Source organism: Pelophylax lessonae (assembly GCF_965119305.1).
Source record: "Pelophylax lessonae genome assembly, chromosome: 6".
NCBI lineage: Eukaryota > Metazoa > Chordata > Amphibia > Anura > Ranidae > Pelophylax > Pelophylax lessonae.
The window spans coordinates 11,507,980-11,580,068 of NC_138773.1; the positions used below are offsets into that span (position 1 = coordinate 11,507,980).

Here is a 72,089-nt window from a genome sequence, read left to right on the forward strand (position 1 = left end):
TTACCAAACATAGGTAGCATAAAACAAATTGGCCGAAAAATGTTAAAAAATTTTGATTTTTACTTTTTTTTTTGGGGAATTTCATATAAAAAAATGTGAAAAATATTGTTATTTTTGCAAAATTTACGCTCTTTTTTTGTTTATAGCGCGTGATCAAAAAATCGCACAGGTGATCAAATACCACCAAAAGAAAGCTCTGTTTGTGGGAAAAAAAGGACGTCAAATTCGTTTAGGTACAGCGTCGCACGACCGCGCAATTGTCCGTTAAAGTCACGCAGTAAAAAATCGCAAAAAAACCCCTGGTCCTTTAGCAGCCAAATCCTCCGGGGCTTAAGTGGTTAATAACCAGGCCATTGGTTGCGATTCGGCACTGCATTATTTTAACTAGCAATTGCGCGGTCGTGCGAAGCTGTACTTAAATAAAATTGATGTCATTTTTTTTCCCACAAACAGAGCTTTCTTTTGGTGGTATTTGATCACCTGTTTGGTTTTTATTTTTTGCGCTATAAACAAAAAAAAGAGCGACAATTCTGAAAAAAAAAAAAAACAATATTTTTCACTTTCTGCTACATAACATTCCAAAATTTTTTAACATTTTAGGCCAATTTGTTTTCTGCTACATATTTTTGGTAAAAAAAAAAAAAAAATTGCAATAAGCGTATTTTTGATTGGTTTGCGCAAAAGTTATTGCGTCTACTAACTACGGGAAAGATTTATATAATTTTTATTGTTTTTTATTTACTAGTAATGGCGGTGATCTGCGATTTTTTTGCGGGACTGTGACATTTCGGCAGACAGATCGGACCCTTGACTGACATTTTTAACTCTTTTGGGGGGGGGGGGGGGGTACCAGTGACATTACTACAGTAATCAGTGCTAAAAATATGCACTGTTACTGTAATAATGACACTGGCAGGGAAGGGGTTAACACAGTAAGTGATCAAGGGGTTAAATGTGAACCTAGGGGCGTGTTTCTAACTGTGGGGGGAGGGGCTTGTGAAATTATCAGAGACCTGTGTTCCTATATAGGAGGAGGAGCTCTGTGACCATTCCAGGGAGAACGGTCAGCTGTGTTTACAACATCCGACCGTCCTTCTCTCTCAGCGGGAAGCGATCGCAGGTGTCAGGCGGCAATCGGAGCCACCTGCCCGCTGCACTGGAGTCCCCACTGACGAGTGGGGGCGGGAGCGCGCCGCCGGCGGCGTGCGCTCGCCCCTAGCTGCAGGCACGCGACCGACGTATATACCTACGACGGTTCGTGCAGGGGGGCCGCCTTGCCACAGTATAACTGTAGCGGGCGATCGGGAGGCCCGCCTAATTAAGGGTGGGGGGGCATCCCATTTGCTTTGTTTACATTATCCCCGCCGTGTGTTTATAACAGAAAATATAGGAACTCAATAGGTTCTAAACATGCGCAAAGCCTCAGTTTCCTGTTCTTAGCAGACAAGAGTGGCACCCGGTGTGGTCTTCTGCTGCTGTAGCCCATCTGCTTCAAGTTTCAATGTGTTCTGCATTCAGAGATGGTATTCTGCATACCTTGGCTGTAACGAGTGGTTATTTGAGTCAATGTTGCCTTTTTATCATCTGGAACCAGTCTGCCCATTCTCCTCTGACATCAACAAGGCATTTTTTGTCTCCACAACTGCCTCTCACTGGATATTTTCTCTTTTTTTAACCATTCTCTGTAAACCTGGGAGATGGTTGTGTGTTAAAATCCTAGAAATACTCAGACCAGCCCGTCTGCCACCAACAACCATGCCACGTTCAAAGTCACTTAAATCCCCTTTCTTCCCCATTGTGATGCTCTGTTTGAACTTCAGCAAGTCGTCTTCACCACATCTAGGTGCCTAAATGCATTGAGTTGCTGCCATGTGATCTGCTGATAAGCAATTTGTGTTACCAAGCAATTGAACAGGCGTACCTAATAAAGTGGTGAGTGAGTGTAGATATAAGATATAATGATTCCGAGACATTCTAAAATAAATCATCCGCATGAAATGAATTATTCCCTAAATTAGTTCTTACCAGTATACCAGAATATTGTTTTCTAAGCCGGTGTTTCTCAAACTTTTTTCAATCAAGGCACCCTTTAACCAATTAAGCCCCGGAAGATTTTACCCCCTTCCTGACCAGAGCCTATTTTACGATTTGGCACTGCGTGACTTTAACGGACAATTGCGTGGTCGTGCGACGCTGTACCCAAATGAATTTGACGTTCTTTTTTCCCCCACAAACAGAGCTTTCTTTTGGTGGTATTTGATCACCTGTGCGATTTTTTGATCATGCGCTATAAACAAAAAAAGAGCGACAATTTTGCAAAAATAACAATATTTTTCACATTTTTTTATATGAAATTCCCCCCCAAAAAAATGTAAAAATCAAAATTTTTTAACATTTTCGGCCAATTTGTTTTATGCTACCTATGTTTGGTAAAAAAAAAAATCACAAAAAGCGTATTTTGATTGGTTTGCGCAAAAGTTATCGCGTTTACTAACAAAGGGAAAGATTTTTGTCATTTTTGTTGTTTTTTTTTTTTTAACGCGTAATGGCGGCGATCTGCGATTTTTTTTGCGGTACTGCAACATTGTGGCGGACAGATCGGACCCTTGACTGACATTTTTGACACTTTTGGGGTTACCAGTGACATTTCTACAGTAATCAGTGCTATATATATGCACTGTTACTGTAAAAATACACTGGCAGTGAAGGGGTTAACTTTTTTTGAAAGGGCGGGGCTATGTGTGTCCCTAGGGGCGTGCTTTCTACTGTGATTGGCTGTGGCTACTAGTGTATGAACAGTGATCAACGGTTCTACATAGTAGAACCGTATGATCATCTTTCATACACAGGGGAGAATGACAGGCAGCTTGTTTACACAAGCCGCCTGCCTTTCTCCCTCTCCCCCGACAATCGTGAGTGACCGGCAGACGATCGGGTCCGCCGGTCACACGCGCGGGGGGTGCGTGACCGCGTGGGAGCGCGCCGCCGGCGGCGTGCGCTCGCTCCCTAAACCCTCACAGGCTAGCGACGTAGACCTACATCACTTTGCCTGTGAGGGGCTGACTGCCGACGTAGATCGGCGTTAGGCAGTCGGCAAGTGGTTAACTGATGACGCCATTGGTTGTTAGGATGCTGGTGTCCAGAAATTCGTAATGGTGCATAATGAAAACCCGAGGCTTTGTGTAACTAAAAGGCAGGCTTGATCCACCTGATGGCCTGTATACAATTTTTGATCAATCTTTAGGCATTTTGTCAAGGCACCCCTGAAGAAACCTCAAGGCACCCCAGGCTGGTTGAAAAAGGCTGTTCTAAGCACACATGCAAGAGGTTCCACTGCAAGATTAAACATCAAAGGTGAAAGTGGACAACCCTGTCTTACCCCCTGCAGAATCTCCACCATTTGGAAAGTTGACCATTGATTATAAACCTTGAGTTAGAGTAGATCTAATGCAGGTTCCTCAAACTTTCCAAGTAGTTACCCTTAAAATAAAATCTTGTCAAGGTTTTTATAATTTGATCCCATTGAACACTGCCAAAGACCTTCTTGGCATCTGCTTTGAAGACCAGCTTTTCCCTTTCTAGGCTTACTATAGTCATTTACCACCAGGAGTTGTCAAATTTCCAAGAGGAGCACCGTGGCATGAATCTTGTTTGGTTTTCTTTCATTGGGTCTCCAATTTCTTTCCCTAGACACTTTGTCATGGCAAGCATCAAAAATGTTCAATTCTCCTATTAGAAGAGAATCGTACAATTTTGGAATCAGGGAGCTGTTGTTGGATGCATATTTTTTACACATACAGTATGTAATAAATAGAAATCTATGCACTAACTTTAATCTGATCCCGCATCACTAACCATGGACAGGAGGAAATTAAGGTACGAGTTAGAGAGGTTCTGCAGAAATCAGACTGATATATGGCAGACATGGATTGTTATGAAGATAAATGTATTTATTGCATATATAAGTTAAGGATGCTCTGTGATATCGTCATGTTCTCTGTTATCTGTGGATTCATCATGGACTCATGACACGTTCACCACCATCCACGAGAAATGTCTCTCCAGTGACAAAAGACGCTGCATCCGATGCCAAGAAAGCGATTGTCCGGGCAACTTCCTCCACTCTGCCAGGCCGCCCCAGGGCATGCGTTTCCTGTGTGCACTTCAGAAGCTGAAAGAAAAGAGAAGAAGCTGAAAGGACAATGTCAAGACATGGAGAGAGAAGAAGCTGAGAGATCAGTGCCAAGACATGGAGAGGGATGGAGCTGAGAGATCAATGCCAAGGTACGAGGAGAGGAGGAGGTGAGAGATCAATGCTAAGACATGAAGAGAGAAGAAGCTGAGAGATCAGTGCCAAGACCAGGAGAGGAGGAGGTGAGAGATCAATGATAAGACATGAAGAGAGAAGGAGCTGAGAGATAAATTCCAATAAACAAAGAAAGAAGGAGCCAAGAGATCAATGCCAAGATATGAGAAGAGGAGGAGGTGAGAGATCAGTGCCAAGACAAGCGGAGAGGAGGTGAGAGATCAATGCCAAGACAAGCGGAGAGGAGGTGAGAGATCAATGCCAAGACAAGCGGAGAGGAGGTGAGAGATCAATGCCAAGACATGAAGAGAGAAGAAGCTGAGAGATCAATGCCAATAAACAAGGAAAGAAGGAGGTGAGAGATCAATGATAAGACATGAAGAGAGAAGAAGCTGACAGATCAATGCCAAGACAAGCGGAGAGGAGGTGAGAGATCAATGCCAAGACAAGCGGAGAGGAGGTGAGAGATCAATGCCAAGACATGAGGAGAGGAGGAGGTGAGAGATCAATGCCAATAAACAAGGAAAGAAGGAGGTGAGAGATCAATGATAAGACATGAAGAGAGAAGAAGCTGACAGATCAATGCCAAGACAAGCGGAGAGGAGGTGAGAGATCAATGCCAAGACAAGCGGAGAGGAGGTGAGAGATCAATGCCAAGACAAGCGGAGAGGAGGTGAGAGATCAATGCCAAGACATGAGGAGAGGAGGAGGTGAGAGATCAATGCCAATAAACAAGGAAAGAAGGAGGTGAGAGATCAATGCCAAGACATGAAGAGAGAAGAAACTGAGAGGTCAAGAAATGAGGAGAGGAGGAGGTAGCAGATCATTGTCAAGACTTTAGGAGAGGGAATATGGAGCAGAAAAACACTTTTTAGGGACCAAAACAGATGAAATCAAAAATTAACATTAATAAAACACATGAAATTGTATATATATATATATATATATATAATGTTATTGGAACCCTATACCCTATTTATGCACCTACAGAACCACTGTGTGATGTTGTAACTTCCATGTATTATTAGGAGAGGTGGCTGAGAGGTGGTCAATGCCAAGACTTGAAGAGAGAAGGAGCTGAGAGATCAATGCCAAGACATGAAGAGAGTGTCAGCTATGGGATTAGTACCAAGACACAAGGTGAGAAATAGATGAGAGATAAAGGTAAAGACATGAGGGGAGAAAGAGGGGAGAGATCATTACCAAGAAATGAAGAGCGAAGGAGCCGATAGATGAAGGCATAGACAGGAGGAGGGAAGGAGCTGGGATACATCAATACCAATAATTACAATGTATCCAAAGACAATGTTGTTAACAGTGAGTAATTGCCAGAAATATTGGCAAGGGCAGAAAGACTGGAAGTAAAATATAATTTTTTGGGCAAATCTTTTGGGTTCAAAAATCTTCAAGTGGTTAAAACTTAACTCCAGAGACACAGCTAAATACTCAGATTAAATACTATATCCACGGAAAGTGATTTTTCCTGCCCTGCAGCTCTATACTCATTAATACATAATTAAATGTATTTTTTATAAATACAAGCAGTGTAAAGCCTCGTACACACGTACCGATTTTCGGCCGTAAATGTTCGGCCAACGTCTGATCGGCCGATTGTCAGCTTGTTAGTATGATGCTTCCGACAACCGACTGCGACTTTTTGGCCAAACAAAATCTGGTCTGCATGCTATAAAAATTTTTTTTGGCCAACACCAGAACGGCCGATTGTTTGTCAGTCAGTACAGATTTTGGCCAACAAAAGCCAGATGAGCAAGACTGGGCATGCTCAGAGAAGAAAAAACACAGGGAAAGTTAACCATCACATGACATCACTTCTGAAGTTGGTTGTTGTTGGCCGACAAAATTTGTGTGCAGTCTAGAGCACTTTTCAACCAACACAACAACACTGGACAAAAGTCGGCCGATCGTTCGGCCGACAATCGGTGCGTGTGTACGGGGCTTTACTCCCTATAATTGATCTGGTATCGGCCTCTTGCAGGTCCTATATAGCAGAGCTCAGACTGGGGAAGGAGCCAATCCGGTGTGCTAAAGTGCTCATGAAGGTCATGCTGAGAGATGAGTTCATCAGTCTCCCTTCACTTTCCAATCTTAAGCTGGGGGAAGCCAAAGACCTGTAAATGTTACTGAACTGTAGAAGAGAAAACTGCTGACTCCACCTCTGCCAAACAGGCTGTGCTATGTGACAAAACTGTGTAAAGCTCAGGACTTGATGGACAAAAAACATATCCCTTATCAGGTATAACTGGTCCCATTATGTATTTCATCTGTGTATTTAGCAATTTGCCTGTAGTTCCGGATTAAAATGGTTCTAAAGGTTCAAGGTTTTTTACCTTCATGCATTCTATGCATGAAGGTAAAAAACCTTCTGTGTGCAGCAGCCCCCTTAATACTTACCTGAGCCCCCTCTTATTTCAGCAATGTCCATGAGAGCCTTGGCTCTCCAGGGACTCTCACTCCTGATTGGCTGAGAAAGCAGCAGGAGACAGGAGAGGGAGGTGGTGTGTGAATTGACACGCAGAGCCGTAGTTCGGGAGCGCACCTGCTAGGGTCAGGGCCATCTTTAGTATTGATTGGACCCTGGGCAAATATTTTCTTGGGCCCTACCAAATGCACTTATCAACTATTTGTGGGCAGTGCGGGCTCAAAGGGCTGCTGCTTTGGGCCCCACAACAATGGCTTGGCCCGGGGGCCGCTGCCCCTTTTGCCCTGTGTTAAAGACGGCCCTGGTCAGGGCCATCTTTAGTATTGATTAGACCCTGGGCAAATATTTTCTTGGGCCCTACCAAATGCACTTATCAACTATTTGTGGGCAGTGCGGGCTCAAAGGGCTGCTGCTTTGGGCCCCACAACAATGGCTTGGCCCGGGGCAGCTGCCCCTTTTGCCCTGTGTTAAAGACGGCCCTGGCTAGGGTGCCCACATAGCAAGCTGCTTGCTCTGGGGCCACTCAGTAGGAGAGGAGGGCCAGGAGTGTCGGTGGGATCCTGAGAAGGGGAGGATCCGGGTTGCTCTGTACAAAACCACTGCACTGAGCAGGTAAGTATAACATGTTTGTTATTTAAAAAGATATAATATTACTATTATAATATTTCTTTATGATGATGATTATATTACTTTAATGATGAAGGCTCCAGGGTATGATTTGGCCTCAGATGAGACCTTTACATCTAGAATCATGTCCCAGTTCAATTTTGCTGAGCCAGTTGTTGAGGCATATGGGGGGGGGGGGGGGGTACTCTAGAAATGTAAATGGGCTTTGTGACCAGAGCTCCAAAACCCTGTATAAAATCATAAGGAACCCTGGACCTTGTCTGTATCTGAATCCAAACAAATCCGCTCATGGAGGTAGGGTACAAGCTGTGATAGTATGCACCCCAATAATCCAGATAGAAAAATGGAATGTTGGCGTCTCGACCATACATAGGGAAAGCTCCTCCATCAACGTACCTCCTGGTACTGCTCTTCACTCATTCCGGCCCGCTTGTGAACTTCGGTTACAATCACCCCCGGACTGGAAGAGAAGCAGAGACAATGTCAGCTGGAGCATGCTAGTTTTATCGATTTTATCATAACAGTGTGCATATAATAAAAAAGAAAAAGTGATCTGCAGTGGATCACTTTCTGAGGGCAGTTGACTGATGGCTGGGAGGCATTTTTTTGCCTTTTCACTACGTGTTCTAACCCTGAAAATTCGGAATAACCACAATCCAAAGCAGGGAAGACATCTGGGGGGGGGGGGGGGGGGACAGCCCATACACATGTAGGGGACTTGTGAATTTCAAGGGGCCCGGCCGCCCAGGCCCCAACCATCGAGACCGAGTTGTTGCTGCTGTAGTAACTAGCAATTGCTAAAGCAGGGTGGCTGCAGAGTAAGCCGATGCAGCTGAAGGGATGTCTCTTTGCTGGATTGCACTGTCTCTTTGCTCAATATATGAGGCTGTCTCTTTACTGGATTTGGATGTGTCTTTGCTGAATATATGAGGCTGTCTCTTTGCTGGATTTGGATGTGTCTTTGCTGAATATATGAGGCTGTCTCTTTACTGGATTTGGATGTGTCTTTGCTGAATATATGAGGCTGTCTCTTTACTGGATTGGGATGTGTCTTTGCTGAATATATGAGGACATCTCTTTACTGGATTGGGATGTGTCTTTGCTGAATATATGAGGACATCTCTTTACTGGATTGGGATGTGTCTTTGCTGAATATATGAGACTGTCTCTTTACTGGATTGGGATGTGTCTTTGCTGAATATATATATGAGGACTTCTCTTTGTTGGGTTAGGATGTCCCTCTTTGTTGAATATATGAGGCGGTCTCTTTACTGGATTGGGATGTGTCTTTGATGAATATATGAGGCTGTTTCTTTACTGGATTGGCATGTGTCTTTGCTGAATATATGAGACTGTCTCTTTACTGGATTGGGATGTGTCTTTGCTGAATATATATATGAGGACGTCTCTTTGTTGGGTTAGGATGTCCCTCTTTGTTGAATATATGAGGCCATCTCTTTACTGGATTGGGATGTCACGTTGTAAACAACACAGCGCTCTGTACACTGACAGATGAACTTGGTGCAGAGCAGGAATAAAAAAACAACAAGATCCTTGGTAAAAAAAGTAGCACATAACACACATTACATATGTAAAAAACGGGGGTGACCAGCGCTATGGAGTTATAGGAAAGAAATCCGAAATTATTAAAAAGGTGTAAGCTGCCAACAACCGAACCCACAGGGGTTAGAAAATGAAATAGGTACAAAGAGGTTGCAACGGCGCTATCTTTAAAGTGATTAAGTGCTGTGTGGGTGCCAACTTAAATAAAGGTGCTAGTACACTATTAAGAGAATAAAATAAAGTTTGGGTCCAAAGTAAGGTGCACTAGTGACTTGTGATGTGACAAGAATAACCAATTATTTATCCTGGACCCAAAAAAGTGCAAGTAAAAAAAGTGCTAATTGCTGTGCCATATATATACTGAAATAATGGAGAATCAGTGAATTTCAGAAAATCCTAACACATTACCCAGTCCATACCAGTATAGATCCTAAAACATTACCCAGTCTATACCAGTATAGATCCAAACACATTACCCAGTCCATACCAGTATAGATCCTAACACATTACCCATTCCATATCAGTATAGATCCTAACACATTACCCAGTCCATACCAGTATAGATCCTAACACATTACCCAGTCCATACCAGTATAGATCCTAACACATTACCCAGTCCATACCAGTATAGATCCTAACACATTACCCAGTCCATACCAGTATAGATCCTAATACATTACCCAGTCCATACCAGTATAGATCCTAACACATTACCCAGTCCATGTCAGTATAGATTCTAACACATTACCCAGTCCATACCAGTATAGATCCTAACACATTACCCAGTCCATACCAGTATAGATCCTAACACATTACCCAGTCCATACCAGTATAGATCCTAACACATTACCCAGTCCATGTCAGTATAGATCCTAACACATTACCCAGTCCATACCAGTATAGATCCTAACACATTACCCAGTCCATACCAGTATAGATCCTAACACATTACCCAGTCCATACCAGTATAGATCCTAACACATTACCCAGTCCATATCAGTATAGATCCTAGCACATTCCCCAGTCCATACCAGTATAGATCATAACACATTACCCAGTCCATACCAGTATAGATCCTAACACATAACCCAGTCCATACCAGTATAGATCCTAACACATTACCCAGTCCATACCAGTATAGATCCTAACACATTCCCCAGTCCATACCAGTATAGATCCTAACACATTACCCAGTCCATACCAGTATAGATCCTAACACATTACCCAGTCCATATCAGTATAGATCCTAGCACATTCCCCAGTCCATACCAGTATAGATCCTAACACATTACCCAGTCCATACCAGTATAGATCCTAACACATTACCCAGTCCATACCAGTATAGATCCTAACACATTACCCAGTCCATATCAGTATAGATCCTAACACATTACCCAGTCCATACCAGTATAGATCCTAGCACATTCCCCAGTCCATATCAGTATAGATCCTAGCACATTCCCCAGTCCATATCAGTATAGATCCTAACACATTACCCAGTCCATACCAGTATAGATCCTAGCACATTCCCCAGTCCATACCAGTATAGATCCTAACACATTACCCAGTCCATATCAGTATAGATCCTAACACATTACCCAGTCCATATCAGTATAGATCCTAACACATTACCCAGTCCATACCAGTATAGATCCTATCACATTACCCAGTCCATACCAGTATAGATCCTAACACATTACCCAGTCCATACCAGTATAGATATCCAGCATGAGATTTTTCTGCATTAAGATCTGTTCCTTTCATTTTTTCCAGCTTTATATTCAGTATGTGTCAGGCTTTGGTAATTATACTCACCAAACGGCATTGACTCGGACCTGCTTACTGCCCAATTCTGGGAAAAAATAAATAAATGATGTGAATGCGATTTGAAAGGAAGACTTCTATTAAATACTCACACATCCAAAATCTATATTACGATATGTTTGGCATGAGAGGCCTCTCTGTATACAATTTTTTTAATATATAATGGTCTCTTCTCAGACATATGAACTGGGCTCAGGTGGCAGTTTACAGATTGGTACACAGAATGGATTATGTAAAGATTTTCAATGCCCTTATAATACGCTGCCCGGCCAAACAAAAAAAGTCACCACTTGGAATTAACTAAGTAACAAACTAAACTAAGCATGCAGTGACTCTCCTATTGGATATTACTGGATGTACCCAAAGAATGAGGTCAGCTGACTCCCTGAATATACGGAATGATCAGGTTATTCCATCAATGGATTTTTTCTTCCCTGATGCCACGGGAATATTCCAAGATGACAATGATAGGTTTCATCGGGACCAAATTGTGTGTGAGTGGTTCAGGGAGGATGAGACATCATTGTCACACATGGATTGGCCACCACAGAGTCCAGATCTTACCCCCATTGAGAATCTTTGGGGTGTGCTGGAGAAGGCTTTGCGCAGTGCTCCGACTCTCCCACCATCAATACAAGATGTTGGTGAAAAATGAATGCAACACTGGATGGAAATAAATCTGACATTGCAGAAGCTTATCCAAACAATGCCACAGCGAATGTGTGCCGTAATCAAAGTCAACAAAATATTAGAGTGTGACCTTTTTTTTTTTGCTGGCAACTTTTTATTTTGGCCAGGCACATGATACAACCTCCCTCCGACACCTCAATTAATAAACACAATTCTCCTGTATTGTGAATGCACCCTGGCTATGATTGTATGTGAGGACTCCAGCTGGGATATGTCTGCATCTAGGGCCAATCACTGGCATGTAATTGCAGCATGAGCGAATACATGAGAGTGGGTGCAATTACCTGTGAGAGCCTCCCATTGCTTTCAATGGGACTGCCACTCACAACTACTCATGGGAACCGCCACTGGGTTTTATCGCATATAATTGCAGCCAGGGTGCATTCACACCTGAGCAGAGCGACTTTCAGGCTTTTTTATTTGAGAGTTTTTGAGCGATATTAGAAGTGTTTTACAAGCCTTTTTGAAGCGTATTACAAGGGTTTTACAGCTTCAGTCATTTTGGTTTAGCCAACTGAAAGTACTAGGAGGAGAAGAGGTGGAGAGCTGCTTTTTGAGCAGAAAACGTGCGGCAAAGCGCTCGTAAAACTCTCATGACGCACATTTTCAGGCATTGAAGTCTATGGGGCCCAATCTGCCTCCAATCTACCATATAGAAGCTCATGCACTTTTTTTTGAGCGACAGGTGTTTTGCTTCAGGTGAAAGAACGCTCAGATGTGAACAGGGGACATTGAAATCAGTGGTGGGATTCAGCCAGTTCGCACCGGTTCCATAGAACTGGTTACTAAATTTCTGCAAGTTCGCAGAACCGGCTGTTCCCTCTAAGCTGCGCGCCTCTAAGCGTATACATATTCGGACCGCGCAGTCGCAGACGTGGCGGCCGGGGAGCAGAGCAGTGCGCCCCGACCCCGCCCATTCTGTGACAATAGCGAATGAAAATTTGCTATTGTCACACGGATCCTCCCCCTGGCCAATCAGGGAGTGGGTCCTCCCGTTTCCTGATTGGCCGAAAGGCAAACCCCGTGCCATTGGCCGAGGAGGCGGGAGGACTGAGGAGACGCAGGGAGCCGGGGACTGAAGAGAAGCTGCCGTGACTGTCCGTGAGGTAAGTGCACGGGTCTCGTGGGGGGAACGCTGGCACTCTGCTATGATTGGGGGCAATGCTGTGGCACTCTGCAATGATCGGGGGCAATGCTGTGGCACTCTGCAATGATTGGGGGCAATGCTGTGGGCACTCTGCAATGATTGGGGGCAATGCTGTGGTCACTGTGCATTGAAAGGGGGGCACGCAGCACTGGTCACTGTGCATTGAAAGGGGCATGCTGGTCACTGTGCATTGAAAGGGGGCATGCTGGTCTCTCTGCATTGAAAGCGGGGCACGCTGGTCACTGTGCATTGAAAGGGGTGCATGCTGGTCACTCTGCATTAAAAGGGGGGCATGCTGGTCACTGTGCATTGAAAGGGGGGCACGCAGCGCTGGTCTCTCTGCATTGAAAGGGGGCACACTGGTCACTGTGCATTGAAAGGGGGCACGCTGGTCACTGTGCATTGAAAGGGGGCACGCTGGTCTCTCTGCATTGAAAGGGGGCACGCTGGTCATTCTGCATTAAAAGGGGGCACACTGGTCACTGTGCATTGAAAGGGGGCACGCTGGTCACTGTGCATTGAAAGGGGGCACGCTGGTCTCTCTGCATTGAAAGGGGGCACGCTGGTCACTGTGCATTGAATGGGGGGCACACTGGTCTCTCTGCATTGAAAGGGGACACGCTGGTCACTGTGCATTGAATGGGGGGCACGCTGGTCACTGTGCATTGAAAGGGGGCATGCTGGTCATTCTGCATTAAAAGGGGGCACGCTGGTCACTGTGCCTTGAAAGGGGGCACGCTAGTTACTGTGCTTTGAAGAGGGGCACGCTGGTCTCTCTGCATTGACAGGGGGCACGCTGGTCACTGTGCATTGAAAGGGGGGCACGCTGGTCACTGTGCATTGAAAGGGGGCACGCTGGTCACTGTGCATTGAAAGGGGGCACGCTGGTCACTGTGCATTGAAATGGGGCACGCTGGTCACTGTGCATTGAAAGGGGGCACGCTGGTCATTCTGCTGGGAAAGTCGGAACTGGTTACTAAAATTTTTGAATCCCACCACTGATTGAAATGAATGGGATTTGGCTTGTCGAGCATTAGAGGACTACAAGCTTCAAGCAGAAAAATTGCTCAGGTGTGAACGGGGGCCCTAAACCTGCTGTAAAGTCACTAATCACAAATGCTGGAATCCCCTCTGTTACAGCAAGATATTGTGTGCAGTGTATCTGTTTTTTAAAATGTATGCAGCAAAATACCTTAATTTACCCCCCCTTCCGCCGCCTCCTGTCTGTTTTCCCCGCTTACCACATCCGCCGACAGCGGGGAAAATGATCCGGTCCCAGCTCCTCACAGACAGGAAATCGAGTGAGGGCAAGATGGCCCACACTCGACTCTATTGTCTTTGAGGACCGGAGCAACGTCAAACGTTGTCGCCTAGCAACGGGTTTAAAGGGCCGATTTTTTTTTCAGCAATTTTTTTTTTCTTTTTTAGAGTAGTTGTGAGGTGTGAGGTCTTTTTGACCTCAGATCTCACAATAAAGAGGACCTGTCATGCCTATTTCTATTACAAGGGATGTTTACATTTCTTGTAATATGAATAAAAATGATCAAAAATGTATTTATTTTAAACTGTAAAAAAAAAAAAAGTAGGAGAAAAAAAATAAATAAATAAAGCGCCCTGTCCCCGTTAGCTCACGTGCAGAAGCGGACGCATACGCAAGTCCCGCCCACATATGTAAACGGTGTTCAAACCACACATGTGAGATATATAATTTGAGCCCTAGACCTCCTCTGTAACTCTAAGATGATAACCTGTAGAAATTATTAAAGTGTCGACTATGAAGATTTTTAAGTACCAATGTTTGTCGCCATTCCGCAATCGTGCGCAATTTTGAAGCATGACATGTTGGGTATCTATTTACTCAGCGTAATATTATCTTTCACATTATGGAAAAAAAATGGGCTAACTTTACTGTTTTTTTATTTTTTTTATTTTTTCCAAATGTTTGGAAGACCGTTGCGCAAATACGGTGTGATAAAAAATATTGCAATGATCTCCATTTTATTCTCTAGAGTCTCTGCTAAAAATATATATATATATAATGTTTGGGGGTTCTAAGTAGTTTTCTAGCAAAAAAAAAATGATTTCCACTTGTAAACACCAAGTGTCAAAAATAGGCCCGGTCTTAAAATGGTTAAGGACTACAGTGGGAGGGGCTGAGATTCCCCTTGGACGTCAGCTGGGAGGAGAGGAGGAAAGTGCAGGGAGGTCACGTGAGCGCACAGCGGCACTCTGAAATAAGATATCTCTGCAAAAATCTTTAAAAAACAGACACTGTACTGTATATCTGTACAGGATTTTGTGATCAGTGACTTTACAGATGGTGTCAAGCGTGTGTGGCGGCAACCAGGTGAGGAGTACAAAGACAAGTGTGTCTTCCTACAGTCAAGCATGGTGGTGGGAGTGTCATGGTCTGGGGCTGCATGAGTGCTGCCGGCACTGGGGAGCTACAGTTCATTGAGGGAACCATGAATGCCAACATGTACTGTGACATACTGAAGCAGAGCATGATCCCCTCCCTTCAGAGACTGGGCCACAGGGAAGTATTCCAACATAATGACCCCAAACACCTCCAAGACAACCACTGCCTTGCTAAAGAAGCTGAGGGTAAAGGTGATGGACTGGCCAAGCATCTCTCCAGACCTAAACCCTATTGAGCATCTGTGGGACATCCTCAAACGGAAGATGGAGGAGCGCGAGGTCTCTAACATCCACCAGCTCTGTGATGTCATCATGGAGGAGGGGAAGAGGACTCCAGTGACAACCTGTGAAGCTCTGGTGAACTCCATGCCCAAGAGGGTTAAGACAGTGCTGGAAAATAATGGTGGCCACACAAAATATTGACACATTGGGCCCAATTTGGACATTGTGACTTAGGGGGTGTACTCACTTTTGTTGCCAGCGGTTTAGACATTAATGGTTGTGTGTTGAGTTACTTTGAGGGGACAGCAAATTTACACTGTTATACAAGCTGTACACTCACTACTTTACATTGTAGCAAAGTGTCATTTCTTCAGTGTTGTCACATGAAAAGATAGAATAAAATATTTACAAAAATGGGAGGGGTGTACTTACTTTTGTGAGATACTATGTGTGTGAACCGGCACAGACAGTCTTATTTTAGGCACCAAAGAAAAGGCAAATAATTGCTGAATGTCCACAATTTATATCTTTAGGGAAATTTCACGCACTACGAGCCACAAATACAGTTAGGATTATTATTCCTTGATTGGGAAGGTATCGGAGATTGTCTCCTACTCACCGAGAGCGGCACACCTGGTCATGTGATCCACCGCCGACTTGGACATGCAGTACACTATGATGTTTGGGATCTAGAAAACAAATGGGGAAAAAATGTATAGACACGGGCCTTTCCTTAGCATTTGGGCAAAGATGCCAAACTGCCCCCCCCCCTTTCCTTTAGAGCTAGGGTCAGGGCCCCCATCCTTGCAATAAACCATTGAGCCCAGGGCAGCTGTCCCTCCTGCCCAACCCTTTTGCCGGCCCCGGTAATAGCAATCATTTTTTGGTGAAATCTGCATGTTAATCACTTGCTGACCACCCGCCACAGATATACTGAGCCGAGCGATCTTGGGGGGCGCGGGCCCCCATTAGCCAGCAGAGAAGCTGATTTACGGGGCTAGTGGCCTAGATTGCTGTTGGGCACCTGCGATCGCTCCCCGTGAAGAGAGAACGACGGTCTGCTGTTGTAAACACAGCAGACCGTTGTTCTCTCAGGAATCAGCACAGAGCGCCTGTGATCCTCCTATTTAGGAACACAGGTCTCTGTGTTGATATTACAAGCCCACCCCCCTCACAGTTAGAAAACACCCCCTAGGCCAGTGATGGCGAACCTTGGCTCCCCAGATGTTTTGGAACTACATTTCCCATAATGCTCTTGCACTCTGCAGTGTAGCTGAACATCATGGGAAATGTAGTTCCAAAACATCTGGGGAGCCAAGGTTCGCCATCACTGCCCTAGGCATATATGATTTGATAAAGCATGATTGGTCGCATGAAATGCGTCATCCTTTTGTCCCCTGCATCATGCCTGTTACATCCTGCGCTTCTATAATACATCAATAGACTACAATTGCATCTGATGGGTTGTGCTACCATTCCTCGACTTTTCTCAATACTGCCCTAGGCATACACTTAACCCTTTGATTGCCCCATTGGGTTAACCCCTTCCCTGCCAGTGTCATTAGTACAGTAACTCTTTTTGTATGTATTCACATTTATTTTTTCCGATATTTTCATTGGTGCTTTTATACAATTTTCTATGTGATTGTTGGTCCATGTCTTTGTGTGTTTGGGAGAATTCACGATATGCAGGAGAACATGGACCTTCAGTTTGATTTTATATTTGAATGACTATTCAGATGCTTCTTGGGGCTGAAGTTAGGTGATTAATTGGGCTGTGCACAACAGTGGCTGATTATCACCGCCCCCCGGAACACCTGAAATTATTGTGGCGGCCTATTTAAGATCTATAGGCTGCTGTGGTCATTGCAATGATTAAGCACAAGATGTATGTGTGAAACGCGTCTACGTGACCCTATGTTGGGGTCTTTGGTGTCATCACTTTGGAAATTAAAGGCAATTGGAATTCCTGGATGTGCGGCCGTTTCTTTTCTTACTGTCATGGACATGCAATAGTGTCTGGCACCTTACCTCCTCCTCATGTCTGCATTGGAGGCAAGACTCTTCCTTCTGGCTGCTTTTATCGTCTCTCCTCCCTGTTCGGCTCCACCCCAGGCCATTCCAGGAAGTCTATATTAACCAGCGCACTGCAGGTCTGCTTTGCTGTTCAACAGTGTTTGTTAGTTGCATTCCTGTCTGCCGTGTGCTTGATCTACCTTTCTGTGTACCGACTTTGGTTTGTCTCTGACTACTCCTGTTTGCCTGTGACCCTGACCTTTGGTTACTGATGGACTTGAGTATCAGGTGATCAAATACCAAAAGAAAGCTCTATTTGTGGAAAAAAAAGGACATCAATTTTATATGGGTACAGCGTCGCACGACTGTGATATTGTCCGTTAAAATAACACAGTGCCGAATCGCAAAAAATGGCCTCGTCATTAAGGGGGCAAATCCTTCCGGTCCAGAAGTGGTTAATAAGCTGACACCGGTTAGGGTAATAAAATGGTTTTGTCATATCTATATCTGTTTGCTTGTCTTCTTTATTTCCTGTATGCCGAACCGGGTAAGGAGGTTCCGTTGTGTTCCTCCACATCATGGTGATCGGTAATGAATGACTTACAAAATTAGAACTTTCTGAATTTCAGATATTTCCATCCTGCAGATTTATCCAATCAGCATCGGCATATGAATCATAAATGCCCGGGTGGCTAAAAGATGTCATTCTCCGCAGATCAGACAGCTAGGCTGAGTTGGGATAATTACAAGAGTGAAAAAAAAACACCACTGGTAAGGATTACAGATTGTTCTGAGTAGAAGATTTGTCACCTCTGAGGGATGAGAAGATTACCTGAGGCCATCCCAAGTTCCAAAACCTGTTCTTCACCTTTGTGTGGTCACAGAGCCAGAACAACCGGCAGGTAAACCCTTCCAAAAATACTTCCATCCAATTATGTACATTCTCCCTGAGGGGGTAACTATTTTCTTTAACCACTTCAATACCGGGCACTCCCCCCCCCGCCCCCCCTTTCCTGCCCAGGCCGAATTTCAGCTTTCAGAGCTGTCGCACTTTGAAGGATAAATGCGCGGTCATACTACACTGTACCCAAACTAAACTAAATTTGTATCATTTTTTTGGGGACAGATAGAGCTTTCTTTTGGTGGTATTTAATCATTTATGTTTTGCTAAAAATAAATAAATAAATAAAAATAAATTAATAAAAAAAATAAATAAATAAAAAAGTTTTCTTTGTTTCTGTTATGAAATGTTGTAAATAAGTAAGTTTTCTCCTTCACTGATGTGCACTGATGAGGCTACACTGATGGGCACTAATGAGCACTTATGAGGTGGCACTGATGGGCAACGGTGTGGAGGCTTAAATATGCAGCACTGATGGGCACTGACAGGTGGCACTAATATGCAGCACTGATGGGCACGGCACTGACAGGTGGCACTGATATGCAGCACTGATGGGCACTGACAGGTGGCACTAATATGCAGCACTGATGGGCACTGACAGGTGGCACTGATATGCAGCACTGATGGCCAGGGATATATACAGAAAGTGTTGCATATATCCCTTTGGTAGTAGGTTATGGTACTAGTAAGAACTATACAGCTAAATATTAATAAAAAAATAGATTTTTTTTAAACTATTTTGGTCCAATTTACTTTGATAATAATAATAATAATAATAATAATAATAATAAGAAGAAGAAGAAGAAGAAGAAGAAGAAGAGGAAGAAGAAAAATCAGGAGATACCTATCTCCATTTATCACCAAAAGAAAGCCCAATTTGTCCTACAAAAACAAGTATATCCACCTGGATGCCCAAGGTATACTGAATAAAATTTGTAAACACTTTTGTTTTTGCCCCCATTTTTCATGATCTGAACTCAAAGATCTAGGACTTTTAGCAGCGTGTTCCAGGTCCTGCCAATATCCAGCACCTTTGCACAGCCATTGAAGAGGAGTGGACCAACATTCCACAGACCACAATCACCAACCTGATCAACTCTATGCCAAGGAGATGTATAAATGGTGGTCATACCAGATACTGACTGGTTTTCGGACCCCTGGACCCAGGGGAGAACTGGGAAGGAGGGTAAGGGTGGCAATTGCCCCCCGGGCTGCTCTGATGCTGGGTAAAAAGGCCGCACTCATGGCTGGATTAATGTAGGGGTCAGACACTGTATACAGCTGCTGGTCGCCGCTATACAATTTTATATTTGCAGAGCTGCAGCGGAGCGGTATGAGTGTGCAGAGTACGCTCCTGCACCCGGCCGGCACAATAATAAAACACAGTCACTTCCCTGTCAGGCAGAGTCATCTCCACCCGACAGGAGCTTCCTAGGCCCCGCCTGGAGTAATGTCATGTATTTTTGGTAAACCTCCTTTGTTGCTATTAACATTCAATTATGTTACCATATTGCATCATGTTTGTCTTGCTTCATAACATCAATATCCATTATAAAACCAGGTGGGACTGGATGGTGAGCTGATTCGATGGTTTAATGGGCCACTTGACTGGACTTGCCCGGTAGGCCTAAGGCTGCCAGTCCTCCCCTGCCTGGACCCCCCCCCCCCCCCAATACAGTAAAACTGCACATTTTAGAGTGGCCTTTTATTGTGGCCGGCCTAAGGCACACCTGTGCAATAATCTTGCTGTCCAATCAGCATCTTGATATGCCACACCTGTGAGGTGGATGGATTATCTCAGGAAAGGAGAAGTGATCACTAACACAGATTTACACAGATTTGTGAACAATATTGGAGAGAAATCGGCCTTTTGTGTACATAGAAAAAGCCTGAGATCTTTGAGTTCAGCTCATGAAAAATGGGGGCAAAAACCAAAAGTGTTGCATTTATAATTTTGTTCAGTGTAGTTGCAATGATATGTACGGTTTTACTAACACATGTGAAAGTTGCAAAATTGTGTCACTAAGGGGTCACGTAAGAAGAGGCCGGGACATCTTTTAGTCTTCAGCTGAAGCTATACATCCAGCTAGTTTAGTGGGCTGATAGACTAAAGGAAACCTGGAAAGGAGCACTGCCGGGTAGGACACAGGAAGGGGGTACTGCCTCGGAGGACACAGGGAAAGAAGTACTGCCGATGAGGACACAGGGAAAGGTGTATGCCTAGGGAGAACACAGGGAAAGAAGTACTGCTGAGGTAGGACACCGGTAAAGAAGTACTGCTGAGGTAGGACACCGGGAAAGAAGTACTCCCTGGGAGGACACAGGAAGGGGGGGTACTGCCAGGGAGGATACAGGAAAAGGAGTACTTCCGGGTAGGCCACAGGTAAAGGAGTACTGCTGGGGAGGACACATGGGAAAAAAGTACTGCCTGGGAGGACACAGGAAGGGGGGTACTGCCAGGTAGGATACAGGGAAAGGAGTACTACTGATGAGGACACAGGAAAAAGAGTACTGCTGGTGAAGACATAGGTAAAGTAGCACTTCCAGGGATGGCAAAGGGAAAGGAGTCCTGCTGGGGAGGACATAGGGAAAGGAGTACTGCCAGAGAGGACATAGGGAAAGAAGGAGTACTTCCGGGGGGGACTTAGGGAAATGCTGTTAAAAGGACACATGTTATCAAAAACCCAATGTGCAAGAGGCTATTTGCTTAATTCCCAGGCACAGCACCACCACCACCACCCCCCCCCCATGTCACATCCCCAGGACTGTCGATAAGTCACCTAATACTTAAGAATGGGGACATGAGTTTGTGTCACATCTCTACTACAAGAGGGTGGACCCCATCTGCATAGAAGGTAAGTGATCACAGGTAGCAGGTTTTTTAACCATAACAGAGCAAGAGTTATCACCCATAACATTTTGCGGTGAAGCTGGGGTGTGTGAATCATGAATGGACACTGTTCTTTAGTGCATTGTATCCCCCCTAGAAGACAAAATAATATTCTGCAGCCCTTATCTATTTCTTATAGAGGAGCAAGAAAACACTCACTGATCCCCGACCTAAGAAGCTGGATACATTGACGATGTTTCCTTTGGTCTTGATGAGATGAGGCACCGCCAGTTGAGACAGATAGAAATAAGACCTAAAATATTCCAAAGAGGAGGGGATTATTTTACAATTACACTCACTTCCTGTTCTGTAAAATCTAGAAATCTTACAAAAAAAAATGAGCAAATCAAAAAAAAAAAAAAAAATAAGAAAATAATAAACCCTCAGAGATTAAAACATTTTACACACTTAAAAATCATAAAACTGAAAGTGTAAATTAAATAGAAATAACCACAATATTCTGGATCAGAAAGGGTTAAATAAAGGACATGGCTGTGTATGTTCCCATCTAGTGGTGATATGAGGTATTGGCAGACAATGGTGACAGGGCTTGTTTGGGTACGTTGACCATAAATTGCTTTTCATAAATAATTCTGAAACAGTGTGATTTTGGTGCAAGCCATGTGCAGTACACAAATAGGCAACCTCTTGGTGCTCCAACAACCCAATACACTACAATAGAAAGTCCCTTTCTGTGTCTGATTGTTTATTAAAATGGCTAGTCCTCCCAAGCATGATGTTTTATTTATAAAGGGAGACTATGGTGAGCTGAGTCATCTACAGCATTCCAACATTTCCAGTAAGTCCAGTGCTAAGCTCTTCCTGCCAAAGTTCCTGGATCCTTACCTGTCCACCTAAGCCATACTTGCCAACTGTCCCGTTTTTGCAGGGACAGTCCCGGCAAATAGGAGCCTGTCCCGGGTAATTTACATTGTCCCTGGAAGTGCCTGTTAATCGGGCTGCCCATAAATGTTAGACAGAAGTAGTGCAGCTGAATGGGAGAATTATTCCAACTCTGCTACTTTGGCCTTAAATTTGAAATCCCCTTTTCAATTTCCTGTAATTCCCTCTTTATTGAGTAGACCCTATAATCTGATGATAAGTAGGCGGAGATTAATTATGTGGAGTGGGCGGAGCTTCAGGGAAGTGGGTGTGGTAAGTAATTGATAGCTGTGCTGCAAAGTGTCCCTGGAAATTTTTTTCAAATGTTGGCAACTATGCTAAGCGTGTTCTCATCCCTACTGCATTATGTAAAACATTAACTAAAAATTGAACAGGGACAGTGGGAACTCCTCATAATGGGCACAACAGGTGTAAAGACTTGATAACTCAGTACAGGGATGGTGTGAACCCCTCATAATAACCCTCTAGGTTTACTGGACCTCTGTGGGGTCCTTTTCAGCACTCTTGTTTCCAGGTAAGGGTAGCACTCAGAGAGGTTTATCTCCACTCTGAGGCTCCCTGTAGGGTCCCTCTCAGTTTTTAGATGTTTTTAAGGGCCCCTCTCAGCTGTTTGACCATTCTTGGGGCACTTCTTGGTTCTATGAAGCTCAGTAGGCCTGTCTTGGTCTACTGTGCTCGTTCTCATTTTGGTTCTATGGTCCTTGTTTGGGCCCTTTTGACTATGTTTGGGGTTCTGGGAAATTAGTAAAATATTTTGAAGCCACATATATATATATTTACACATATATATATATATATACATATACACATATATATATATATATATATATATATATATACACACATATATATATATTTACATATACATATATATATACATATATATATATATATATATATATATATATATATATATATACATATATATATATACATATATATATACATATATATAGTGTTAAACCATCCCTACCACATACCACCCTTTTCCTATACTAGATAAGTTCTTTATCTCACCGCACATTGGTATTCATCACACGATCATAATTCTCCATTGTGGTGTTTTCCATTGACCCAAATACTGTGATCCCCCCACAGTTCACCAGCACATCCAGCTGTCCGAAGTGACTGATTGTCTCCTCTACAATTCTCTGGAGGACTTTCTCATCTGTCAGATCTCCAGGGACCAGGAGGGGCTGCAAAAAAAAAAAGACATTGCCTGGTAACCAGATAACCGAGGTGACACGGTACATTGGGGGGAGCGGAAGATGAGGGACACTTATGAAAGTGACACACAGAGGGAATAGATGAGGGGACAGTAATGAATGACTCACACACTGTTAACACGCACAGTACATATGACATGTTACACTACCTTCATGCCGGAGATCTCTTCACAGCACTGGGCCGTCTCCTGCAGCTTCTCCTGGTTTCTTCCATTTAGGGCCAGTCGGGCCCCCAAACCAGCGAAGAGGATGGCAGTTCCAGCCCCAATCCCAGAGCTGGCTCCAGTTACCAGACATACCTTCCCCTGCAGAGATACCACCTGGAAATGACATAGAATTGAAGATTAGCTGAAAGATTAGCTTGACCCGCCTGATCTAAACTCCATAGAGCAGGGATTCCCAATCTACGGCCCTCCAGTTGTTCAGGAACTACAATTCCCATCATGCCTGGTCATGTATGTGAATGTCCGAGTTTTACAATGCCTCATGGGAGGGACGTGTAGTTCTGCAGCAGCTGCAGGGCCATAGTTTGGGAATCCCTGCCATAGAGAATCTGTGGGGTATCGTAAGAGGTAGATGAAAGCCTAACAATACAGATTAGCTAAAAGGTGCTATCAAAGCAACCTGGGCTTCCATAACACCTCAGCAGTGCCACAGGCTGATCGCCTCCATGCCACGCCGCATTGATGCAGTAATTCATGCAAAAGGAGCCCCGACCAAGTATTGAGTGCATACTATACTGTACATGGACAGACTTTTCACTATAGCCCCGTACACACGTACCGAATGTCGGCCGAATGATTGGCCGTCTTTTGTCCGGTGCTGTCCTGTCGGCTGAAAACTGCAAAAGACTGCACATGAATTTTGTCGGCCAACAACAGCCGACTGCAGAAGTGATGTCATGTGATGGTTAACTTTCCGTGTGTTTTTTCTTTTCTGAGCATGCCCAGTCTTGCTAATCGGCTGTTTGTCGGCCGAATTCTGTACTGACTGGCGAACAATCGGCCGTTCTGGTGTTGGCCAACAAAAATTTTAATGCCTGCACGACAGATTCTGTCCGGCCGAAAAGTCGCTGTCGGTTGTCGGAAGCATCATACTAACAAGGCGACAATCGGCCGATCGTTCGGCGGCCGAATATTTACGGCCGACAATCGCTACGTGTGTACGGGGCTTTAGACAACATTTCTGTATTAAAATTATTTTTTTTATTGGCAATATTCTTATGTAATATTGTAATTTTCTGAGATACAGAATTTCGGGGTGTCACTGGCTGTAAGCCATAATCATCAAACTTAAAAGAAAGAAATGCTTGAAATCTATTACTCTGTGTGTAACACATCTATATAAAATACATGAGATTCACTTTTTGAATTGCATTACTGAAAAAAATTAACTTTTTTGATAATATTCTAATTTTGAGATGTAGCACCCTCCTTGATAGGGGCTAGTTTAGGAAGGTTAAGTTTGCTCTGCCTGCTTATCAGGGGAGCAGCAGGTAAACCATAGTCTGCTCCATCTGCTTATCAGGGGAGCGCCTGATCAGTAGTTAGGTCTGTTGCATGTGTCCATGTGTGATTCATCTGGTCTGAGGGAATGTCCTCACTGTATCCAATAGGGGAGCCTGTTGGACAGTGGAGGAAACCCAGCCACTGACACACAGGCTTTTATGACTATCCCAGTGGGTTGATACAACAGTGGTGCATCCTGGGATATGTTATAAAAGCCAAGGGCACATGTGACAGGGTGTCTTTGAGTGGGAAGCCAGGTCCCAGGAGAAGGGTGATGGCTGTCTCTCCTCCTGTCTGTATGGAAGGTGGTCACAGGCGGTCGGCCTAGTGAGCCAGAAGTGTGGTGCTGAGCCCGGAGGTCCAGTGGATACTGACAAATGGAGCTGAAGGCAGAGCAATCTTGGGAAAACCAGTGTCCGTGAGTCCCGGGAAGCTTGCCAGAGGTCTGCCCAGGAAGGGGACCACTCCAGCGGAGAGTCAGTGGACAGGGGCTAGCTCGCACAGAAAGTGAGAAAGGGAGTGCCAAGCTAGGCCCCCGAAGAGGAACTAATTCAGGATCATATTCATAATCTTCACTTCAGTGGCAAGGTGAAGCAGCGGCCTTGCCGCATACACTACAGCTAGTTGTCCTCAAGATTTGTGCATAGTTCATAGCTGGAGTATCCCACTCATCCCTTCTCCTATCCCAGTTCTAAAATAAAACACAAAAACCAAATCCCCTGGACTGTCCATTGTCTGAGTCAAGTGTCTAAAGTGATATGTTTCTACAGACTGTTGCTACGGGTAACCCAGGGGAATCCAGACAGTGCAATTCTCAGCAGCCCCCTAGGGGGGCAGTGCTACAGAGAGATGCACCTGTATATACCTTAAAGAAGTTGTAAAGTCGGAAGGTTTTTTTTATCCTAATGCATTCTGGGGGGCACTGAACAGGAGGGAGGAGCCAGGAGCAGCAATGAGGGACCCGAGAATAGAAGGATCCAGGCTGCTCTGTGCAAAACCAACTGCACAGAGGAGGTAAGTATTGGTATTTTTTTTTTTTTTTTAAATTAGACTTTACAATCACTTTAATCTGAACTCAAGGAAAACAGATAAATGCAAAGTGGAAATTCATCAAATGGAGTTGTCTGCTCTGCCAGAGAATGGGCTATTCAGTCAATCTTCTGATCCAGACCCCACCATAGGGTTGCCACTAGGGATGATCGAACAATTCGGGTCGACCATCGGTTCGACCCGAACATTGGGTGTTCGGAATTCGGCCGAATTCCGAACTTTTTGCTGAAAAAGTTCAGAATTCGGCAACCAGAACCGACCAAAATGCAATGGGTTCTGGTCCAATCAAGCCCGTGATTGGACCAGAACCATCAATAGAATCCAATTGAGGGGGCAGGAGAATGCTAGGAATGTGATTGGAGTGACTAGGGGGTCCAGAGGCCAATCATTAGAGAATACGCCCCCCAGTATTTATGATAGCCCCGCCAAATTCCTAGCATTGTAATACAGGGCTGTGGAAGAGAGTGGAAGCAGTTCTGTTACTTCTGCTTCAAAGTGTCATTTAGCAATTATTAGTGTGAGGAAAGGGATATGCAGTGTAGTTAGGGTACTATTTTCCACTATAGTTAGATTTAATAATCTAGTTTCTGTAGGGAAAGTGTTAAGTGTAAGGGGACCATAGTGTAGTGTAGGGTTAACTGACTGTGACTGCTATGGCAGGGTGACAAAACCCTTCCATGTCAGGGTGACCGCTATACAGAAAAGATCGTTTCTCTTTGGTTACTTATAGAACAGCGATATGGCTTCTCGCCTGTCACCCTGCTTTTTGCTGCAGGCGTTTATAGGGCTTTTTTGAGGACATGTTTGGAGTCCGGCATGACATCTGAACTTCTGTATAGGGGTATATATACACACACATGTATGTATATATACACATACACATATATAGGTGTGATAGTAGCAGAACACTATGCTTGCGCTAATGAAATAATTAACAGGCATATGGCTCTGCTCCTATCACACCTATATGTGTGTATGTGTATAAATACATATAAGTGTGTGTTTATATATACCCCTATACAGAAGTTCAGATGTTTTGCCTGCCTCCAAAGACCCCAAAAAAATGCCCCAAAAAAACGCCTGCAATAACACACCTGGGCGTTTTTTTTTTTTTTTTTTGGCGCAGGCGTTCTTTTTTGGGCATTTTTTTGGGGTCTTTGGAGGTAGGCAAAACATCTGAACTTCTGTATAGGGGTATATATACACACACACTTATATGTATTTATACACATACAGACATATAGGTGTGAAAGGAGAGAAGCCATATGGGTGTTAATTATTTCATTAGCGCAAGTATAGTGTTCTGCTACTTTCACACCTATATATGTGTATGTGTATCTATACATACATGTGTGTGTGTATATATACCCCTACACAGAAGTTCTGATGTTATGCCTGCCTCCAATAACCCCCAAAAAATGCCCAAAAAAACGCTTGCTACAAAACCGGCAAGGTGTGAAAATAGCGAAGCCATATCCCTGTTCTATATTAATTATAATACAAACAATCTTTTTTTCTGGTTCTGGACATGCTACAGAGCTGAAACTTCACAGGTACACTTTTTAGACCCCCCAGACACTAAATCCAAAGAAATCTCATTTTTTTTTTCAATCATTTTTTAATAATTGGCTCTCTATCAAAAATGACAATTTTTAAGAACTTTTTTTTGTGTGATTAATAGTCCCTGGGGCATGATCCAGAACCCTAGGCACTTTTTAGGGGCATTTATTGGGTTTTAGGGCTTCAAAATAGTGTTTTTTGATTACCGAAGTTTGGGTCCCATTGATTTCAATGGGGTTCTGAAATCTGGGCCGAACTTTCGGGAGGTTCGGGTGTTCTGGTCGAACCAAACTTTTCAAAAGTTCGATCATCCCTAGTTGCCACCTCATCCCTTTAAAACCAAACACATATTAATTACACAGGTCCTGGGGCTGATTGAGGTGGTAATTAAACTCACTTGGTGCGTTATGTGCATTAAGTTAGCTTCAGAACCTGTGTAATGCATATGTGTTTGGGTTTAAAGGGATGAGGTGGCAACCCTACCCCATGTATATGTGTTCGGGTTTAAAGGGATGAGGTGGTAACCCTACCCCATGCATATGTGTTGGGGTTTAAAGGGGTGAGGTGGTAACCCTACCCCATGCATATGTGTTGGGGTTTAAAGGGATGAGGTGGCAACCCTACCCCATGCATATGTGTTTGGGTTTAAAGGGTTGGGGTGGCAACCCTACCCCATGCATATGTGTTTGGGTTTAAAGGGTTGGGGAGGCAACCCTACCCCATGCATATGTGTTCGGGTTTAAAGGGATGAGGTGGTAACCCTACCCCATGCATATGTGTTGGGGTTAAAGGGGTGAGGTGGTAACCCTACCCCATGCATATGTGTTTGGGTTTAAATGGATGAGGTGGCAACGCTACGCCATGCATATGTGTTCGGGTTTAAAGGGATGGGGTGGCAACCCTACCTCACCACCAGACAACACAGCCTGATCCCAAGTCTACAACAGGAGCACAGTTTGCTTGCCAAAATACCCCCCCCCTGCTGTTTGGACAGTGAATGAGCAGAAGCACATGCAACAAGCAAGTGTCATGTCCTGTGTGCAGCAGAAACTGAGTGATTTTTAGCAATGTGTGGGAGCTGTTATGGAGAAAATTACAAGTGACCAATACCAAGACAGATCCAGGTACTTATAGTGACTGCATTTACAATATTTATATCTACAGTATATATAAAGTACATTCGCCCATTAATTTGTGGGTTTTTTTTCCCAGCTGCCAGGGTACAGGTTTTAAAAGAAAAGGTAATGCTAGAAATTTGCGAGGTGTCATCTCTGTGCTTCAGAGCTGTCATCCTTACTAAAGCACTTGATGACTCCCCCCCCCCCCCCTCCCCCCTAGCATAAGCATCTGCATATCAGACTAAATAGTTGCATGTATGTTACAAATTAGTTAAGAATAACAGCAGCAGAGCCTTAAAATATAAGACAATGGGAGCTCCCATATTACAGCAATGGCAGGTCCCCTTTAGGAATAAGAACTCTGTGCTGAATAAAGTCATTGGTGACACATTACACATGCGGTGACACACTGCTGTCCTAATGACACACTGCAAACTGACACACACTGCTCACCTGTTCCTGCTGTGCAGCCATGTCTACCCCTACCCAGGTAAGAAGTGTATTAGCACTCAGCACTGACCAGACCAGGTCTGCTGAAAGAATGCAGAAGTTCAGGATAGACAAAGATTTGCTTGAAAATTGATTAGTCGGAGACATTTCTGTGAATGAACAGCTGGAGAACCGGTCTGGGAAGTCTCCATCAGAAGCTGCAAACTTATCCACTGGTCAATGGGTGGACAGTTCTGGCCATTTTTAAGGCTAAAAGTCAGGGCTGCTCATAGGACAGTACAGCCAACCCTCCTGTACTGGGCCTGGGCCCCAATTATATTAAAAGGGGGGCCCAGGAACCTGCTGAGAGGTAAAGCTGGCTGTACTGTCTTATTGCAGACACTTATCCTCTTCTGTCTCCCCCTGCAGCTCTGCTCCTCCTCCTCCTCCTCTTTCTCCCTCCAGCTGCAATGCAGGGGGAGTAGTTCTAGCACATGCATCCCTTCCATCTGCTCTCCGGGGCCCCCTGTGTGCTCCTTTCCCCTGCAGCACTTCCGGCTTCCCTCTTCTTCTCTCTGGCGACAGCTGCTGCACTGCCGGCTTTCCTCCGGATCTGACGTTTTATATTTATCCTATATTATGTGTAACTTACATATTTTTAATAAAACATTTTCTGATAAAAAAAAAAAAAAAGGGATTAACTTATACATTCCACTTGTGAACTTTTTTTTTAAATTTATAGATGTGTTTTTATGACACAAAGCATATTGATTTTGCTTAGTAAAATTCTGGTTTACAACTTTTTCTTCTGTAGCGATGTGAACACTCAGAGAGAGAGAGAAGGGCTGAAAGATGGACATTGTGTAACCATACATCCGTTATTGAAAACTTCCCCTGCTTTAGCTATAAAAAAGATCAGTGTAAACTATAGGAAGGTTTAGAATTTCCATGGTTAGATGTAGATCTAATCAAGATGTAGGTCTTCCAGCTGAGGCCCCTGCTCCCATGACCAATTTCCCACTCATCAGCTCTTGCTAAAGTATTGGCTCACACCATTGCACACATGCCGCCATGTTACTTTGGAAGAATCCCTTGTAATTGACTTTGGGGTATCTGGGGGGTCCACTTATTTTTAAAGGGGGCTTCCAGATTCGGATAAGCCCCCTTGATTTTAAATAGTTTTGTCAGCGATTATTAATTGTAGTAATATGCCACTCCTTAGGTTTTCCTCTCTCTCCCCCCCCCCCCCACCTCTCTTCCTCTCCCAGTTAACTAGGTATATTAGTGGATATATTAGGAACTTACGTGTATTTATTTGGGGTTATCCAATTATGTAAGAAACACAAACCTTATAATAAATACATAATATAGTGCATAATATAGTACATAGGTGAATAAATAATAAATATCAACAGGGCCGGCCTTTGGGGTGTGCGAGCTGTGCGGCCGCACAGGGCGCCATGGGCAACAGGCGCGCCGTGCGGGAATCACAACTCGCACATGATCAGGCTGCCCAGCAGGAGGTAAGCGGCGACCGCGGCCTGGAGAGGGCTAACACAGGCCGTGGCCGCCTCTTACCTCCAGTTGTGTAAGGGGGGCTCTGTGTGGGGGGGGGCTCTGATGTAAGGGGGGCTCTGTGGAGGGGGCTCTGATGTAAGAGGGGCTCTGTGTGGGGGGGCTCTGATGTAAGGGTGCTCTGTGTGGGGGGGCTCTGATATAAGGGGAGCTCTGTGTGGGGGGGGCTCTGATGTAAGGGGAGCTCTGTGTGGGGGGGGGGCTCTGATGTAACGGGAGCTCTGTGTGGGGGGGCTCTGAAGTAAGGGGGGCTCTGTGTGTGGGAGTCTCTGTAAGGGGGGATTTGTGTGGGGGGTCTCTGATGTATGGGGGGCTCCGTGAGGGTCTCTGATGTAAGGGGGGCTGTGTATGGGGGGTCTCTGATATAAGGGGGCTCTGTGTTGGGGGTCTGTGATGTAAGGGGGGCCTCTGTGAGGGTCTCTGATGTAAGGTGGCTCTGTGGGGGGTCTCTGATGTAAGGGGGGGCTCCGTGGGGGGTCTCTGATGTAAGGGGGGGCTCCGTGGGGGGTCTCTGATGTAAGGGGGGCCTCTGATGTAAGGGGGGCCTCTTGGGGGGGGGGGTTTCTGATGTAAGGGGGGCTCCGTGGGGGGTCTCTGATGTAAGGGGGGTCTCTAATGTAAGGGGGGCTAAGTTATTGGTGATCATAAAAAAGAAAAGTCAAATGAAGTGCAAAAAAAGTGCAAGAAAATGTGCAGGGCGCTGGGGGGGGGCACCACAGGATTAGCTCGCACAGGGCGCCTGAACCCCTAAGGCCGGCCCTGAATATCAATAAATAAAATTGAATAATAGGATTACTGTGCAATCATAGACCCATCAGAAAGTGAAAAATGATATATACATATAATGCAGTGGAATAAATAAATAGTCCGCAATGGATGCCAATAAATGTCCAATGTAAATGAATAATTGATGGTATAGACTTCAGCACTTGATAAGCTTAAACAACTCCACCAAATAAACAGGAACACCCGGTGTGCACTCAAGGCTTACCGGATGACGGACCCCTTAAGTTACAGGGGGTCAGTAAAAGCAGACACAGGACACCAATGGTATTGACACCTGATACCAGGATAAGGCAGCAACTCCAATATACTCCAAACAAATCCTCCTGTATAACTCACTGAAGCTGGGGATGGATGGACTCCCATATATCTAACCCAGGAAGAAACAAGAGGACTCAAATGGTGAAGTACGTTCAAGGAGTATAAATTTAATAAATTAATTAGATGCACTTACATGGTAAAGGCTTGTAAAGAGCATATACATGAAAACAACCGCGGTCTCCGGGTTGGAACCCCGCTTCCGCGTTCCACCGGGAGTCGGAAGTGACAAGGTAGCACAATCACGATCCTACGTCCTGACGCGTTTCGTCAGCGCGTAACTGATGTCATCAGGGTCATTGAAGTGTTATTTGGTTGAGCGCAACTCTTATTTAGCAATATTAAAATTTTCCATATTTCACATATTTTACGTTTTTGTTGCGGCTCCTACGACTTTTTCCTACACTTTTTATCATAATTTTTACATTTCAATCTACACCAAATTACGGTTATTTATTCACATTATTTCCTTTACGCGGGTTTTTGTTGGTAATTAGCACCATCAATTTCTCTCATATCCAATTATGTAGTTTGACCATATCAATGATCCATTAAATTATTCATACAGTATATGCTTGTTACTCTTATTAAGGTATATTTTATCACATTTTTTTTTTAAATGATTATTGTTATTATTATGGTTTTATTATCATTATTTTTATTACTATTTTTTTTCTATTTTTTTTATTGAATATTATTTTAATATTTATTTGTATTACTTGATTTAGTCCAAATTATGAGCTATACTATAGTGTTATTATACTACATGTTTAGCTTCAATCCTTGTACCCATTTTTCTATACAGTATATGTTAGCCACATGATCTTTTAAGGTTTTAGCTTGGTTTTTTTTTTATCCCTGTTGAGCTGCCCATGTTTGGCACCTTACCCATGAGTTAATTATTGTGGGTATTCCATTTCATCAAAAATGTATAAATAAAGGCCTCCCCTAATTATATGTTTACATCCTCAACAAATTGGCCAAAGGTCATTGTACATACAAAAAGATGGCCACCGACTTGCAATCAGTAAATAGGCTTCAACAAAATGGCCACTGTTCCATTATTTCTCTTAGTGTATATAAAACCTTCACTGACTGCCAGTCCGGTTTCTCTGATGAAGTCACGTGGTCATGACAGCGTCTAGGGCAGTGATGGCGAACCTTGGCACCCTAGATGTTTTGGAACTATTCTTCCCATGATGCTATCATGGTAATGCACTCTGCAGTGTAGTTGAGCTTCATGGGAAATATAGTTCCAAAACATCTGGGGTGTCAAGGTTCGCCATCACGGGTCTAGGCAGGGGCGTAACTACAGGGGTTGCAGGGGTTGCGATTGCTACCGGGCCCCATGCTCCAGGGGGCCCAGTAGCAAACCAGTGGGTGAACTTCCAGGATTGCAAAAGTCACACTTGCGACCAAGGCCTGGCATTGCACCACTGTGGGGAGGCCCCAAGATTGCAGGAAGGGAGCCCACTGCAGAACTTGTGAAAGGATCCTGCTGCGGGACCGTAATAAAAGGCCATGCAACGAGAGTAAAGAGCCCCAGGATTAGTGGGAAGAGCCCTGGGCTTGAAGGGAAGGGCCCCGGCCAGGGATCTGGGGGGGCCCTTCATGTTTTCTTGCATCGGGGCCCTGAAGGCTCTAGTTACGCCTCTGGGTCTAGGGCATGTCGGAGGCAGTCGCGGACCAGAAGTAACATAGGAGGGCGTTAGGACACTATAGGGTGGGAGTAGCGTTGGGTCATCATGGGTGATGTTGAATCTACTAATCCCTGGATGCCAGGATTGTGGTTGGATTTTTATTGTTGTTTATTTAACCTTCCCTTGCTCTAGCCACAAATGAAAGATTTATCTTTAATTCTGATTTAAGTTACCTCTAAGAGGCAATATAAGTTCTCAAATCTTTGCTCTTGATATTTCCAGAGATAGGTTCCTGGCCTTCAGGATATCTGGAAAGAAGGATGACCTATTTGTTATTCCAGGTACTGTACTCATTTAGCTTTCTGTGTAAGCAATATATGATTATAGAGATGCCTTTAGCTTTGTTGTTCTAGATATCATTGTTTAAAAGCCAAGCTAAAGAAATTCTTACCAGAGGGGTGGTGTTGTACCCGGTGATATTTTGGAGTCCCAGCCTAATCTTCTTGTAGTTTCATTTTAAACCATTATTTCCATTCTTTTTACCTCTTTGGAAGAGATGTCTATTCCCCTTATTTTTCTTCAAAGTATGTCATCTGCACATACCAAAAAAAAAAAATGAGGGATTGCATCTAAAAGATCAGATTTTATGAGACGTAACCACTTTACCACCGGAGGATTTTCCTGCTTTACGTCCAGGCCACTTTTTGCGATTCGGCGCTGTGCGACTTTAACTGCCAATTGCGCGGTCATGCAACGCCGTACCCAAACGAAATTTACGTCCTTTTTTTCCCACAAACAGAGCTTTCTTTTGGTGTTATTTGATCACCTCTGCGCTTTTCTTTTTTTGCGATATTAATAAAAAAAGTGACAATTTTGAAAAAATAACAATACTTTTCTACTTTGACAGTTAAAAAATATCCAATATATTCAATTTTTGTCATATATTTAGGCCAAAATGTATTTAGCTACATGTCTTTGACAAAAAAATTCTCAATGAGCGTATTTTTAACCGCTTTAAGCCTGGAAGATTTTACCCCATTCCTGACCAGGCCATATTTTGCGATGCAGCACTGCGTTACTTTAAAGGACAATTGCGCAGTCGTGCGATGGTGTACCCAAATTCAATGTCGTTTTTTTCCCCTCAAACAGAGCTTTCTTTTGGTGGTATTTGATCACCTGTGCGATTTTTACTTTTTGCGCTATAAACAAAAAAAAGCGACAATTTTGAAAAAATAACAATATTTTTCATATTTTTTTATATGAGATTCTCCCCCCCCCCCAAAAAAAATGTAAAAATCTAAATTTTTTAACATTTTAGGCCAATTTGTTTTATGCTACATATGTTTGGTAGAAAAAAAAAAAAAAAAAAAAAAAAAAAAATCGCAATAAGTGTATTTTGATTGGTTTGCGCAAAAGTTTATCGCAGCTACTAACTACGGGAAATTTGTCATTTTTATTTTTTTTTTTTTTTAACGAGTAATAATGCCGATCTGTGATTTTTTTTTTGCGGGACTGCGACATTGCGGCAGACAGATCAGACCCTTGACTGACATTTTTTACACTTTTGGGGGTACCAGTGACATTACTACAGTAATCAGTGCTATAAATATGCACTGTTACTATAAAAATGACACTGGCAGGAAAGGGGTTCATTTTTATTGGAGAGGGAGGGGTTAATGTATGCCTGGTGCTTACTGACGTGTGTGGGGGGAGGGGACTGCGTGACACAGGGACAGATCGCATGTTCAGCTATGCTGAATCCTGCAATATGTCCCTGCCTGCCACTTAGGAGATCCGCCCGCTCTGTTTACACAAGCGGGCGGATCTCCACACTCGATCCCCGACGATCGGGTCACCGCCGCTCCTCCCCTGGCCCAACTCCCGCTGTGACTGAATACAGCGGGAGCGAGTCTCCGGCGGCGCGCGTGCGCCGCCCACAAGGGGAGGAGTCCAGTGACGTAGACCTACGTCGCTGGACGATAACGAACCACTTTGCCGCAGTACGCTCAATGTGATTGGTTGGCAAGTGGTTAAGATAATGGTAACCCATCCAATTTCTTCAATAGCCTAAATATAGAATCTTTAGGAGGGGAGAACCTAACCACTTGCCAACCAGTCGCCGCAGTTATACGGCAACAGGGTTCTGTGAATCACCGTACCTGTACAGCAGTCTGAGGAAGGTTCGGGGAGCATAGACGCTCCGTTGAAGCTGGTTCTGACAAACTCAGCGTCCCCAAGCATTTTCGCCAACGCCACCACCAGTCCTCAAGAGAACTGAAAGTATGGGTCATCGAAGCCATCTCCCAAAAGCTTCCCCCAGCAGAAAGATTCAAAACAGCTATGCAACCGTGAATCCTATTGGATTTATCGCTTGGATACTTTGGCCCCCGGGGGCCTCAATCAAGAGCTAGAGGTCAACCCACTATTATGAATCTAATAACTATTCTCCTAATCGAACACAGGCCACCCTATATGTCAGGTACATGTGGACATTGATGTGCAAAAATATATGCAAACATATGGATAAAAAACATGCACGTGCGATTTGCCACTTTTGTGTGCATAGACACCGCACACACACCATCAGTGAAACCCTCCCCCTCCGCTCCCAACAGGACCCCCCAGCAAAGACACTTGCCCATAATTAATTTACAGTATATCTGTTTAATTCCAAACTGCATTAGGACCACAGTTTTTTTTCCTTTTTTTTTTGTCTGATCCTATCGGTCCTGAGCGCCTCATTATTCAAATACCATCTCTATAAATACTCCTAATAATACTTAACACAAGTGCACATAGGGGGAAATACCTTGGCTCCTTTATCGTCATGTGACCATGTGCGATTCGCACACATCAGTCTCACTTGTGCGCATAGACACTGTACAAATTAACCCCCCCTCTACTATATAGCAGCCCCCTAATCCCCACGAGGGAACTTCCATCAGAACACCTCCCCTATTTTTAATTCTCCTAAATCTATGCCCATTGGAAGAGTCATACAGTTCTGGAATCAGGGAGCGGTTTGTTAGAGATACAACAACTTTAAGTTTAGCCTATTAACTGCAGTTCACAAATAGGACACTAGATGTCGCTAATGCTCAGTGATATGCTATGCATTTTCTATGTTGTGTTGTAATTTCCTGTACATTGTACTGTACTTGTTGGTTAACTTTTCCTGTCTGTGTTTTCTTACCATGAGAAGGTGACATATTTGCTATTTTGTGGTTATGTTCCAATAAAGAAGCCATTTCCTGTTACCCCACAAAGTCTGATCTGAATCAACTCCGCTGCACCCAGCAATCGCACTCTGCAATAGGGATGATCGAAATTTTGAAAAGTTCGGTTCGACCAGAACACCCGAACTTCTCGAAAGTTCGGCCCGGATTTCAGAACCCCATTGAAATCAATGGGACCCGAACTTCAGTAATCAAAAAACACCATTTTGAAGCCCTAAAACACAATAAATGCCCCTAAAAAGTGCCTAGGGTTCTGGGTCATGCCCCAGGGACTATTAATCACACAAAAAAAAAGTTCTTAAAAATTGTCATTTTTGATAGAGAGCCAATTATTGAAAAATTATTGAAAAAAAAAAAAAAACATTTCTTTGGATTTAGTGTCTGGGGGGTCTAAAAAGTGTACCTGTGAAGTTTCAGCTCTGTAGCATGTCCAGAACCAGAAAAAATAAAAGGTTTGTTTGTATTAGAATTGCAATATAACAGGGATATGGCTCTGCTATTTTCACACCTTGCTGGTTTTGTAGCAAGTATTTTTTTGGGCATTTTTTGGGGGTTATTGGAGGCAGGCATAACATCAGAACTTCTGTATAGGGGTATATATATATATATATATATATATATATATATATATATATATATATATATATATATATATATATATATATATACACATACATACACACACACACACATACACATACACACACACACACACACACACACACACACACACTTATATGTATTTATACACATATAGGTGTTATAGCAGAGAAGCCATATGGGTGTTAATTATTTCATTAGCGCAAGCATAAGGTTTCTGCTATTTTCACACCTATATGTGTGTATGTTTATAAATACATACAAGTGTGTGTGTATATATACCCCTACACAGAAGTTCAGATGTCATGCCTGACTCCAAACATGTCCTCAAAAAAGCCCTATAAACGCCTGCAGCAAAAAGCAGGGTGACCGGGGCGAAGCCATATCCCTGTTCTATAAGTGTTCAAAGAGAAACCATCTTTTCTCCATAGCGGTCACCCTGACATTGAAGGGTTTGGTCACCCTACACTACACTACGGTCACCCTGACATTGAAGGGTTTGGTCACCCTACACTACACTACGGTCACCCTGGCACTTAACACTTTCCCTACAGAAACTAGATTTTTGAATCTAACTATAGTGGAAAATAGCACCCTAACTACACTAGATATCCCTTTCCTCACACTAATAATTGCTAAATGACACTTTTGAAGCAGAAGTAACAGAACTGCTTCCGTTCTCTTCCACGTCCCTGTATTACAATGCTAGGAATTTGGTGGGGCTATCTTATATACTGGGGGGCGTATTCACTAATGATTGGCCTCTGGACCCCCTAGTCACTCCAATCACATTCCTAGCATTCTCATGCCCCCTCAATTGGCTTTTACTGATGGTTCTGGTCTAATCACGGGCTTTTAAAGCCCATTTACTGTCCCATTGCATTTTGGTCGGTTCTGGTTGCCGAATTCCGAACTTTCAGCAAAAAGTTCGGAATTCGGCCGAACCTCGAACAGCCAATGTTCGGATCGAACCAATGGTCGACCCGAACCGTTCGATCATCCCTACTCTGCAACACGGTTGTTGGTCACATCTAGTATTTTTTTTACACATCTGTATTAAATAGAACAATATGCACTAACTTTGAATGGATTCCTCATCACTAACCATGGACAGAAGGAAAAATGAAGGTAAACAGAGAATGTGCAGATCACAGACTGACATGCAACCGACATGAACGGTTATAAAGAGGAATTAAAGATTTATTGATTGGACATATAAACTCAGATGGCTTTATGATATCATGATTGTCTCTGTTATCTGTGAATTTATCATAAACACAAAGCATTGCGGCCACCATCCACGGGCATTGTCACTCCAGTGATAAAAGACGCTGCATCCGATGCCAGGAAAGCGATTGTACGGGCCACTTCCTCCACTGAGCCGGGGCGCCCCAGGGCATGTGTTTTCTGTGTGCACTTCAGAAACTAAAAAGAAGAGAAATGGAGCTGAGAGATCAATGCCAAGAGAAGTACCTAAAAGATCAATGCCAAGACACGAATAGAGAAGGAGCTGAGAGATCTATGCCAGGACACAAGAAGAGAAGGAGCCGAGAGATCAACGCCAAGACACGAGCAGAGAAGGAGCCGAGGGATCAACGCCAAGACACGAGCAGAGAAGGAGCCGAGAGATCAATGCCAAGACAAGAGCAGAGAAGGAGCCGAGAGATCAATGCCAAGACACGAGCAGAGAAGGAGCCGAGAGATCAAAGCCAAGACACGAGCAGAGAAGGAGCCGAGAGATCAAAGCCAAGACACGAGCAGAGAAGGAGCCGAGAGATCAAAGCCAAGACACGAGCAGAGAAGGAGCCGAGAGATCAAAGCCAAGTCACGAGCAGAGAAGGAGCCGAGAGATCAATGCCAGGAAAGAAGGAGCTGAGAGAATAAATTTTAAGACATGGAGGAGGAGCTGAGACATCAATGTTAAATGCCAGTACATACCAAAAGTCTGTCATTCAGGCACCAGACAACTTTCGGTATATGTGTACCACTGTCTGTTCAACAGAAGCCAGCCGTAAGCCTCATACACACTATAATAATATATATTTTTTTTTTTGCATGCTAGTTATAAATGGAACCGCGACCCCACAATGTGCTTGTGTGCTTCCATCAGAACACCGCTTCCTTCAGTTTTGAACATAGGATATCAGATATTCTAGCCGCCCCCATACAAACTAGCTGAGAATAGCTTGTATAAGATCTGGAACCTTTATTGAACAAACTCACACCGAATATATACCCCACCAGGTCAGGTGCCTGATTACATTATCATATGCAGATGAAATTGTGTACAGAAATATAATTAACATATCTAAGAAACAGCCAACACAAACAGTATTCTACTTTCCCACTAGCAACAAATAGAGGGCAGTGATTTAATTAACTTGAGCTAATTAACTAGCAGACTTGCCACCATCAAGCAGTGTATTGTCACCTACTCTGTCAAACATGGATGTGTGCTGTGACAAAGCGGGGTATTTAGCAGTTTGCCTGGAGTTCACATTATATAACGAAGGCTCCAGGGCTATTTGATCTCAGATGAGACTCGTACATTTGTTCACCAACATGGTAAAGCAAATGATTCCATCAACACCAATGTGTGCAATAACCATGTTGCTCAGTACTCTCGCGGACTCTGGACCTTGTATCTAAACTCAAACATATCCAGTCATGGAGGTATGGTACAAGCTGTGATAGTATGCACCCCAATAATCCAGATAGAAAAATGGAATGTTTATGTTTCAATCATACACGGGGCAAGCTTCTCCAACTACTTACCTCCTGGTACTGCTCTTCACTCATTCCGGCCCGCTTCTGCAGTTCAGTTATGATTACCCCCGGACTGGAAGAGAGTCAGACACAGACACATTGTCAGATGAAGCAAGCTAGAGAAGAATGATCCAGGAGCACTTTATGATCACCCTGTAATGCATGATTATACTTTACCCATTACAGTTGCTGAAAATTCATACAGAGATGGGCCCCCCTGTTGGGTTCACACAAGAACTCTCGAACATCACAAAAGTTCAGACTCCCCTCCTGAACCATACCAGACCACATGCCCCCATCTTGTCCCCATTTTGATGGTGAAAATGGTCTCTTCCCAACAACTCCGGGCTGTGGCTGTGGGGGTCTACAGGCAGCACCCCAGCCCCCAGCCCCCTCCCTATGTGAATGAGTATGGGGTACATTGTACACCTACCCATTCACATAAAAAAAGAAAAAAAAAAAAAAAGTGTCAAAAATATAGACAAAAAGGCAATTTGACAATTCCTTTAGTTAAAAAAAAAAAAATGCTACGCCTGTGACGAAGGCTAACGCTCTGCCGTTTTACAGACTGACTGGTGCATGCTGGGTCAATGACATTACAAGGGGGCTGTGCCACCAGGAGACGTCGCTAGGTGGCCTTGCCGCTTACCTATACTGGCTATACTTAGCCTTCATTGCGGGCAAAGCTTCCCCCCCCCCCCTTTTGATTCTGGCAGTGGCATCGGTGTCATGATTGACGATGAAGCTACATCAGTGGACATGGTTTTTTTATTTTTATTAAAAGGAGTGGTCAAAAACAGTCTGTTTTTATTTCTTTTTGACACTTCTGGTGAATAGGTACAATGTACCCCATACTCATTCACATGGGAGGGAAATCTTCCAGATTCTGATGAGCCCTCTGCCTGCAGACCCCCCACAACCACAGCCCAGGGTTGTGGGTATAAGGCCCCCCCTGACCCAAAGCACCCCCTCCATGTTGAGCGCATGCCAGGTATGTTCGTCCTCCACACTTTTATTGGCCTGCCAGGATGCATGCTCGGATAAGGGTCTGGTATGGATTTTGGGTGGACCCCCGCGCCATTTCAAATGCACTGTGCAGTGCATTGTGGGTCACTCGGCAGGCAAACATCCCACCATGTGGACCGCAAATTCAGGGGTTTACCGAGCGGGCCTTCAGGTGGGGTTCAGGCAGTACTTTTTCTCTTCTGGAACCTTTTACCACTCTCTAATGCAGCAATATATTTAATTAAATTACAGTACATAGTGTCAGTAATATTTTTATTAGATTAGATCTACATAGTCAGGTTTTGGTAATTCTACTCACCAAACAGCATTGACTCGGACCTGCTTACTGGCCAACTCTAAAGAATAACAAAAACACAGTAAATGTGATGTAAATGGGAGAATTCTATTATATTGTGTTCATATTCTACACTATGTTTGGCATCATGTCCCATTGTAGAAAATATTCCGAACTCTTTTTTTTAATTTGTTGTATATAGTTTGTTACCTGGAGGTCCTGTCAGCTACAACCTTTCCTATTACAGTTTGACAGAACAAAGCAGCTGCATCTCAATTAGCAACAGCGTTGTCAGCTTGCCATGCAGACCATGGAAAATGGAGAAGGATCTGGGAGTCTTGGTTGATGATAGATTAGGCAACAGCATGCAATGTCAAGCGGCAGCTGCCAAAGCCAGCAGAATATTAGCATGCATAAAGAAAGGGATGTATTCCAGAGATAAAACTATAATCCTACCACTTTATAAAACTCTGGTCCGACCGCATCTGGAGTATTCTGTCCAGTTCTGGTCGCCAGTCCTCAGGAGGGATGTGTTGGAGCTGGAGAGAGTCCAGAGAAGGGCAACTAAACTGATTAGGGGATTGGAGGACCCAAATTATGAAGAGCGTCTGCAATCGCCCTGGAGAAGAGACGTCTGAGGGGGGACATGATAGCAATTTTTAACTATCTCAATGGGGATCTCAGCTTAGAAAAAAAGCTGTTCAGTCGAAGGGATTGCATGAGGACTCGGGGGCATACAATGCGATTAGAGGAGAAGCGTTTTAACCTCAGGCAACGTGAGGGGTTCTTTACTGTGAGGGCTACAAGATTGTGGAATTCTCTACCACAAGAGGTGGTTTCTGCGGGAAGTATGGTGGCTTTCAAAAGATTCTTAGACATACATCTCAAGGATCAGAACATTTAGGGGTATGAGAGATGATTACAGCCACACACACCTACACAGGTTGAACTGGATGGACTGTTGTCTTTATTCAACCTCACCTACTATGTAACCATGTTAGTTGGCAGTTGGGATGCTTAAATGTATGGTCAGCCTGCAAAAGGAAGTACATACCGAAATCCATAGCACCACTCCAGACCCCAAACTCCTATCATTCACGGACAAACCCAGTGCTGGTAGTCCATTGCCATTTAACAATTAAATATGCAAGAAAATTAGAGTCACACTCCAATATCTTAAGTGTAAGCACTTGCGCCAGGAACAATAAATACACTCAATATAAAAGGAATTGCTGCTGCTCCACGTCCACAGAGGAAAAGTCAAGATCTCAGAATCGCAGACACAACTACAGTTCAAGCAGCACAAAATTCCCTATATGCACTTTAGTGGTTGTATACGAGTATTCATTCTATACATTTGGCACAATAGCACAGTATATAAAATATTTAAGTTATCACGTATGCACTTTAATGGTTACAGGGATATTTATGCTGCTTGAATTGTAGTTGTGTCTGCAATTCTGAGATCTTGACACTCCAGTATTATTAGCTTATCCTGGTCTTTTAATCTGTTGTCAACTGCATACATGTCTCCACCCAAAACAGCCCACACTTCCCAGGCACGTTTCACTACCATGGGCTTGCTCACAAAGATAAGGCAGATTATAAATCCATAAAATAAGCCCATAGTTGTAAAACATTTGAAAGGAAGTGTGTGGGGGTTTTTTTGGGAGGAGGCATCATATAGGTGTAGCACCCTCCAATATGCTACTAGTGTCAGTGTAGGCAAATGTATACTTCTGACTCATGGTAAGCTATGTGAGTCAGATATTGGGTCAGGTTTATGGTACCACCCCCTAGATCTCAAAGCCTGGAGAAGCTTCTGGAAGTCAGTGGCTGGAGGCCAGGAGGAGCTGATCTGTATGCTTAAGGGAGTCTTACCAATTCCTAGGCAAAATGTCCTGGCAGGGTGGATGGATAAGCCCTTAAATAGGCCATCAGGGGGATTGGGTAGCAAATGGAGTGCTGATGAGGCTGTCAGTGACCTAGCAGGGTTCCCCTAGGTCTAAGGGGGGGCTCTGCCTTAAGGCTGGGCTCGGGAAGATTCTAGCAGCAGAACAGTTAGAGAAGGAATCTTGCCTAAAGAGCAGCAGGGAGCAAAGAGGATTCACAAGGGGAAAGACTGCCACATGTAGCAAATTTCTAAAAGGACAGCATTGTTCTTAACCCTTTGGCCCTTGTAGTACCTTCAGGCAGTGGAGCCTAAGATAGTCCGGTATGCAGTTTTCAACATATTGTGCCATTTTTCGAAAAGGGACTAAGCACTCCTAGTCCTCTGGAGACTTTTGCCACTGATCCTTAAGGACTGAGGGTGTCCAGGAAGGAGAACAGTCTAGGATCTTTAGCATTTTAACAGAGGAAGAAGGTTTTGCCTATTCGTTGTTTTCCAGTCACGCTGGGCATTCCATAACCCCTCTACCCCAACCAAGTTGTTATCCCTATCAAAAACAAAAACAAGCCCAAGGACATTTCTTGTGCCTGGATGCAAGTGAAAAATATGTGTTGCCTGGCTATGCAGGAATAGGGGAGGCAGTTACCAGCAGCCCTTGTGGGGGTAGCGCTACATATGCAGTTTTGTTGACAACAGAATAAAAGATGAGCGAATACTGCTGTGCAACTTACAGTATCTTCTTCCATCTGCAGTAGGAAGTTCTGTAATGGTTAGGATCTCCAGATAACAAACGTTGCTTAATATTCATAAAAAAAGATTGACTCAATATGTATACGGTCAATACTGATACCAAATATACAGAAAAATAGATTTGGGGTTTACATACATTCCATTATGAAAAATAAGCAAGAGCAAAACAATTCATGGGCCCCATAGCAAAATTTTGATGGACACCTGGTAATGTAAGTTGGGACAATAGTGCAACCGATCAGAATATCAAGGACAGGTAGCAGAAGAGCTGGTACATAACTTGGACAATACTAGAAGCCAGAGTTGTGGATAGAAGTTATAGAAAGGGCAACAGTGCAGATAATTACCCTTTAACCTTAATTTTCTAGTAGCTCACCAGCAATTTTTAGGTATCAACTGTAGTTGCGATAAAATATGTAGCACCATACAGGTAGGTGCTAGGTAAAAGTATAGTGGGCCTTGGCTGCCTAACAGCAGGGCCGTGATTTCAGCTGGCTGTCATGTCTCCCAGGTGTGTCTGCTGAGAGGGGAGACTCCCCACTGGCTCCATGAGAGGGTTCTCATTGGGCAGTGGAGGAAACCCAATCAGAGACACACTCAGGCCTGTATCTACCCCAGACAGCAGATTCTGTCACAGAGGATTCTGGGAGTGGGTATAAGTTTTGGAGGGAACGCATGATGCAGCATCTTTGGCAAGAAGCAGAGTCCCAGGAGGGAGAATACGGCTTTCTCTCCTCCTGTCTGAAGGATCAGGTGTTCTGGGTGGCGGCCTGGGAATCCAGAGAATGCCGAGTGGAGCTGCAGAGGGAATCCGGTGTGCCGAGGACCAGTAGATGGAGAGAGAGAGAGAGACAGAGGGGTTCAGTTCCAGGAAAGCCTGCCAAGGTCGTGAGTACTGTGAACTGCCAAGTGTAGAGGGGACCACTCCAGAGAAGGTTCCAGAGAACCAGGAGTCAGATAGCTGTAAAGGGGGTACCTAGTCAGAGGACCATAAAGGGTAAAAGGGGGCACCAGTTGTTGGGCCCTGAAGAGTCAGTGTACAGAGAAGAGTTGCAGCAGCACAAGCAGAGACAATGAGCTACCTCAGCCAGTGAAGGATTGGAGGGAGCGGTTCAGTGACTTGAGCTAAATCGAGTGTCAGGAGGAGTCAAGTGTTCTACAGTCCTGGATCTTCAGAGTTAACAAACAAGTTAAAGTCAAGGTTCCAGCACTAAATAAGCAAAGTAGTATTTTCAAGCGTCAGGAAGCGCTGGTCGGAATTCAGCTGGCGTCAAGACAGCGCTAGTGGGCATTTTTGTACAAAGTTCCAGTTAAGCCTAGAAGAGCCAGAGGAGTATCCCCACTCATTCCCTTCTCCCATCCCCAATATACAATAAACAAAACAAACCAAAGATGCCGGAATGGTCATTGTCTCAGTTCTCACACCTGGGTTCACAACTTAAATGTGTTGGAAGTGATACCTAATGGCAGACCCACCTCAGGCCCAAGGCCTGAAAACATTGCTACAAATTCTTAGAGTTTTGGTGTAAATTCTAAGCCATTCCACCCCAACCAGCAACTGCTGGTTTACTACTCTTAACTTATTATATTAGGGTTATATTATGTAAGAATTGTTTTTGCTTCTACTTTTCAGAATCAAAAACTTAAAAAATATCATCATTGTTTTAGAGAAGACACTCTAGGATTTTTCAGCTTTGAGCTAAACATAAGCTGGCCATACATGGGTTGAATCATGAAGGAAATTGAAGGAAATTGGCTTTTGAAAATAACTAAGAATTTTTGTTCGAATTTTGCACCATTAGTGGGCTGCAGTAAAGGGCAATTTGCCTGTGGCCATCGAACAGTGGCATGGCTACAAGGGTCGGGGGGGGGGGCTATTCCTCCCCAAGTTAGTCCTTGCCCCCCCCCCCCCACACACTAAATTAGCACAGTGGACCACTGTCCCAATGCTGGAGTGCATACAAGCAGCTGCTCTGGGCGGGTTCACAAACACCTGTCCATAAAGAAAACTAGAATTCTAGATGAGCAGCGTAGTAACCAATAGTAGTTTTTTTTTTTTTTTATTCCGTGCAGAGGAGTAAGTTTTCCTTATACTGCAGAATTGATATCAATGGAGTTGTTGCCACCCTGTCTTCTTCCCCAAAGGGAAGTCTAAAATGGATGATAAGTATATGGGGTTGGGGCGCTACTCTCTATGAATTTGTACAATTAAAATTAAATAGAATAAATAAGTGAATAATAAATAAGTGTGTGTTCTAGTGCTACATATGTTAAATAACCCTAATTCTGGTGTAGAAAAAAAAAAAGATTATATATATATATATATATATATATATATATATATATATATATATATATATACATACATATACACACACACACACACACACACACACACACACATACATAGGCGATAGCGGCGTCATGTATCCCAGCATACCTTGCAAATCGCTTAGTGACGAAATCTCGCATTATTACACTGGCACCAGCTGTACTCAGGGATGTATTGCTTTGAGTCAGCGCTCCGCTCCACCTCTTCTCAGTGAGCTCTACAGGATGTAATGCTTTTAGTCCGCGCTCACTGAGAGGAGGCGGGGCAGAGGCGGAGTGGAGCGCGGACTCAAGGCAATACATTCTGTAGAGCTCGCTGAGAAGAGGCGGGCGGAGGCGAGCACGGACTCAATGCAATACATTCTGTAGAGCTCGCTGAGAAGAGGCGGGCGGAGGCGGAGCGGAGCACGGACTCAATGCAATACATCAGAATACAGCTGGTGCCGGTGTAATAATGCGAGATTTCGTCACTAGGCGATTCGTAAGGTATGCTGGGATACATGACGCCACTATCCCAGGAGCCCTTGCGAATCGCCGAGTGATGTAATCGCCTATAGGCGGCCGGACCCAGAAGTGCGGATGAATAAAGAAGAAAAAAAAAAAGGGTATTTCCTTGCAAAAAAAATAGTTTACATTGGTAAAAGCATTTTTAAAGGGGATTACGTACATCTAAACTTATTAAAATGGGTGGAACTCCGCTTAATGTGTAACTCAGTGCTATGGAATGTGTTCCAAATCAAAACCAAGTGTTTTATACAATGCTCCATTTATCCACCACTAGATGGAGTGCTATCTCATGTTATGCACTCATATGCTGGGTTGTATCAAGTGATGCATTATGAATTCAGACAAAAATAACAAACACATGTGAAAAGGATATAAAGTGCCAGGTGCTATATGTTGAAATGAATCCACAAAATATATAAAGTGCCAAGTGCTAGATAATGAAATAAATCCAAAATGATAATGCCCAGTCCAATATCATATGTGCCAGTGGCAATATGCGATGCAAACAAGTTTAAAGAATCAATAAGGTGATCCGTGCTCTTGTAAAACTTGTTCTGCGTTCAAAAGGCTGTGCTCTCCCCCAATGGTGTTACACTCACCACAGATCCGTCCCCTTATGGGGTAACAGGCCTTTCTGAAGTACGGTGGTTCCTGGGTCTCCGCTATCTCCCACCGGGTTTACATGAAATGATAGGATGGACAGCCCATAGTGTACTAGTATACTATAATTATTTAACAAAATCAGCATCCACTTACATTTAAGCAGCGGTATAAAAAGCGCAGAAGATCCGTGCAGGATTTCCGGGTCCCGTGCATTCCACGGCCCGCAACCATACAACTGGAAGTGACGCATTCACACTCAAGTCCCGCCCGCGCGTTTCGTCAGACTGACATCAGAAGCGGCGCCATCTTGCCTCCCTTCCAATCAATATATACACTACCGTAACTAGGCAACCCTGAATCACATGACTGGTGGCCATATTGGATTCCCCGAATGAAGTTACAATGGTTTTTATTTACTTGCTGATTTGTAAACAGCAATTATCTTCTCCTTATATATCCCCACCATAAAAATATATAATTCTAAACGGGGTATGCTGTTGTTACTGACAATATATTACAATGTTAAAAAATACACACATTAAAAGTCATATTTATTAAATGGCATTGAAATAAATAAATAAAAAGTGCTTAAAAAATAATTTTGTGTGGAACACTTATAAAGATACTATTTTAGTGAATACTTTATATTTTTATTAATGAATAAAAAAAATCTTGCGTCCCTCATTTTATAATAACTGGGTAGTTGGAGTAAAGACCTAAGGAGGGGGATAGTATTATAAAATGATGGGCAAATTTATCAAATGGTAATCCCTTGATTATCTATTTATTAAGGGGAACTGTTAGGGGATCCCTGATGTAAATGTAGGATCATTTATGGATTACTCAAAAAGCAGTAAATATTAATTTAGTATTTTATTAGTGCAAATAGTATTCTAGGGGAGATCTCTATGGATGAACAACTAGTACTCACCCCTGAGTATTATCAGAGGGTCCCAAGAATAGGTGGAGGGCTATTTAAGGGTTGCTCAAGAAGCAGTTGAGATCTATATCTACATTCAATCCTTCTGATTGGAGGGTATTCAGCAAAAAAATCCATTTGGTTTCATTTTGTGATACTTAACCACTTACCGCATACTGACGTAGGGGTACGTCGGTAAATTTTGCAGGGTTATACCGGGATGATGCCTCTCGCTAGAGGCATCATCCCGATACCGTGGTTTAGAGCCGACGGTTGGCTTTTCGTCGGGACCAACCGATGCGACTCGGGAGCCACTCGATCGGTACCCGGGGGGGGTGGGAGGGGACGTCCCCCCCCCTCCTGCCGCCTTCCATGGCTGTTACCGGGGCTCCTGTCCCACCGGGAGCCCCGAGCACCCAGCCGGCACATCCGCCGGCTGGATGGAGTCCCGATCAAAGCCGGAAACGGCTTCGATCGGGTCTCCGATGACGTAACCCGGAGGCGGCGTCCATGACGTCACTTCCGGGTTACGGTGCTGCAAAAGGCGGCAAATTTGAAAAACGGCTGTATGCAAAAATGCCGTTTTTTGCATACAGGGAAGTGAAGTGGAGGGGTCTAGGGTCTTTTAGACGCTCGATCCCTCAATAAAGTGTACCTGTCACTACATATTGGTGTCACAAGGGATGTTTACATTGCTTGTGACAACAATAAAAGTGATCAGATTTTTTTTTTTTTTAAAAACTGTAATAAAGTTAAAAAAATAAATAAAATGGGAAAAAAAAAAAATTTAGCCGCCCCCGTCACCGTTAGCTCGCGCACAACAAAAACGTATACGGAAGTCGAGCCGCAAATGCAATCGCTGTTCAAACCACACATGTGAGGTATCGCCGCGATCGCCAGAGCGTGAGCAATAATTAAAAAAAAGAGCTACACTAACTCTAAACTGGTAACCGTTAAATAAATTTAAAGCGTCGCCTATTGAGATCTCTATTGACCGTAGTTTGTCGCCATCCCATGGGGGGGGCGCAATTTTAAACCGTAACCTGTTGGGTATCTATTTACTTGGCGTGAAATGTTCTTTCACAATATACAAAAAAAAAAATGGGCTAACTTTACTGTTTAGTATTTTTTAAATGCAGTGAAATGTGATTTTTCAAAATGTTTCCAAAAAAAAAATGGCGTTTTAAAGACCGCTGCGCAAATACCGCGTGACAAAAAATATTGCAATGACCGACATTTTATTCTCCAGAGTCTTTGCTAAAAAAATATATATAATGTTTGGGGGTTCTAAGTAGTTTTCTAGGAAAAAATACTGGTTTTAACGCATGAACAAAAAGTGTCCGAAATAGGGCTGGGGCTTAAGTGGTTAATTAAACTTATTTGTTCCCCTCCAAAGCTCCTCATCCAATCAATTCCGTAGAAAGTCATGAGGGATCTCGTGAATGCGTTTCCCAAAAATTTTGTGATACACTGCGTTTTAAAGAAATTTTTTTAATGTTATTGATGTGCTCCTGTATTCTGACGTGTAAAAGGCCTCGTGGCTCTGCCCACATATTGCAGTTTACAAGGGCACTCCAAGATGTATGTCACATTGGAAATTAGTTCTTTGATCTTATGTTCTTTTCCTGTTAACATGGATCTAAAAGTAGCGTTTTTTTTCCGTGGCTGTTTTCTGCTCCTCTTGCAAGCTAGGTATTTTTGACACCTGAAGAAACCTTTAATTTCCGGGCATATATTATATTCATGTGATTCGGGGTTCCCTAGTAACGTGGGGACAAAAGGAGGAGGAGGAGATTCCTTCCTGGTTTTGTGAGAAGCAGTTAACAAAAGCAATACCCATTACAACTTAATTCGGGGAATCCAATATGGCTGCCGGTCATGTGATTCAGGGTTGTCTAGTTACGGTAGTAATATATATATTTTTTTTTTTTTACTTGAAGGGAGGCAAGATGGCGCCGTTCCCGACGACGTCAGCCTGACGAAACGCGTAGGACGGGACTTGTGCGCCGGACATTGGAACGTACGGGACCCAGAAATCCTGCACGGATCTTCTGCGTTTGTATACCGCTGCTTAAAATGTAAGAGGATGCTACTTTTGTTAAATAAATATAGTTTGTAAACTAAATATAGTATAGTGTTACACTATGGGCTGTCCATCATTTCATGTAAACCTGGTGGGAGATAGCGGAGACCCAGGAACCACCGTACTGCAGAAAGGCCTGTTACCATATAAGGGGACGGATCTGTGGCGAGTGGAACACCATTGGGGGAGAGCACAGCCTTTTGAACACAGAACAAGTTTTACAAGAGCACGGATCACCTTATTTATTCTTTAACCACTTTACCACCGGAGGATTTTGCTGTCTTCTGTCCAGGCCACTTTTTGCCATTCGGCGCTGTGTGACTTCAACTGACAATTGCGCGGTCGTGCAACGCCGTACCCAAACGAAATTTACATCCTTTTTTTCCCACAAACAGAGCTTTCTTTTGGTGGTATTTGATCACCTGTGCAATTTTTACTTTTTGCGCTATAAACAAAAAAAGAGCGTTTATTTTGAAAAAACAACAATATTTTTAACATTTTTTTTATATGAAATTCCCCCCAAAAAAGATGTAAAAACCAATTTTTTAAAAATTTTTTGGCCAATTTGTTTTCTGCTACATATGTTTGGTAAAAAAAAAAAAAAAAAAAAAAAAAAAAAAAAAAAAAAATCGCAATAAGCGTATTTTGATTGGTTTGCGCAAAAGTTATTGCGTTTACTAACAAAGGGAAAGATTTCTGTCATTTTTGGTGTTTTTTTTTAACGCGTAATGGCGGCGATCTGCGATTTTTTTTGCGGGACTGCGACATTGCGGCGGACGGATCGGACCCTTGACTGACATTTTTGACACTTTTGGGGGTACCAGTGACATTACTGCAGTAATCAGTGCTATACATATGCTCTGTTACTGTAAAAATGACACTGGCAGGGAAGGGGTTAATTTTATTGGAGAGGGAGGGGTTAATGTATGCCTGGTGCTTACTGACGTGTGGGGGGGGGAGGTGACTGAGTGAGTCATGGACAGATCGGATGTCCAGCTATGCTGAACACTCCGATCTGTCATTCCCTGTCACTATGGAGATCCGCCCGCTTGTGTTTACACACAGCGGGCGGATCTCCAGACTCGATCCCCGGCGATCGGGTAAGAGCAGCGGCGATCGCCGCTGCTCCTCCCCTGGCCCGACTCCCGCTGTGAATGAAAACAGCGGGAGCGAGCCTCCGGCGGCGCGCAAGCGCCGCCCAGAAGGGGGAGTGTCTGACGACGTTAATACTACGTCGTCAGACGATAACGAGCCACTCTGCCGCAGTAATATTACTGTGAGCAGACGTAAAGTGGTTAAACTTGTTTGCATTGCATATTGCCACTGGCACATATAATGATATTGGACTGAGCATTATCATTGTGGATTTATTTCATTATCTAGCACTTAGCACTTTATATATTTTGTGGATTCATTTGAACATAGCACCTGGCACTTTATATCCTTTTCACATGTGTTCCTTATTTTTGTCTGACTTCATAATACATCACTTGATACAACCCAGCATAGGAGTGCATAACATGGGATAGCACTCCCTCTAGTGGTGGATAAATAGAGCATTGTATAGAACACTTGGGTTTTGATTTGGAAAACATTCCAAAGCACTGAGTTACATTGTTTATAAAGCACTGGTCATTTTTCTTTTACAGGGATTGTGATATATTATTGTTATGGTTATTATATATACACATTTTTTCAATAACTTTTTCTACACCAGAATTATGGTTATTGTAACATATGTAGCACTTGAAGACACACAGAGGATTATTTATTAATTTATTATTCACTTATTTATTCCATTTAATTTTCATCATATAAATTCATATAGAGTAGTGTAGTAACCAATAGCGCTACTCATCTGGCTGGGAGGATGGGCTACTGACGAGTTACTCCACCTCCCACTGCCTCCTTAGCCAATCAGCACACCTCTTAAACCCACCCCTTCCCAAGCCCACCACACTTGACTCAAGAGAAGATCTTGGTAGCTAGAACCAGGGCTTTTTTTCAGCTGGAACTTGGTTTAACTCAGTTCCACCACCTTTGGCTCAGGCCCTCTTCTCCCTGCTCATCACTATCACTTGTAAACTCAGGGTTGTGGTTGAGTTCCTGCACCTTTTTTTCTGAGAAAAAAGCCCTGGCTAGAACCTTTCATTGAAAAATTGATGGAGCAGGGAAGAAAGTTGGCTATTTCTCCTTGACTGGTAAGCCATCGTCCAGTATTTAAATGGAGATAGAATTCTACTCACCGAGAGCCACACATCTGGTTATATGATCCACCGCCGCCTTGGACACACTGTACACCAGGAGGCCCGGCATCTGGAATACAAATGGGGAGATTTGAAAATGGCCAGCACATAGGGTGTCTTTTATTTTGCAGTCACTTTTTATTTTTTGGAGTTCATCTCTCATCGATGCAGTGTGTAATAGCAATTGGCTTTTTTTTGTGTAAAGTTTTCATATGTAGAAGTTTGGATTGTCATATCGGTTTTCTAGTGTTTTTTATGCTGAACCAGATAAGGAGGTCCTCTAAAAAAACGATGATTAGTAGTGAGTGGCTTGAAAATTAGGAAATTTACAGAATCTTCTCAGATGTTTTGATCCTGCAGATTTGTCCAATCAGCATCCGCATATGAATGCACCGATGGCTAAACTGTCATTCTCTGCAGACCAGACATATTGACATGCAGATATTCCGAAGAATCCAAAATTGGCCAGCAGTGATAATGTGGATTCAGTCATCACCAATAACTGTGCACCTACATCATTGTTACTTTTTAACCCCTTCATGCCAAAGCCTTTTTGCTGACATTTGTTGCTTACAAGTTAAAAATCTGTTATCTCTGCTGTACTAGATTGCTGCCCCGTGCCTCTGGACTAAGTCTCTGCTGTACTAGATTGCTGCCCCATGCCTCTGGACTAAGTCTCTGCTGTACTAGATTGCTGCCCCGTGCCTCTGGACTAAGTCTCTGCTGTACTAGATTGCTGCCCCGTGCCTCTGGACTAAGTCTCTGCTGTACTAGATTGCTGCCCCGTGCCTCATGTCCCTCATGGTGTTGAAATTATTGCCCTGTGGCCTTCCTTTACCTGACTTCTGTTTTTCTGTAACCCCCCCCCCCCAAATAAAGAATCCCTTGGTCAGTGGCCCTCAATTTCCTCTTGATCTCAGATCACCTGGACATCTTTGGGCCAGCAGCACAAGCAGAGACAAGGAGCTACCTCAGCCAGTGAAGGATTGGAGGGAGCTGTTCAGTGACTTTTGAGCTAAATCGAGTGTCAGGAGTCAAGAGTTCTACAGTCCTGGATCGTCTGAGTTAACAAACAAGTTAAAGTCGAGGTTCCAGCACTAAATAAGCAAAGCAGTATTTTCAAGCGTCAGGAAGTGCTGGTCGGCATTCAGCTGGCGTCAAGACAGCGCTAGCGGGCATTTTTGTACAAAGTTCCAGTTAAGCCGAGAAGAGCCAGAGGAGTGTCCCACTCATTCCCTTCTCCCATCCCCAATATACAATAAATAACAAACCACAGATGCCGGAATGGTCATTGTCTCAGTTCTCACACCTGGGTTCACAACTTAAATCAGGCCCAAGGCCTGGAAAAATTGCTACAAATTCTTAGAGTTTTGGTGTAAATTCTAAGCCATCCTACCCCAATAGCAAGTGCTGGTTTACTACTCTTAACTTATTATTTTAGGGTTATATTATGTAAGAATTGTTTTTTGCTTCCACTTTTTAGAATCAAAAAATGGTGTTGAAATTATTGCCCTGTGGCCTTCCCCTACCTGACTTCTGTTTTTCTGTAACCCCCCAAAATAAAGAATTCCTTGGTCAGTGGCCCTCAATTTCCTCTTGATCTCTGATCACCTGGACATCTTCAGGCTACTAGGAGAGAAGACAAGCGCCACTCTAAGTGCAGCATGACTCGGTATTTATTTAAAAATTAACCATACTGGGTACTCACAATATACAAGAAATAAAACATGGTGGATGTGTTCTCAAGGGATCGATTAGTCCAAAGCCTGGGCAAGAAGGGACTGATGTGCTCCGAAGATCCGTGTCTGACCGTGGGAATCGCCGATATCCGGACCCAAGGCACACCTACAGCGCTTCCGGCGGCGGACTTCCGGGTTGGGCGTGGAGCGTAGAGCGTGGGGCGTGATGACGTAGGCGACGCGTTGTCGGAGCATGCGCTCCTTCCTCAGGCCTCTAGCTCCCTAGAGGCCTGAGGAAGGAGCGCATGCTCCGACAACGCGTCGCCTACGTCATCACGCCCCACGCTCTACGCCCAAACCTGAAGTCCGCCGCAGGTGTCCCTTGGGTCCGGATATCGCCGATTCCCACGGTCAGACACGGATCTTCTGAGCACATCAGTCCCTTCTTGCTCAGGCTTTGGACTAATCGATCCCTTGAGAACACATCCACCATGTTTTATTTCTTGTATATTGTGAGTACCCAGTATGGTTAATTCTTAAATAAATACAGAGTCATACTGCACTTAGAGTGGCGCTTGTCTTCTCTCCTAGTACCCTGCAAGTTCTTCTTCTCCACTTGTGATCAAGCTGCCTTCAAGTGTGCACAGACCTGTCGTATTTATGGACTTCTCTGTCACCATTCAGGTCAGTCACTGTCCCACATGTTCTTATAGTAGGCTTATTGAGGTTCACCTCTGAGTCCTTGTTGCGCCAGTTCACTCTGTTTGTTTTTTACATCTTCAGGCTAGATGCCCAAAGAACTTCCACACTAACCAGACTCAAACCCCTCACCCAGAGCACAAGGTGCCGCTGGTGCCAGGAGGAAATGGATGTCTCCAACAGCAACTGACACCCCTCAAGGAGTCTATGGAGTTTGTCCACTTGCCAAGCTAACCGGAGAAAAGGCAGCAGCATCTGCAGGAGGGCTCCATAGATGGAAGAAAAGTTATTGGTTTCCGTGACACAGGTGCCTTCCTGAGGATTCTTGATCCCTGTGTATTGAATCCTGCAGCGAGAGAAAGGCCCTGGATTTTCTATTGAACTAGCAGGGGGGGGGGGTGCCAGGAAACACATCCTGAGGGCTATTGTTCCACCTGGCTTACAGTTTTGGGGAAAAACTTTTGTTCTATTGGGAGTAATGGCAGGCCTACCTGCTAACGAATGATCTGGTAGATCTTGATTGTTAATTTCTGGGGAGTGTGACCCAGAGGGACTCTTTAGGAGTGGAGCAAAAGACGGGGATAAAATTGAAGCAAGATGCATATTTGTCAAATATTTACCCTGTTTAAGGGCTCATGTCACCCCTACCAAAAGCCAATGTTTCAGGGAGCATCCCGCAACTCTCAAAACAGGTGGAGACATACAGGAAGGGAACATGAGCCTCCATATTATAGCTGCAGACAGAGGGGGCACCTGCCAGCCAATTGTCCCAGGTGAGGTAGAGAGAACTTCACAGCTTCATTTTGGTGGAGAGAATTAGCCTCACATGGGTTCAAATGTGTTCATAAGCCAACAATCCCCATCCCCCTGCTGGAATGAGTTTCAATACACATGTGGCCGTCGGATAACAAGCATTTACTTGAACACTTAGATGATTCTGCTGTGGAACTTGTACATGTACCTTGCACAAGGTCTGTTACTGCCTCTTGCAGGTACATGTTGTAAAACCTCTCCCCATTTTTAAAAACAGAGGTCAGAAATAATAGATTTTTATTTTGATTTATAAAATTGACAGTCTCTAGTCTAAATGCAGCTTGTAATAAAGTCAACTTATCTGCATAATTTGGTTAGTGATTTCCTGTGTCCCCACAGGGGGTAGGACATGAGGCTGCCCTCAGTAAGAAGCCAATGATTGTATCCTACTTGAGGTTCGAGTCAGATGCCTTGGCACCAAAAAGGTGTGTGGCTGAATTCAAAATACCAGAGATAACAATGAAGGGGGGGGGGGGGGTCAGACTGTTGAGAGTTTTCTTCAATAATTGATGGAGAAGCTAATGCCTGCAGGTCTCACTAGGCTAGAAGATGCATGGAACTGTGGAGATAGATAGTTCCATATGGGCGGTGCTTTGCTTCCTGCACTGCTGGGACTTGTAGTTCTGCATCGTCTGTGTGGCTTTCTGGAACTTTATTCTCTGCCCTTTCTGCAACTGCTGTCTATGTGGTTCAGACATTGTGGCTAGGACACACAGCTCTGAGGATCTGTGATGTGCCAATGAAGGACCTCTGCCCAACAGACCTTTTCCCTGACAAACTTCCTGAACTTACTCTGCTGAGGCCACTGTTGGCTGGTGTGTCCCTGAGTTGCTGCCCTGGGCCCCTGGACTTTGTTGTACTGTATTGTGGCCTCCTGCTCACTGTGGCCAGATTGTGCCCTGTGATTCTGGACTAAGTCCCTGCTATAACACATTGCTGCCCTGGTCTCCTGGACTTTGTTGTACTGTATTGTGGCCTCCTGCTCACTGTGGACAGACTGTGCCCTGTGATTGTGGACTAAGTCCCTGCTGTACCACATTGCTGCCCTGGTCTCCTGGACTTTGCTGTACTGGATTGTGGTGTGCTACTCTCTGTGATAGACCCTCTTACTCAAGAAGAGTATGTCTGCCGTATAAGCTTCCCTTGCCTGATACCAGCACGATCCAAGATCCCTTAGCCCACCCATTCACTTGTCGAGACATCAGTGTAGGGTGGTAAGAAGCATAAGACCGTTTATTCAAACACAGGCACAAAGAAATACACTCTGGGACAATCCCCCCTCCCCTTTAGCAGTTAATACACATACACATATACATCCCAGAATAGGTTGATCCTAAGGCAGACAGAAACAAACAAACAATGGGATACCTGCACTTAACAATAACAAACCCCACCTCAAACTATCTAGCAATGGTCTATAAGAAACTTCTACAAGCAGCCTGAAAAGGTTGATCATAATATAAATCAATTATAATCTATTTCTTTGGGGATATTGTTCATAAATATTACTGCCCTAAGTGAAAGAGCCCTTTCATTCTTTCAACACAAACCACCCATAGAGAACCCAGAATAACAGAGGTAACACAAAATGCTGATTCTGGTGTGGTTGTACTGCGAGTCTGATTAGTGCATACCCAGCTGGGCTCTAAGTCACCCTGTGCCCCTAATAGACACAGGGGGGGGGGGGACTTACACATAAAAGGGGCGTGGGAAGCTGAACATGGAGTTTCCCAACCTCTCCAAGGTAGTCTGGGTTCCACAAACCCCCGCCAAAAGTGACTCCTGTGACGCTCACTTTGCCCGGATTGTGCCCTGTAAATCTGGACAAAGTCCCTTCTGTACTAGATTGCTGTCCTGTGCCTCTGGACTTATCCCTTGAATGTTCCCTATTGCCACCCTGTTATATTTTTTCATGTCCCTCACTGTGTTGGAATTGCCCTGTGGCCTTCCCTTATCTGACTTTTGTTTTTTAATCCCCCCAAAATAAAGAACCCCTTGGTCAGGGGCCCTACATTCCCTCTTGATCTGTGTATGTGTGTTCTGTTCCACCCACATCTCCATCACAAGGTGTAGTATGGAAGAAGAAGCAACAGCAATATAGAAGCACTGTACTTTAGTACACATTTTCTCACGCAGAAGAAAAATAAATATTTTTTAGCCCTTAACTATTTCTTATAGAGGAGCAAGAAATCCCTTACCGGTCTTAAACCTAAGGCACTGGATACGTTGACGATGTTTCCTTTGGTCTTTAGGAGATGAGGCACCGTCAGTTGAGTGAGATAGAAAAGAGACCTAGAAAAGTCCAGAGATAAGGGGATACTTTTACAATTACACTAATTTCCTCTAAAATCTAAAAAGGATAGAAAACATGAGCAGAGCTTAATAAACCCAATCAGCTGGTCTGAGAACTATAAATACCCAGAGATTAATACATATAATACCCTTTTAAAAACAAACTGCAAATATAAAATAAATGAACACAACCACAATATTCTAGAACAGACAGGGTTAAACAGAACAACCTTGGTTAGGATGTGAATGTGTACGATGCCACCTAGTGGTTAAATGAGGCAGTGACAATGCATAGTTCCAGGGCTTATTTGAGTGCATAGTCCCAGGGCTTGTTTGAGTGCATAGTCCCAGGGCTTGTTTGAGTGCATAGTCCCAGGGCTTGTTTGGATATGTTGTCTATAAATTGGTTACCACATATATTTCTGGAACTTGTGTGGATTCTGGTGGAAACTGAACTCCGTGCATGATCACGTGGTCCTAAAATAGTGCTGTTAACAATGCAAATTCACAACACAATACAGGAAAGTCCCTTTCTGTGTAGTGTCAAATTGTTTAGTAAAATGGTCAGTCATGCCAAGGATGGGGTCTCAGTTATAGGAAAAGGCTGGTGAGCTAGACCACTTGCAACATTCCAACATGAGCAGTGAGTCCAGTCCTGAGCGCTTCCAGCCAGAATTCCTGGCTCTGTTCCGGCCCATCTTGGGGTTTTCCCACCCCTGCTGCATTAAAAAAAAAAAAAAAAAAGTGTGAATCCTTCCAAATAGGCACATCAGGTGCTCAGACTTGGCAACTGGGAACTGTTCAGACAGAGCAAGTCGGAACCTCTCATAATGGGCAAAGCACGTGTGTAGACCCAGGAGCTCTAGGCACTCAAGACCCCCCAAGAGGTCCCTTTTGACTCTTTTGGCACCCAGGCGGTCCCTCTCAGAAGGGCTTATCTCTACTCTATAGCCCTCTGTAGTGTCCCTCTTTACTTTTTAGACCCTTTTAGTGACTGCACTCAGCTCTTCAACCCTGTACAAGGCTCTTCTCAGTTATTTGAAGCTCTGCCTTGGCTCTACAGCACTATATGGTTCTTATTTTGTCTCTATGATCCCCAGTTGGCCCCCGTTTGGCTCTCTCTGGAGTATTAGTAAATAATTGAAGCCACATATATGTCATTTTTTCAATGACCCATACCCCATACCACCCCTTCACCATACCGGATGAGTCCTTCTCCTCACCGCACATTGGTGTTCATCACTCGGTCATAGTCTTCTAGTGTCGTGTTCTCCACCGATCCCCTCGCCTGAATCCCCCCGCAGTTCACCAGCACATCCAGATGTCCAAAGTGAGCGACTGTCTCCTCTACAATCTGCTGGACGGCCTTTTCATCAGTCAGATCTCCAGGGACCAGTAAGGGCTTCGAGAGCCAAAAAAAAAAAAAAAAAAAAAAAGACAATGTCTGAAAACCAGATAACCAAGGGGAGGGGGGGGGGTGACAGAACATGGGGTGGGGAGTGGGGAGAGGAATATGAAAGTGACATGAATGTGATACACAGAAGGGGATGATAATAAGTGTCACAAGCACAATGGACAAAATAAAAAGGGACAGTAATAATATACTTAGAAAAGAGATGTGGGGACACTAATAAATGTGGCACACAGCGGGAATAGATGAGGGGACAGTAATGAAGGACACAGATGGGAAACACCCAGAGTACATGTATGACACATCACAACACCTTCAGGCCAGAGATCTCTTCACAGCGCTGGGCTGTCTCTTGCAGCTTCTCCTGGTTTCTTCCATTTAGGGCCAGTCGGGCCCCTAGGCCAGCAAAGAGAATAGCGGTTCCTGCCCCAATCCCAGAGCTGGCTCCAGTCACCAGGCACACTTTCTCCTTCAGAGACACCACCTGAGAATGGGCACAGAATGGAGGATTAACTGAGGAGCAACAAAGCCCAGGAGCTGCTACAGACCATAACTTCATGTGTGACTATCATGGGGGGGGGGGTTCATCGCTAGGGGGGTGTGATGAGAAAAAAAAAAAAAAAAAAAAAGTCCAATAAATCATAAAAGTCTATGAAAAAAATGTTTTTCATGTGATGATGGGAATATAATGGAGGCGACCGAAAGCTGCATCAGTGGCAGCACCCTTTAGAATGAAGCAGACAACTCTGTAGACCTACAAAAAGAAAGCACAAAGGGGCACCAGACTAAGTGCAGCATTAATTGTACTAAAATTGTTTTTAAAAAGTGGAAGTTACATCCACACAGCTCCACTGCTTCGGTGCCGCTTTCCACCCAGGAGAGTTCCAAGATGAGCCATAGGAATACATTCATATTATTAAAGATGTGAGTTGCCCTTCGTCTCTTTACTGCTGCATTTAGTCTAGTGCCCCTTTGTTTTCTTTTTCTGTGACCATAATGGGGGGATGAAAGTTATTGCATCTCCATTGGCTGCAGACACGAGATCCAACTGCCACTCTAATGTCCAGTTTTCCACCCCCCGCCCACATAGGTGAATGAAGCCTTCCAGTTGAAAATTAAAGATGATACTTTCCACCTGCACTGTGTAGACACAACATAACATCTGTTAATAGGGACACGTTCTCCACAAAGCAAAGAGGGCCCCAAAAAAGTCAATAGAGCTAGGTAGGGCCCCATGGAAGGCTGTAGAGCTAAGAGGGGCCCCACAGATGGCATAGTGCCAAGAAGAGCCCAATTGAGGGTTGTAAAGCTAAGAGGGGCCCCGCAGATGGCAGTGCAAAGAAGAGCCCAATGGAGGGTTGTAGAGCTAAGAGGGGCCCCGCAGATGGCAGTGCCAAGAAGAGCCCAATGGAGGGTAGTAGAGCTAAGAGGGACCCCACAGATGGCATAGTGCCAAGTAGAGCCCAACAGAGGGTTGTAGAGCTAAGAGGGACCCCACAGATGGCATAGTGCCAAGAAGAGCCCAATGGAGGGTTGTAGAGCTAAGAGGGGCCCCACAGAGGCCATAGAGCCAAGGCGAGCCCAATGGTTTGGGCTTTAAAGTAGAAAGGGAGCCCATTGACTACCTAAGAACCAAGAAGGACCCCATAGAGGGCCAGAGGGTAAAGAGAACCTTCAGAGGATTACAGAGACCCAGCAGAACGCTGGAGAGAAAAGAGACCACAAAGGGGGCCAAAACATTCAGTAGTGGTGGAAGAACAATGCCAGATTGTGGAACACTGATGCTTGCTGCCTTCTCTCCATCCCACTCACACCCAGTAACTGTTATTTATTAAAAAATGTCACATGTAACACCCAACATCACACACAGTTAGGATTCATTGACATGTGAGGCAGCCCCCGCTGCTCCTCTGAAAAGTGATCTGCTGTGTATCACTTTTCAGAGGGTGTTTAGCAGGCAGTGAGGATGCAACATTCTCCTTACTGGCTAGTTCAACCCTGTAACCAAGTGGAGGTTGCAGCATGGCCCCATACATTTTCATCAGTAATGTTCAGCTGCTGTAACATGCAGCTTCATTTTTGCCTCGGGCTTGAAGCATAGCATCACGGCATGCGTCCAGCCCTGGGTGGTTTAGGTGGGTGGTAAAACTGTGCCTCAACAGTCTGGCCCTACAAAAGGAGTAAGGAAGGGTCCCATGGAAGGCTTTGGGGCTGAGAAGGGCACCACAGAGGGCGTAGAGCCAAGAAGATCTCAATGGAGGGATGTAGACTGAAAAACCAAGAGGGACCACAGGGGGTCAGAGTATGGAGAGGAACCCTTCAGAAAAAGAGAAGAAACCGCACAGAAGGTGAAAGAGGGACCCCAGAGAGGACAAAAAAAAAAAAATCAGCAGCAGTTGGAAACTATAACAATTTGTAAAATGCCAATACCGGTTGTAACCTCTCCATCCCGCTCACACCCAGCAATTCTTATTGAATAAAAGGTTACAATGTAGCCAACAGGAACATCTTACATTAAGTTACATGCATGGTGACACTTTCCACCTGCACTCTGTATACACATGATAACGTGTGTAAATATGGACACTCCCCCCACTTCTTACTCCTAAGTGTGTCCAACCAAACTTTGTTTTGAGGGTAAAAAGAATTGGAGCCCCTGCTGGGTATTTACTATTCTAGGGCAATACCCAATCCTTCTAAACCCCATTCAAAGTAGTGGCTGGACATACATTTCCATTAGTAGTAAAAAAAACTTTTTCTTATCCCTTTACACCAATCATGGTGTAGTATATCAAACTTTATTTATAAAAATAAATCCACTCACATTTCGGTAGGATATCCAGCGATTTCACAAGCAGGACACTCCAAATCTGAGAATTATTTTTATTTTACATATCTGGAGCCATTAGGACCATTTAGAGTTTAAAGGGGAATAGTTCCCCATTTCTCTACTAAACCCTGGGGAAAGTAAAACGAAGCACACACAGGAGGATTATAAGCCATCCAATTCCCAATATCTACAGGCTTTGCTGATTTTAGTTGGAGGTGAGCAATTAGTGCACCCATTGGTGTCATCACAGAAGGGCACACCTGTTCACTTGAATTCTGGAGGAAGATCTTAATATATGATATAAAGGACTTCACTACTAAAGGAAGCACAGTTTGAATTTATTTCTGGATTGGTTTGGACACTTTGCACAATTATCTGCACTTTCTGTATATTTGTTGAATATTTATTTGAGATTATAAATGAATACTTTATGAGTGTAGATTTGAATATAGGCACTTTATCTAAGTTTGAAAAAATCTTTGGTATACAGGATCTGTCCAGCACATTGTGCACTTTTTATAGTCATTCACCATAACACTGGAGCACTTTTTTCTGATACAATATTTGGTAATGTGTTGGTTAGTAGTCCCATTGGTGACTATAAGGCAATGTGTTGGTTAGTAGTCCCATTGGTGACTATAAGGCAATGTGTTGGTTAGTAGTCCCATTGGTGACTACAAGAGTTGAAGCCTTCCAAGTAGAGTGACATGATCAGAGTTATTGCAGGAGTCGTCAAGTCAATATTGGAGGTGAGATCCAGGTTGGAGTATGTTAGCTATGGGGCCCATTCTTTCTGGAGTTTTGGTGAACATTGAGTTCCATCTGAAGGTTATGGCTGAGAATGTTCTGAATAAGTTGCAGGGAAAGTATCAAGGTGCTGTCCCAGCTTTTTTGCTATGTTGAGTCTGGCTGCAATTAAGACAAGTAAGGATGGGTTGATGTTGAGATCCCCATGCTTTCAGCCCCAGCAATGCTAGCTGGGCTGTTATTTTTGTAGGATTGCCAGTAAGGGTCAGGAGACGGGCTTGAATGGATCTCCAGAAGGGGGATAGCAGTGGACGGGACCACCAGAAGTGGTCCTTGGTGCCAGCGTGACCACATTTTCTCCAGCAGGTGAGGGACTGGAAGGGTGCAAACTTTGCTAGGTTCGTCGGTGTAAGGCAATTTCCCCCCCCCCCCGATAGGGAACTTACCCTTTAAAAAAAAGAGTGTAAAAAAAAAACTATAGAAACATGTGGAGGTGTCGTTCTCCAGAGCCATCATGCACATTACTGGAGGCGTCGTTCTCCAGAGCCATCATCCCCATTACTGAAGGTGTCGTTCTCCAGAGCCATCATCCCCATTACTGGAGGCGTCGTTCTCCAGAGCCATCATCCCCATTACTGGAGGCGTCGTTCTCCAGAGCCATCATCCCCATTACTGGAGGCGTCGTTCTCCAGAGCCATCATCCCCATTACTGGAGGCGTCGTTCTCCAGAGCCATCATCCACATTACTGGAGGCGTCGTTCTCCAGAGCCATCATCCCCATTACTGGAGGGGTCGTTCTCCAGAGCCATCATCCCCATTACTGGAGGCGTCGTTCTCCAGAGCCATCATTCACATTACTGGAGGCGTCGTTCTCCAGAGCCATCATCCTCTTTACAGCACTTGGCGATTTCCCCCCAGCCCAGCCCAGCATCAATAGCCACATGCTCATTACAGGTCAGTAACTCATTAGGAAACAAAGCTCAGAATGACAGCAGCAGAGCCTTGCAGATAGCAATGGGATATTATTAGCCCATATTACAGCCATGACCGGTCCTCTTTAGGAACTCTGTGCTGAATAAAGTCATTGGTGACACATTACAGACGCACATACATACTGCTTACCTGTACCTGCTGCACAGCCATGTCTGCTCCAATACCAGTCTGAATTATTTTTTTATTTTTTGGAACTTTATTAGCACAACTGATTTGCTGCGCTTTTAACTGTTTCACTGCTGGAAGAATTGCAGACACCCAGGATAGACAAAGATTTGTTTGTCTGTTCTATGAATGGACCTCATGTGAAAAGATCAGCTGCAATCTTATCCGAAAAAAAAAAAAAACAGGATGTATTATTGAGGTCTCCACCCCTATACTGAACCTGATGAGGTCAGCTGTTATATAAATAAAAAAAAATTAAAAATCTTCAATCTTTATGTAACAAAATAAAAATGATAAAAATCATTATTGAGGTCTCCACCCTTCTACTGAACCTGACGAGGTTAGCTTTTATATAAATAAATAAAAAAAAAATAAAAAAATCTTCAATCTTTATGTAACAAAATAAAAATGATAAAAATCATTATTGAGGTCTCCACCCTTCTACCCAACCTGATGAGGTCAGCTGTTAATATATATGTATGTGTATATATATATATATATATATATATATATATATATATATATATATATATATATATATATATATTATTTTTTTTTTTATATATCTTCAATATAGAGATTTATTTAACAAAATAAAAATGATAAAAATAAGTATTGAGGTCTCCACCCTTCTACTGAATCTGATGAGGTCAGTTGTTATATAAATAAAAAAAAAAAAAATCTTCAATATAGAGATTTATGAAACAAAATAAAAATGATAAAAATCATTATTGAGGTCTCCACCCTTCTACTGAACCTGATGAGGTCAGCTGTTATATAAATAAAAAAATTAATTAAAAAATCTTCAATAAAGAGATTTAGGTAACAAATTAAAAATGATAAAAATCATTATTGAGGTCTCCATCCTTCTACTGAACCTGATGAGGTCAGCTGTTAATATATATATGTATATATATATATATATATATATATATATATATATATATATAATATTATTATTATTATTATTATTATTATTATTATTTTTTTTTTAAAAATAAAACAAAATAAAAATTATAAAAATAAGTATTGAGGTCTCCACCATTCTACTGAATCTGATGAGGTCAGCTGTTATATAAATAAATAAAAAAAAAAAATCTTCAATAAGAGATTTATGTAACAAAATAAAAATGATAAAAATCCCTAATAATATTGTATGAACATTATTGGGCTGATTGATGAAAAGATCTGAAAAAAATGTCACTTTAAAAATCGTGTTGATATTCACTTTATTTATTTCATTATTTAAAAATTAAAATGGTGTTTACATTTTTTTTCATTTATAATAGATTTTTATTAAATGAATGTAAAAGGTACAAAACATTGCATATGAGAACTTTGTGAAACTATCAAGAAGATAGTAGGCACGTGTTTACCTTTTTTTATCTGCACGTGATTGGTTAAGGCCCCTTTCACATTTGAAAGTCGCACAATTTTACTGTGATTTTGCTGCAGCGATTTTAATGTGATTTTGACTCGATTTTGCAGGTGCAGGGACTACTTTTAAGTAGGTGTGACTTCAAGTCGCACAGATTTGAACGGTACTCATTGGCAATAATGGAGAACGACTTGTCATGCGATTTTGCAGTCCCAAATCGCAGGACAAGTCGCACAAGTGTGACAGGGGCCTAATGAATTGTGAACAACGCTACAACGTATTATGTTAAAGTGATTGTAAAGTCTCAATTTTTAGGTGTCCGATCTGTCCTCCGCAATGTCACAGTCCCACTAAAAATCACGAATTGCCGCCATTACTAGTAAAAAAAAAAAAATTTAATGAAAATGACATAAATCTTTCCCCTAGTTTGTAGACGTGATAACTTTTCTTTAAATCAATTAACACTTATTGGGATTTTTTTTTTTACCAAAAATATGTAGCAGAATACAAATTGGCCTAAAATAAGGAAAAAATTAGATTTTTATATGTTTTTTTTCAGGACTGTTATATAGCAAAAAGTAAAATATATATATTTTTTTTTTATTTTTTTTTTTCAAAATTGTCTCTTTTTTTGTTTATAGCGCAAAAAATAAAAATCGCACAGGTGATCAAATACCACCAAAAGAAAGCTCTGTTTGTGGGAAAAAAAGGACGTCAATTTTATTTGGGTACAGCGTCGCACGACTGCGCAATTGTCCGTTAAAGTAACCAATAAACAATATTTTTTACATTCTGTTATGAAACCTTCCCAATAAAAAATGTAAAAAAATCGAATTTCTTCATCAATATATATTCTGCTACATGTTTTTGGTAAAAAAAAAAATCCCAATAAGCATCTGCTGATTGGTTTGCACAAAAGTTATTACGTCATTTTTCTTTACTTCTTTTTTTTACTAGTAATGGCGGCGATCTGCGATTTTTTTTAGCAGGATTGCGACATTGCGACAGACAAATTGGACACTTTTACTGACAATTGGACACTTTAAATGACACTTTTGACACTTTTTTTTGGGGACCAGTGACATTACTAGAGTGATTGGTGCTTAAAATATGCACTGTTACTGTAATAATGACACTGGAAGGGAAGGGGTTATCACTAGGGAGCGATCAAAGGGTTAAATGTTGCCTAGCCGGTGCTTGCTAACTGTGTGGAGGAGGTGCTCGGACTCCAACAGTATAACTGCGGCGGGCGGACGGCCAGTGGTTAATAAACTGCGTATAGCTGGTTGTTAAGTAGCGTGCTGGGAAGCTGACCACTGCGTCCTTAGCGACCAATGACAGCTGAATTTAGGGAAGCCTGCTGACAGCTGAATGTAGAAACAAGTATTGCCGACAATATAAAAAATAGGCAAAAAAAAAAAATGGGGTGCCCCCCAATCCATACTAGACCCTTTGAGTCTGGTATGAATTTTGAGGGGAACTACACACCAAAATGTAAAAAAAAGGCCTGGTATTCCCCCAAAAATTAATAGGAAGGAAGGTCAAGAAAGGGAGAGGACAGGCGAGCACCCTCCTCCTGAACCCTACCAGGCCACATGCCCTCAACTTGGGGGTGCTTTGGGGCAGAGGGGCTCTGCCTCCCCCTACAAAGCACCTTGTCCCCATGTTGATGGGAACAACAGCCTCTTTCCAACAACCCTGGCCGGTGGTTGTGGGGGTCTGTGTGTGTGTGTGGGGGGGGGGGGGGGCTTATTTTGAATCTAGAAGCCCCCAGATCCCACCCACCCCAATGTGAGTGAGTATAGTACCCCTACCCAAAAAAAGTGAGTAAAAACACTACACAAATGTTTGACAAGTCCTTTAACCACTTCTGGACCAGAAGGATTTGCCCCCTTAACGACCAGGCCATTTTTTTGTGATTCGGCACTGCGTTACTTTAATGGACGATTGCGCGGTCGTGCGACGCTGTACCCAAATATAATTGATGTCCTTTTTTTCCTACAAACAGAGCTTTCTTTTGGTGGTATTTGATCACCTGTGCGATTTTCATTTTTTTGCGCTAAAAACAAAAAAAGAGCGACAATTCTGAAAAAAAAAAAAAAAACAATATTTTTCACATTCTGCTATATAACATTCCCAAAAAAAAATAAAAATAAATTTTTTTAACATTTTAGGCCAATTTGTATTGTAAAAAAGAAAAAAAAATCGCAATAAACGTATTTTGATTGGTTTGCACAAAACATATCGCGTCTACAAACTATGGGAAAGATTTATGTAATTTTTATTGTTTTTTTTTTACTAGTGGTGACGATCTGCAATTTTTAGCGGGACTGCGACATTGCAGCGGACAGATCGGACCCTTGACTGACATTTTTGACACTTTTGGGGGGACCAATGACATTACTACAGTAATCAGTGCTAAAAATATGCACTGTTACTGTAATAATGACACTGGCAGGGAAGGGGTTAACTTTATTGGTGATCAGGGGGTTAAATGTATCCCTAGGGGTGTGATTCTAACTGGGGGGGGCGTGGCTTGTGATGTAACCACAGAGACATACGATCCTACATAGCAAAAATGTGCACTGTTACTGTAATAATGACACTGGCAGGGAAGGGGTTAACACTGTGGGTGAGCAAGGGGCTAAATGTGAGCCTAGGGGAGTAATTCTAACTCTATGGGGGCGTGGCTTGTGAAATGATCATAGAGACCTGTGATCCTATATAGAAGGATCACATAGGCTCTGTGATCATTCATTCCAGGGAGAAGAACGGTCACCTGTGTTTACAACATCCGATCGTCCTTCTCTCTCAGCGGGGAGCGATCGTGGGTGTCAGGCAGCAATCAGAGCCGCCTGCCCTGTGTATCAAGGTCCCCGCTCCCGAGTGGGGGTGGGAGCGTTTCCCGCCAGCAGCTTGCGCTCGCCTCCTAGCTGCAGGTGCGCGACCGACGTAGGGCTACGTCGGTTTCGTGCAGGAAGGGCTGCCTGCCGCAGTATATCTGCAGCGGGCGGTCCGGAAGAAATTAATACAAAAAAAAAAAAAAATAGATCCATCGGCAATCATGATGCCCACCACACTGCCGGACCCAAAAAATAAATAAAAAGAGAGAAAAGGCTCCAGCTGTCTGACAGTTCTAAAATAGGTAAGGGGCAGGGCCACCCGGTGACGTCACCTTGTGGCACTGCCCCCCTGTGACATCATTGACCGCGTCATGCTTGCTGGGCTAAAATTACTACTCTGCATAATTACTATGTAATCAATATATATATATTACTAATATAATAATAATATAATATATATATATATATATATATATATATATATATATATATATATATATATATATATATATATATGTATTTATATATAATATAACATAATATAGTATATATATATATATATATATATATATATATATATATATATATTATATAATATAATATCATATATTTATTTATTTGTATAGTAATATATATTACTAATAATAATTACTATGTTCCTAAATGTCCGCCCACCTTTGCACTCCTTTTGCAAACATATAAATGGTATTCAACACACACAAAAAAAAAAAAAACTGTCTTTTGTGTTGAAAAATAAATTTTCTTCAATGATAAAATATTTTTTACACAACAAATCACATTGTCCATCATCTTATGGTCAAACATTATGTGCAGAGCTTTGTGCTTTGCAAACATATAAATAATATCAAGCAGAACAAAATTGTCCTTCCTGCTGGAAAATAAATATTCTCCTGTGATGATATATATATATATTAACCACTTTACCACCGGAGGATTTTGCTGTCTTACGTCCAGGCCACTTTTTGCGATTCGGCGCTGTGCGAATTTAACTGACAATTGTGTGGTCGTGCGACGCTGTTCCCAAACTAAATTTACGTCCTTTTTTTCCCACAAACAGAGCTTTCTTTTGGTGGTATTTGATCACCTGTGCGATTTTTACTTTTTGCGCTATAAACAAAAAAAGAGCGACTATTTTGAAAAAATAACAATATTTTTAAAATTTTTTTTTATATGATATTTCCCCCCAAAAAAATGTAAAAATCAAAATTTTTTAAAATTTTTGGCCAATTTATTTTCTGCTACCTATGTTTGGTAAAAAAAAATCACAATAAGCGTATTTTGATTGGTTTGCGCAAAAGTTATTGCGTTTACTAACTAAGGGAAAGATTTCTGTCATTTTTCGTGTTTTTTTTTAACGAGTAATGGCGGCGATCTGCGATTTTTTTTTTTTGCGGGACTGCGACATTGCGGTGGACAGATCGGACCCATGACTGACATTTTTTACACATTTGGGGGTATCAGTGACATTACTGCAGTAATCAGTGCTATATATATGCACTGTTACTGTAAAAATGACACTGGCAGGGAAGGGGTTAATTTTATTGGAGAGGGAGGGGTTAATGTATGCCTGGTGCTTACTGACGTGTAGGGGGGGAGGTGACTGAGTGACACAGGGACAGATCGCAGGTTCAGCTATGCTGAACACTCTGATCTGTCACTCCCTGTCACTTAGGAGATCCGCCCGCTTTGTTTACACAAGCGAGCGGATCTCCAAACTAGATTCCCCGACGATCGGGGAAGAGCAGCGGCGATCGCCGCCGCTCCTCCCCTGGCCCGACTCCCGCTGTGACTGAATACAGCGGGAGCGAGCCTCCGGCGGCGCGCGTGCGCCGCCGAGAAAGGGGGGTGTCTGGCGGTGTAGGTTTACGTCGCCAGACGATAACGAACCACGTTGCCGCAGTAGAGCTCTAGTGAGCAGACGGCAAGGGGTTAAACGCCACAAATCACTTTGTCCTCCACCTTGTGGTTATCTCAACCTAGACCAGTGATGGAGAATCTTGGCATCCCAGATGTTTTGGAACTACATTTCCCATGATGCTCAATTACACTGCAGAGTGCAGGAGCATCATGGGAAATGTAGTTCCAAAACATCTTAGGTGCAAGGTTCCCCATCACACTGACCTAGGCTGTGCTCTCACCTTGATATGATGACCTGTATATTATAGAGGTCACCCCAAGTCTTTCCCCGTGAGGGGTTAAATCATGTCCTCTGCCTCTCCTCCTCCGTATTGCCTCTGCAGGTTTTGTCACCCAAAGCATAACCTCAAACAAAGCTCGGTGCACACAGCTGAATAACATGTTCCGCATCAATTCATTGAGTAAAAGCATGAAAACAAACACCGCCACTTCCTGATACAGCGTGATGACGTCACCCAGGAACAATGTAGGAGGGGGGTGATGGTGAGGAGTCATTTTAAGAAATGAAATCGTGTTATTTCAGAGATAATGAACAGATGGCTGCGGGAATTAATTTCTCAATCTCCTAAGCAATGCTCTGTGTGTTTGATACATTGTAGAACAGAAGAGTTGCAGACTCCCCCGGGGGAAGTCTGGTACCCTCAGCAGGGCAGCCATCAGAAATTTTGGGGCCCCTTACACAGCTTTAGGCCTGGGCCACCAGGGCCTGACCATCAGGTTACATCCTCCTCCTCCTCTGGGAGGGGGGCCTGTGAATGCATACGATTGGTTGCTAGGATGCCAGGCGGTCCTAGCAATCAATAATTTTGACAGCAGTGGCCAGCGGCAGGATGGGAGTCAGGAGCCGGTGCAATGGGTGGCACCAGCAAATTGGGACTAGTTGTCAGTGTAGGGGAGGAAAGGAACAAAAGTGGAGGTGCCAACTTGGAGCCCGGGGCATGCCCCTCGGGACGCCTGTACCCTCCTGATGGCAGCCCTGACCCTCAGCACCCATTTAGATGTGCATTAGGCTGTAACACTCAGGGATTTTTTTCAGCGGGAATGTGGGGGAACGCAGTTTTGGCACCTCCAGCACTTAATGTATGTAACGGCAAGGGGTGTAGGGTGTGCTGGAGGGTCTAATATTGCTGGCTGCTGGGGGATCTGTTGTCACTGGTGGGGACGTGCTTTTGTGTGAGGGTCTATTGTTGCTGGTGGGGGATATATTATTGCTGGGGGGGGGTTATGTTTCCAGTAGGGATCTACTGTTGAAGTAGAGGTATATTGTTGCTGGCTGCTTGAAGATCTGTTGTTGCTGCTGGGGCTCTATTGATGCTAGCTGCTTGGAGATCTGTTGTTGCTGCTGGGGGTCTAATGTTGCTGGAATCAATCTTTTGTTTCTTGGGGTGGTATTTTGTTGTGGGGGGTCTATTGTTGTGTGGGAGAACTATTGTTGCTGTGGTAGGGTCTATTGTTGCTGTGGGTGGTTGGGGGGATCTATTTTACTGCTTTTCTTGTTATTAGACCAGAATAAATCCCATACAAAATTATTTAGCACCACAAAATGATACTTGGGACCAGTGGCGGCTGGTGCTCCATGGGCTGGGGGGAGTCGGCAGACCGACCACACCATACCCCCACCCCGGACCACACCAGGCTGCACACCATACCCCCCCGGACCACAGGAAGACAGAGGAGAAAGGAGAGGAGAGGACAGAGAGGAACGAGAGGACAGACAGGACCCCCCCCCCCACTCACCCACCCTGCCTGGATGCAGCAGCAGGCGGCGGTGGCAGCTTCGGCTTCTTCCCCGTCTTCTGTGTCTCCTCCCTCCTCCTCCATGCCCAATGGCATGGCTTCTCTTTTAGGCCATTCGGGGAACGAGTCTCAAAACCCGCTTCCTGACTTCCTGATTGGCCAGGAGGAGGATCCGTGT

At 43.6% G+C, this 72,089-nt stretch overlaps 2 protein-coding genes across 2 annotated transcripts; both read right to left on the reverse strand.

Moving 5' to 3' along the window:
* Positions 1-4,015: 4,015 nt before the first annotated feature.
* LOC309558401 (putative oxidoreductase) lies at positions 4,016-28,924 on the reverse strand (the record flags this gene model as incomplete). Its single annotated transcript, XM_082261475.1, has 8 exons — positions 28,863-28,924; positions 23,323-23,493; positions 22,965-23,143; positions 21,204-21,297; positions 15,857-15,926; positions 10,752-10,788; positions 7,770-7,833; positions 4,016-4,171 (listed from the first exon to the last, which is right to left on the reverse strand). Exons 1-8 carry the CDS (start codon positions 28,881-28,883, stop codon positions 4,016-4,018), a joined length of 792 nt encoding a protein of 263 aa, XP_082117601.1. The 5' UTR covers positions 28,884-28,924.
* A 9,335-nt stretch (positions 28,925-38,259) lies between these two features.
* On the reverse strand, positions 38,260-64,013 carry LOC309558402 (3-oxoacyl-[acyl-carrier-protein] reductase FabG-like; the record flags this gene model as incomplete). The annotated part of the gene is made up of 8 exons (XM_082261476.1): positions 63,980-64,013; positions 59,594-59,764; positions 59,093-59,271; positions 57,776-57,869; positions 52,387-52,456; positions 41,081-41,117; positions 39,766-39,829; positions 38,260-38,415 (listed from the first exon to the last, which is right to left on the reverse strand). Exons 1-8 carry the CDS (start codon positions 63,998-64,000, stop codon positions 38,260-38,262), a joined length of 792 nt encoding a protein of 263 aa, XP_082117602.1. The 5' UTR covers positions 64,001-64,013.
* Positions 64,014-72,089: the final 8,076 nt, after the last annotated feature.